The sequence below is a fragment of the Impatiens glandulifera genome, chromosome 1, assembly GCF_907164915.1.
Source record: "Impatiens glandulifera chromosome 1, dImpGla2.1, whole genome shotgun sequence".
In the NCBI taxonomy this organism is placed as follows: Eukaryota; Viridiplantae; Streptophyta; class Magnoliopsida; order Ericales; family Balsaminaceae; genus Impatiens; species Impatiens glandulifera.
The window spans coordinates 1199569-1269641 of NC_061862.1; the positions used below are offsets into that span (position 1 = coordinate 1199569).

At 33.0% G+C, this 70073-nt stretch overlaps 9 protein-coding genes and 2 non-coding genes across 13 annotated transcripts; 5 read left to right on the plus strand and 6 right to left on the minus strand.

Annotated features, from left to right (window-relative positions):
• The first annotated feature begins 13269 nt into the window (after positions 1-13269).
• Positions 13270-14554, plus strand: LOC124920816 (thaumatin-like protein 1). Its single transcript, XM_047461379.1, has 3 exons — positions 13270-13420; positions 13493-14150; positions 14240-14554. Exons 1-3 carry the CDS (start codon positions 13363-13365, stop codon positions 14412-14414), a joined length of 891 nt encoding a protein of 296 aa, XP_047317335.1. The 5' UTR covers positions 13270-13362; the 3' UTR covers positions 14415-14554.
• Positions 14555-14588: 34 nt separating this feature from the next.
• On the plus strand, positions 14589-14660 carry TRNAE-UUC. The gene has a single exon. It is a non-coding gene; the product is annotated as a tRNA-Glu (tRNA).
• A 282-nt stretch (positions 14661-14942) lies between these two features.
• LOC124921252 (calmodulin-lysine N-methyltransferase) lies at positions 14943-16610 on the minus strand. Its single transcript, XM_047461880.1, has 7 exons — positions 16453-16610; positions 16184-16355; positions 16019-16101; positions 15885-15945; positions 15685-15800; positions 15471-15603; positions 14943-15391 (listed from the first exon to the last, which is right to left on the minus strand). Exons 1-7 carry the CDS (start codon positions 16541-16543, stop codon positions 15106-15108), a joined length of 942 nt encoding a protein of 313 aa, XP_047317836.1. The 5' UTR covers positions 16544-16610; the 3' UTR covers positions 14943-15105.
• An 842-nt stretch (positions 16611-17452) lies between these two features.
• LOC124920696 lies at positions 17453-19602 on the minus strand. Its single transcript, XM_047461250.1, has 9 exons — positions 19439-19602; positions 19224-19368; positions 19056-19146; positions 18753-18944; positions 18430-18671; positions 18210-18341; positions 18033-18100; positions 17898-17959; positions 17453-17824 (listed from the first exon to the last, which is right to left on the minus strand). Exons 1-9 carry the CDS (start codon positions 19555-19557, stop codon positions 17667-17669), a joined length of 1209 nt encoding a protein of 402 aa, XP_047317206.1. The 5' UTR covers positions 19558-19602; the 3' UTR covers positions 17453-17666.
• Positions 19603-25224: 5622 nt separating this feature from the next.
• LOC124921376 (26S proteasome non-ATPase regulatory subunit 4 homolog) lies at positions 25225-28941 on the plus strand. Its single transcript, XM_047462027.1, has 10 exons — positions 25225-25364; positions 25450-25563; positions 25715-25820; positions 26859-26973; positions 27049-27258; positions 27358-27643; positions 27784-27901; positions 28205-28308; positions 28422-28502; positions 28608-28941. The coding sequence occupies exons 1-10, from the start codon at positions 25353-25355 to the stop codon at positions 28653-28655; spliced, it is 1194 nt and encodes a 397-aa protein (XP_047317983.1). The 5' UTR covers positions 25225-25352; the 3' UTR covers positions 28656-28941.
• A 773-nt stretch (positions 28942-29714) lies between these two features.
• TRNAI-AAU lies at positions 29715-29788 on the minus strand. Its single transcript has one exon. It is a non-coding gene; the product is annotated as a tRNA-Ile (tRNA).
• A 100-nt stretch (positions 29789-29888) lies between these two features.
• Positions 29889-31651, plus strand: LOC124919744 (rac-like GTP-binding protein RHO1). The gene is made up of 7 exons (XM_047460069.1): positions 29889-30399; positions 30491-30578; positions 30655-30764; positions 30837-30900; positions 30976-31040; positions 31119-31184; positions 31272-31651. Exons 1-7 carry the CDS (start codon positions 30301-30303, stop codon positions 31368-31370), a joined length of 591 nt encoding a protein of 196 aa, XP_047316025.1. The 5' UTR covers positions 29889-30300; the 3' UTR covers positions 31371-31651.
• Positions 31652-46698: 15047 nt separating this feature from the next.
• Positions 46699-50308, plus strand: LOC124920048 (protein FREE1-like). Its single transcript, XM_047460440.1, has 10 exons — positions 46699-47877; positions 47955-48041; positions 48126-48257; positions 48503-48631; positions 48754-48819; positions 48916-49026; positions 49208-49300; positions 49740-49773; positions 49890-49966; positions 50051-50308. The coding sequence occupies exons 1-10, from the start codon at positions 46918-46920 to the stop codon at positions 50126-50128; spliced, it is 1767 nt and encodes a 588-aa protein (XP_047316396.1). The 5' UTR covers positions 46699-46917; the 3' UTR covers positions 50129-50308.
• A 152-nt stretch (positions 50309-50460) lies between these two features.
• Positions 50461-52642, minus strand: LOC124921854. Of its 3 annotated transcripts, none has more exons than XM_047462552.1 (4): positions 52576-52642; positions 50957-51957; positions 50804-50855; positions 50461-50736 (listed from the first exon to the last, which is right to left on the minus strand). In XM_047462552.1, the coding sequence occupies exons 1-4, from the start codon at positions 52594-52596 to the stop codon at positions 50710-50712; spliced, it is 1101 nt and encodes a 366-aa protein (XP_047318508.1). In that variant the 5' UTR covers positions 52597-52642; the 3' UTR covers positions 50461-50709. The 3 variants fall into 3 exon arrangements, with proteins under 3 accessions (XP_047318508.1, XP_047318507.1, XP_047318509.1); XM_047462551.1 differs by having other exon boundaries at positions 50461-50740; XM_047462553.1 differs by having other exon boundaries at positions 50644-50759.
• Positions 52643-55786: 3144 nt separating this feature from the next.
• LOC124920774 (la-related protein 1C-like) lies at positions 55787-58568 on the minus strand. The gene is made up of 6 exons (XM_047461327.1): positions 57818-58568; positions 57279-57699; positions 57057-57210; positions 56881-56971; positions 56334-56405; positions 55787-56257 (listed from the first exon to the last, which is right to left on the minus strand). The coding sequence occupies exons 1-6, from the start codon at positions 58223-58225 to the stop codon at positions 56117-56119; spliced, it is 1287 nt and encodes a 428-aa protein (XP_047317283.1). The 5' UTR covers positions 58226-58568; the 3' UTR covers positions 55787-56116.
• A 4786-nt stretch (positions 58569-63354) lies between these two features.
• Positions 63355-65986, minus strand: LOC124920030 (aspartyl protease family protein 1). Its single transcript, XM_047460420.1, has 9 exons — positions 65571-65986; positions 65346-65481; positions 64914-65149; positions 64613-64837; positions 64401-64536; positions 64251-64324; positions 63999-64156; positions 63848-63919; positions 63355-63773 (listed from the first exon to the last, which is right to left on the minus strand). The coding sequence occupies exons 1-9, from the start codon at positions 65876-65878 to the stop codon at positions 63445-63447; spliced, it is 1674 nt and encodes a 557-aa protein (XP_047316376.1). The 5' UTR covers positions 65879-65986; the 3' UTR covers positions 63355-63444.
• Positions 65987-70073: the final 4087 nt, after the last annotated feature.

Sequence of the window (70073 nt, forward strand, 5' to 3'; positions counted from 1 at the left end):
ACACACCTTTAATGAGGATTAAACGACCCCCTTTTGAGATTATTTTACTTTTTCATCGAGAAAATTTACATTCTATTTTAGTGATAAGCGGGTCCCAAGAGACATTGAATCGTAATTTAACACCTAATGACATATCAAGATATATGTTGACGGAAGACCATCAATTCTAAACCCCAACTCATTTGTCAACATCATCCTTCTTCTATTCGAAACAGAATTTGAAATAAAGATGTATGACTTATTAAGATTAACTCGAAAACCGGAACATGTACCGAATAACCATAAAATATCTCGAAAGTGTTTAAAATTCTTATAGGTAGCCTGAACCATGCAGAGCGTGTCATCATGAAAAACAAATATGATATGACAAAATGATATCTTCTTGACCCACAACTCATTTCACGGATGAGTCCCTAGTTTTCTACGAAAACTATCATTTTTTTAGAGAGTTTTCATAACAATGACGAATAAAAAAAGGAGAGAGTGAATCACCTTGTCTAATCCCTTTATGGCTCTCGAAAAATCCTTGAGAACTCCCATTATTCACCATGACTAAAAACTTAACTATTGATAGACAAAATCTAATTCAATCAATCCATTTCGCATTCATTCTCATTTTGTCTACTACATCAAATAATTTCTACCCTTATCAAATAAAAGGTCAAAAAAGTGAAAGTGCATGTGAATGTTAGCTCCTTTAAGAGGAAATAAACAAAATGATGCAAGGATAAGGATTCAAATTAAATGAAGTGGGATGAAAAAAAAAGTAACTTTTTTGTCCATGTACCAAACGAATCTAATTCAAGAAATAAAAGGGAAAAGGCAAAATATTATTTTGTACACAAGTCTAGCCACCCTTGCCCCCTTCCACGTTGGCATTATCTTCTTTTCCCTTGTTTACATGTATTGTCCCCTCCCCTCATATATATTTTATCTCATCATCTAAATTCTCAATTATAATTTATTATTTCAGATAATAATAATAATAAAACTGCTTTTTTGTATTCTCTAATATAATGGCTTAGGATTTATTTAGTTTTATGCACTTTTTGTTTGATTGGATGTGAGAATAGAAGTGGACATGAGCTTAATTAAATGTAAAGTATAATCATATGCATTTCCACCAATCACTCAATAAACACGTATTACATCATAAAATTGAAAATTAATATCAAAATGATGAACATTGAATTTTAAGTCATAACTTAAATATCTTTAACAAATCAAAATATATAAATTTTAAGTATTTAGTATTTGAATTAATTTAATAATATATAAAACTAATATCTAAGTAAATACATCGACACTATTATTATACCTTTATATATTAAATATAATATTAATATTAATCTTTTTTTTTTTAACTCGTATATAAAATTATAATTTGTTAACCTAATATATATAACAAATTAATCTAGTAACATTAAAATTTTAATAAATTATAATCAAATAGAAAAATAAAAATTTTGTTGCGTTTGTTGTACTTGTAAAGATAAAAATTAAATATTTAACAAAATTTTATTAAATTTAGAAAGATAAAAGGGGTCTTTTTGGTGATTTTTTTTTTTAGATTTGTTTTTTTAATTTTTTTTTTGAAATGAATTTGATTGACTAATTAAATTAATTAATTGAAAGTAGCTGGTTAAGAAGAAAAAAATAGTGTAAAGCAAAAAAAACACGACTTTAATTAACCCAACCATTGTCAGACCTAAAAAAACAAATCCACTACTTGTTTGATAAGTTTATTATGTCATCTTAATTCAATTTTTTTATTTATTTTCATTTTCATTATATAGGCGACTAAGATATATATTTTTGAATAGTTAACATTGATAAGTCTATATCTTAAACGTCATATAATACACGTATATGTAAATCTTTGTACGCGGGTATTTTAATTTAAATATGTGTTCCAATCCAAATAAAGTTATAAAAAGCAACTTTACCTTGATCGTTTTGTTTATTTTATTTTATTTTATTTTGGACGAAGATGCTAAATGGAGACAAAAGAAAGGAAATCAATTCATATTTTTCACTTTCTATTCAATTCATTGGATGTTACAACTTTCATATATATATATATATATATATATATATATATATATATTAGGAAATTATTAAATATCAATTAAAAGATAATCACTCTCACTTTTTCATTTTTTTCAACCAATTACATGACATGATGTTTCCTCCTTTCCTCTCAAACGTAAATAAATTATTTTAGTTAAAATTCTCAAATAATTTTTTTCTTAATAAAATAAAATTAAATTGTAATCACAGTTAGGGATGCACAACATCTTCGTACCTGATTTTCATTTTAGTACTCGACAAGTATCTCTATTTCTATCATCATCTTCGATTCGTCGGGTACACGATCTCCGACGGGTAATCATTACCCGATTAAAAATGAAATATATAATTTTTATTAAAAAAGTTAAAAAATATTGAAGAACAATTACATAATAAATAACTTTAATATCGAAATTAAAAAAAATAGAAGCATTATTTACCTATATAAGTACGCGGTAGATGTCGAATAACATAGTAAATATTGAAAAAAATTAAGATTTGATGAAGAAGTGATGAAAAAATGGAATAATATTATGATAGTTTAAGATGAAGAGGGATGAATGATAAATAATTTTTTTGGTAATAGAAAATGAAATTTGTGTAAACTGTAGGTAAAAGTGAAGTGTGAATAAAAATAAAATGAATAAAGTAATTATTATGATTTATGTAATGATGTAATTATTGAAGCATTAATTCAAACAAGGGGTTGCATATGAAAATTTAAATTGCAGAATAATGTCAATAAAATCAAAACAATTTGTAACCTCCGGAGATGGTCCCCTTATAGCTTAGCACGTGTTTGAACAACATTGTGGCAATACGGGGACTCAAGGTGACTTGAGGTTCGATGCGTTTCAACATTGGTTTGCGTGTCAGACATTATTTTAAAATTTTTTAAAAATACCTAAGAGTTTTAGAAATTAATCATATAAAAATAATTAATTTTATTCAAATTTTAATAATTTGGTGACCAAATAACAATTTAATTAAAAACCGGTATAAATTAATCAAATATAATTAATTTAAAAGATTATTTATTTATAAACATAGTCGCCAAATGATTTTTAAAAAATCAGTAAAAGGTACGTGTATAAACATACTTTATTACTAGAGTTTATATAAAGGGTTCATATTTTAGTTACGCTCGGGAAAGGCTTTCATGTTATGTCCTCTGCGCCTGTCAAATGAAGGTTTTATTTTTTAAAGTAAATGTTAGGCTATTACAAGATTTATTTATAACATTTATTTTCTTTAGTTAGTAGTCTGGGGGTCCTAAACAAGGATATGTTTAAATTACATAAATAATTGTACAAAATTATTTAGAAGGGCGTACCTATGATTGCTTTGATATAAGATTAAGTATAATACCTAAAAAATATAAAAAAAGTGTTAGAATTTAAAATAAATTCCAAACGGGGTCTTAGCCAAAATATTTGTTTGGGAAATATCCCAAAAATATTTAAATATCATTTTTTGACCTTTCGAGATTATTTGAAAATAGATTGAGGTTTCAAAATTACAAAAAATAATTTTTGATTTTGAAAAGTGGAACCAAACAGGCCTTAGGACCGGAGTCCTAGGGTTTGGGTCTGTTTTTACCGATCTGGACTTGGACGGGATCGATCTAGACCGGGGTGGTTTGGATCAGGTCGAGGGACCGGAAGGCTCGATCCTAGGGTTCAGGAGTCTCGATCCTAAACTTAGGTTGTTCGGTCCTAGGTCTGGGAGGCTCGGTCCCAAGTCTAGCTTCCTCGGTCATGGGACCTAGGAGTCTCAGTCTGAGGTCAGACCTCTCGGTCCTACGTTAGAATCCTCGGTTGAATTCATCGGTCCTTGCTTAAGAACACCGGTCCTAGGGCTCGGTCCTAACTCAAGAACACCGGTCATTGGTCTCGGTTATAGGTCAATTTTCTCGGTCCTTGGTCTCAGTCATGACCGATGACTCTCGATCCTATTTCTCGGTCCCGGTCCTACAAGACTCGGTTGTCGAGGACCGATTGTTCTTCATTTGGTATGAAGAATTGCATGTTTGTATCTTTTGATAAAGATCATAAAAACATGATATATGAGTTGCAAACAACTCATGTGAATGTAAAGATCATAATCCATAACCCTAAACACGATCAATCAAACTCTATAAGAATTGATTTTTTTAAATCATTTTTAGGGAAAAATTTGGGAACTTTTGATTTAGGGCATCTCATGGCCTAATTCTTGTTCCAATATCTTTGAAATGATGATTATAGTCGAACAAAACCAAAACAAGAATATCATACAAGCTCTGTAACAACTTTCAAAACTGAAATTCAAACTTTTTTTTTCATGCTTACACAACTAAATAAAAATCAATGTGTTAAATAATATGACATATTTACAATAATTAAAATTTAAATGAGAATTTAAAATGTCACATTAATATTTAGTTTTAAAATGTCACATTAATATTTAGTTTAAAATATATATAAATATTAATATATTGAAGTTCGGGTTTAAGTTTCGTATTCTTCTCATCTTCGACCCTAAACCTGATCGGGTACCTTCTCTACTATCTATTCTTGACCTGAATTCGACTTAAAATACTCGATCTCGATCATCGGGTTTGGATTTTGAAAAGTGGAAGCAAACAGGCCTTAGGACCCAAGTCTTCAGGTCTGTGTCCGGTTTTGGCAATTTGGGCTCAGACGGGCTCGGTCTAGATTGGGGTGGTCTGGACTAAGGCTCGGGTGCATGAGTGCTTAGATCTAGAGGGCTCAGTTTTGGGTTTGGGAGGCTCGGTCCTGAACTCGGAATGCTCGGTCCTAGGCTAGATAACTCGATCGGGTTTCTCCTTGGTCTCAGTCTTATTTATCGGTATTGGTCCTATAGGACTCGGTCCTAGGAACGAGTGTTCTTCATTTGATATGAAAAAATTGCAGAAGCCATAACTTTTGATTCAAATCGTGAAATCATGATCCATAAGTTACAGTTAGTTCATATGATTATGAAGAACAAAAAACCTAATATAAATCACGATTATTGGATCTTTATAAAGACCAATTTCTAAAATCATTTTTAGGTCAAAAATTATGATATTTCAAATTAGGCCATTTCAAGGTCTGATTTTTGTTCCATTAACTTTGAAATGATTAATATAGTTGAACACAACCAAAACAAGAACATCATTACATCATTAAAATGATTTTTGAAGATGAAATCAAAATGCAAAATGTTTCAAAAACACAGTTTGATCAAACATGATCAAAACGATGTTAAAGTGATTGGGAATTCATCCCAACATATTCACAAACATGTTTAGCAACTATTTGAATAAAAATTCATATTAAACTCAAGAACACGAAATTTTACAAAATCCAATTTTAAAGCTTAATTTTTCGAAAATTTTGATTCGGGTTGATTTGATCTGATTTCTTTCAACAGAATGTTCGTACATGATATAGGAAATGATTCTAAACAAAGAAATCATATGAACAAGCCCTAGAATAGAACAAAATAATCAAACTATAAAAATTTGAAATAATTCAAATTTTTAATTACAAATTGTAATACAAAGTTTTTGGATTCATACCAACAGCTGGAGAACATTCCTTGGATGTGTTGGAGGCTATTCAGAAGATTAGATCGAAGTTGTGGTGGTCGGAGCAAGTTTGCACAAAAACTGTTCTTGGCCAAAATCTTTAAACTTTGATTCTTGATGTAATATGTTGTAATTGTTTGTTGATTTGGTAGAGAAACCTATATGGAGTATTTATAGTGGTCTTAGGTCGGTCGAGGAAGAAAAATTCAACTTCAAATTGACGATCGACGTTCTTATCCCTAATTTTATCTCCATATGTGGCAACCTAGTTCTAGGTCGATGTTTCCCTTCTAGCTATAGGGCTATTGAAGATAAAGATAAGATGAATACGTACACGAAGAAGTTGGAGGATGAGGTGGATTATCGAAGGCATTAGAGCTTTTGGAAGAAATGCGTCGGCGAGCGTCCTGGAACGACGAAGAAGATGACCCAAAACGACGTCGTTTCGTGACGTTGTTAGGCGTTCTGGCCAGTCTATTAGCGATTAGGCAAACAGGGTTAACTTATCTCGTTAGTTGATCTGATGTGAGCGGGTGCACATTAGCTTCGTTACAACGGTTGTGTGGTGCGCTCTTGGGCGTTGGATGATGCCTATGTGCTCATCTGATGGCCACAAATGTTGTTGCAAAAATTAGATTTATTTTTTATAAAAAATATTATTTGAAATCGATTTTTAATTTTTTTTTGCGTTTTTATTTACAAAAAAATTCCACAAAAAATATTTCTAAAATCATAATAAAAATTATGTTCATATTTTATTTAATTGTTTTAAGCCATAAATTAAACATAATTTATGTTTAAAATCCTAATTAAATAATTTCAACCTTTTGGGTTTAATTTGGGTAAAAAAATATAATATTTTAACCTTAAATTATTTTTGGATTTTTATTTATTTTTTCTAATTAGAGTTTAATTATCACAATAATTAACTATTAATTTGGTTTTAATTCTTTCTTAAATTATTTTGAATTAAAAATTTCAAAATATTATTATAATATTATTAAAAATAATAATATTTTTTTATAAAACATAATAGGTCAAACTTTCATGCTTACACGTACTTATTGTCCTCCCTAATCACAATATTTATTTAAAATTTTATTTATTTTTTCAGTTTTAATTTGATTTTACACATAAACATCTTCTTCTTTTAATAGATAGATCACTTTATTTGTTTGTCTCTTTATAAATTAATCATAATTTCTTTAATTTGCTCTCATCACATATATCTATAGATGCCTTCTTTTTCATATTAAAAGTCACTTTGCCTATTCTTTTAATATAAAACGACATATTGTTTTCAAAGAATAAGACTATTAAATGTGTTAATTTTCTAAATGAAAAAGGTTGTTTACTACTTGTAATGACTCTTAAAGTTTTACCAAATATGAAAAACAAATTAATAAGAATTCTTTAGTCATGTTTAAACAATTAATATCTTAATCTTTGGTTTTTGTTGGACTTGGATGAAGAAAAAGAGTGAATGGTGACTGGACTTTGCGTCAAAAGAACTTATCTTCAAGACATCATCCATATATGTCAATTTGGCCTACATATATGACTTTTTTTTCTCATTTTTTTTTTTATTAGAGATTACAATTTTCATAATCATAAACAAATTTAGTGAATCGAATATATATATATATATATATATATATATATATATATATATATATATATATATATATATATATATATATATTTCCCTCCTTTTATTAGAAAATGAAATTGCATCCTCAAATTCTATTATTTTAAAGTTGAATGGTTAAGGACTCCTTATTAGAATCAGACAATATTTCATACATCTTCTTCTAAATCTCATAATTTAAAATTTTTTATTATTAAAGTTATACAAAATGAAATTTTATGTTAACGATTTTTAAACGTCGATAACTTATTACCTACGTGACATTTATAAATAAATAAATAAAATATTCATGCTATTGAATTTCGATAATTAAATTAGCGACATGAGTTTTTATTTATTTATTTATAAATGTCACGTAATTAATAAGTTAACTGTAGAGAAATTCCCCTCCTGATCAATCAAAAAACTGAGAAGTTTAACAACAAACAATCACAAAGAGAATACAACAACACAATATTTAAAATCGGAGTTCTACTCAAAATGGTCCACCTCTCCGTCGAGCTCGGTTAGAAACTTAATTCCACTATCACAATCCAATGTTTCAATTACACCCTTGTTCTTTATATATATCACTCACACTTATATAAAACTCAAAATCTCTTATGTGAATTACTTATCTATTTATGTAAGCAACTTGTCCCAACTAACTTAAAAAACTTAAGACTTGGACACTTCATTTAAATTTGGGCATGACCCGTCAACTCAATATCAACAATATTCACCATGGGTTGACAAGTCGTTCTCATAACACATTTGAACCCACCCAAAGCCCAACTTCTACAGCTGCAAACTCATACATACCAAACAAGGCCTTGCTTTATGTATATGGTCTTACATCTTCTCTCTCTGGATCTTGCTCTCGCCCCCTCTCTTAGTGTTGTTGGTAATGCTCATTGTGTAATGTTGAAACTTGCATCAATTCCAACCGGGTTATTTTTTGTTCTAACATTTCTGATTGAAACCACCCTTTATGCTATCTTCTCTCAAATGAAATGGTGTTTGATATCCACATGTTTTGTTCTATCATGGAACACAGGATTCTTGCACAAGTGTAATGCACTTTGGCTATTTGTAAACATTGTTTTAGGTCTTTCGAACACCTTCAATTCTTGTAGAAGACCCTGAATTCACATTGTTTCCTTTACAACTTTAGTTGCTACGATATATTCAACTTCTGTTGTTGATAAAGACACTACATATTGCAACCGACTCTTCTAAAAGTTAGAAAGTCGAAGTTGATTCCCTTGAGTCTTTATCTCTCGCATAGTCTGAGTCCATGTAACCAATTATACTAACCTCTGCACCACTTCTTTTCTTGTAACATATCCCTATATTAATATTTGAGGTTATGTATCTCAGTAATCACTTCATTACAAACCAATGTTAACGGTCTGGACTCGCTATAAACCTACTCAAGACACTAGTCCCATGTGCCAAGTCTGGTCTGGTACAGACCATTGAGTACATCACAAACCCAATAACATTCAAATATGGAACCTTGTCCATGTAAGTCTGATCTGACCTGGTTTTTGCCGAGTTCATAGACGACATCAAATACTGATTTGTGATTGGAAACTTTGCTGGCTTGGCTCCTCGAATCTCGAACTTGTCAACACCTTCTCGATATAGCCCTGTTGGTTAAGAGTTATTACACCATTCTTCCTATCTAGGCTAATCCTTATTCCTGGAATCTTAGCAGCTTTGCCTAAGTCCTTTATATCGAACTCAGAACTTAGAACAATCTTCAACTTCTTCACACCCGAAGCTTCTTTGTTGATTAGTAGTATATCATCTATATATAATAGAAGATAATCAGTTTCAAGTATACTATTCCCTCTAAAATATAAATAAGTATCATAACTGCTCCTCATAAAGCCTTGTTGTGTAATAAACACATAAAATTGTAGATACCACTGTTTCGATGATTGTTTGAGTGCATACAATGACTTCCTAAGTAAATACACACCATGCTTTTCTCTTGCTGAACTTTGAACCCTTCTGGATGCTCCATGAAGATGGTTTTCTCTAGATTTCTATGAAGAAACATAGTTTTAACATCCATCTGTTCTAGCTCAATATCAAACTGAGTTATCAGTAAAAGCATGATCCGAATAGTTATGTACTTGACAACTAGTAAGAAGATCTCATTATAGTTCACTCCTTTTTGAGAGAACCCTTAGCAACTAATTTTTCTTTGTACTTGATCCCTTCCTAAATCGAAGTACCTTCTTTGATTTTATATATCCATTTGCACTTTATTAGAGATTGCTTAATAGTCCTCAGAACAATCTCACAAATTGCATAATAGACCCTGATAACTAGCTTCCACCTGATCTGTAACTTTTTCTTCTTATGCCACAACATGTTCAACATTTGAACCAATAAACTCCTTATGATTATGAACAATCATTTTAGTATCTTGATCTAAAACTAATTGCTTCACCTGACCATGATCTCATGTTTTACTATCCATTTGACTAGTATTACTGACTTGATGAAACATTAATGGAATTGAATATGAATTTTCCACCTACTCGCTTATACCTGAGTCACCATGATTAGTACTAGAGTGATTTTGAGAGAGACACACAAACTCATCTTCATTGAACATTACGTCTTTGTTGATTATGGTTTTAAAACCATTAGGCTGTCTCAACCACAACCTATAACCTTTCACTCCTTGAGGATACCCAAGGAGCACACATTTCACATTCTTGGTTCTAACTTGCCTTCTTTTTTATGAGAAGAAGTTATGCATCTAAATGGTCTAAGATGAGACAAATCCAGAGTCATATTAGTCTATATTTCTTTAGGAGTTTTAAATTCAATTGATGTCGATGGAAATCGATTCACCAAATATGTTGTTGTCAATACAGCTTCACCCCAGAAGAACTTGGACAAACATGCCTCGAAAATCATGCACTAAGACTCATTCCATCAAAGTTCGATTCATGCGCTTAACAACTTTGTTTTGCTGGAGTGTGTTTTGAACTGGTCTATGTCTCTAAGCCCCTAGCTTGCGATAATGACTATCAAACACTTTGTTACAAAACTCTAACCCATTATTTGTTCTTAGGGCCTTTAACTCTCTATCTATTAGATTCTCAACCAAAGTCTATCTTGATTTGAATTTTTTAAATGCATCACTTTTGTGTTTCAGAAGATAAACTCATACTTTACGAGAATAATCATCTACGATTAACAAGAAGTACGAGTTACCTTCATGCGTAGACAATTTCTTAGGATCACATAGGTCTGAATGGACATATTCCAACACACCCTTGGACTTGTGAACCCTAGTCTTAAATTTTTGTCGATGTTGTTTTCCTAACACGTAATGCTCGCAAAAGTTTAGACCTTTGACTCTATCTGAGCCTAATATATTTTTGTCACTGAGAATCCGCAAACCCTTTTCATTGATGTGGCAGAGCCTCCAATGCCACATCGTGGCCTTCTTGTCTTCATCTAAAACTACCAGTATAGATTGCCTCAACACGGTCTCACCAATCATCTTATACAAATCTTCTTGCTTGATGCCTTACATCATTAACATTTTTTGCTTTATTATCTTCATCTTTCCAGACACCATCTAATTTGTGTACCCCAAGAGAGATGAGGTTTCAGGACCCTCACAACACCATTGAATATTTTATGTTGACATCTACAATACCTTCTACAAGATATGCATTGCTATTTCTCATCAACACCTTGCAACCACTCAAATTCTGAAAATTAAAAATCCAATCTTTATGTACGTCATGTAGAAAGTATTACCAAAATCAAGAACTCAGCCCCTCCTAACATTTTCCATTGAAGCCATTAGGATCTCTCCACTATCATAGCCATCACCATAATTTGCAGATTCTTTAGTCTCTATTTGCTTCTTCTTGTTATCTCTCAGCCAAATATAGTAGTGGTTTCGAAGATGACCAACCTTACTACAATGATATCATTTTCATGTTGTTGTTGGTGCTAGGTTGCCAATTGTAGAAGTTTTCCCTTTGGCGTGTAATTCTCGCCATTCGAGCTCTCTTTCTTGTTTGTCCTTAATTCCAATTTTCTCGACTTCAATGTCGAAATCACCTCTTCAAGAGTGATACTTGTTCATCCATACTTGATTGCATTACAGTCTTTCTTGTAGGATTTGTGAAGAGAGTTGAGGATGATTATTGACTAGTTTTCCTTGCTCATTAATTCGTTCTCGCTTGAGTTTTTCATCTCGATATTGAGTTTCAAGAACTCATCAAGATTCTGAGTAAAAGTCTTTCCTAGCATAATATTGTAATTGAACCACCTCTCCTTCAAGTAAATCTTGTTGATTAGAGACTTGGATTGGAACAACTCGTCTAAGTGTCTCCACCTCGATACTAGAGTCTTTCATTGCCTATCAATTGGATTAGAATCTGAGAAATGAAAAATAATCGTGTCAATCGTTGTCTCTGTCATATCGCTCTTTTGATCTTTACTAATCTTTGGTGGCCACGAGATTGATTTTTTTAGGGTTTGTAGAAGATGTTATTGTGCTTGAGATTGGCTGCTAGTGGAATTCCTGATGTGCAAATTTCTTTGTTGATCTCTTTCTTGTATTTTGTTGAACTTTGTCAACTTTGTCTCTACCTACGCATGAACCGGACTCTTCCTTATTTGTAGCACTAGCCAGCGTTGAAGACCTTTCCAAGATTCCTCAAGATTGATCTTAATTTTGCCCAAACTGAGCTCTGATACCACTGTAGGGAAATTCCCCTCCGATCAATCAAAGAACTGAGAAATTTAACAAGCAACCACAAAGAGAATACAACACCAGATTTGATATCGGAGTTCGACCCAAAAATGGTCAATGCCTCCGTCGAGCTCTATTAAGAACTCGATTCCACTATCACAATCCAACGTTTTAATTATACTTTTGTTCTTTATATATATCACTCACACTTATATAAAATCTCAATCTCTCTTGTGTGAATTACCTATCTATTTATAGAAGCAATTTGTCACAACTAACTTAAAAAATTAAGGCTTATTTAAATTTAGGCCTAACTCATCAACTCAATATCAACATTAACGTTGTTTGAAATAGTTAAAATAAAACTTCATTTTGTATAACCTTAACAATAATGAGCCCGGGTTTAAAATAAGAGGTATGAATCTCAAATCTCAATTGACTTTCAATAAGGATCTCAATTTAACAATTGACCATTATTTCAAGGTAAGTAGTTTTTTTTAGAACGATGAGTTTCGCTTCTTTTTTGGAGTGCAACTAATTTCCGTGAATTAAGCACATAGCCCGCAAACACACTTAATCATTTAATCAAACGCAGAATTTGCCTCCTGACGAGCTCGAACTCATGATCTCTAGGGAGGCTGAGGATATCCACATCTTGTTGTCGCTAGGCTGGAAGATGAAATTTTAAGATAAGTAGTTCATTCAATGTATTTGTATTTAATAAATTCAATTTTCTTTCTTTTAATTATAAAGAGAGAACTATATTCAAACATGGATGGTTTGCATAATTGCATTGCATACGAATATTAATGAAAATCTATCTTTTAGAATTGGCAAAAATCCGCGTATAAGAGACTAACTAAATGTTACATAGTTCGATTCCAACTAGAGTAACTCCATTGCTAATGGAAGCTTAGCTAGCTTTAAGACACAAAACAGATAAATGCAGATAATCTTCTTTCTTTCTTTATTTCTTTTCTTTAACCTATCATTTGCACAAGGAGGAGGAGGATGATGGTAGTATTAAAGCTGTGTGTGTTCTGACTCCACTTTTGCTTTTGTTATCTTTTAGCTAGTTAGCTATCTAGTTTCATTACAAAATTACTGGTTAATAATTGAACTTAAATAAAACAAACAGTAACAATTATCTATCAAAAGTTAACCGTCATCATCGACAATGGACAGACAGCAAAGCACTAAGCTCAACTCTATATATAGGAGCCCCTAACCAACCATTAAACCCCCCTCCCAAATTCCTCTCTCTTTTTAGTGAAGGAAGTTACAGAGAAAGAGATAAACAAACAGAGCCAGAAAGCAGGACACTTTCTAGAAAAGAAGCCAAATTTATTCATGGGTATCTCCAAAGATTTGATTTTTCTACTTCTTTTACTTATCTTCTTCTCTAAAGGTATATATAATTAAAGTTGATTTCGGTTTCTGGGTAATCAAGATAAATATTAACATTTTCTTTTTCCCCCAGATGTTTCAAGTGCTACATTTACATTTTTGAACAAATGTGATTTCACAGTATGGCCCGGAATTCTAGGCAATTCGGGTCTCGACACAACCGGTTTCCAGCTCCAAAAGGGTCATTCCCGTTCTCTCGAAGCTCCACCCGGCTGGTCTGGTCGTTTCTGGGGTCGAACCGGTTGCAATTTTGACGGTTCGGGTAAGGGTTCATGCTCAACTGGTGACTGTGGATCCGGACAGATTGAGTGCAACGGATCCGGTGCAACCCCACCCGCTACTCTAGCAGAATTCACCCTCGGGTCGGGCTCTCCAGATTACTACGACGTAAGTCTCGTCGACGGTTTCAACCTTCCGATGATTATCGAAACCAGCGGCAACGGTGGTTGCGAGAATACGGGTTGTGGGGCGAATATTAACACACAATGCCCGACCGAGCTCCAGAGTGAAAACGGGGACGCGTGTAGGAGCGCGTGTGAGGCGTTTGGGACGCCGGAATACTGCTGTAGCGGCGCGTTTAGTTCTCCGGCGACATGCTCGCCGTCGGCGTACTCTCAGATGTTTAAGGCCGCCTGTCCTAAGTCTTATAGTTATGCATATGATGATGCCTCTAGCACTTTTACATGCACCGACACAGATTACATTATTACATTTTGCCCATTTAGCCAAAGGTATAATAAAATAACTTTAAAAACAATTGTATCAAATAATGAACTATTTAAAAATATAAATTTAAAAAAAAAAAATATTATTTTTTCAGGACAACATCGCACGATACTCGAAAAGGCGGATTTGGTGGTGGGTCATGGTTAGTGGATCTTGCCATAGGGGAATCGTCCTTAGTACAACCTTGTTTTCTTCTTCAAACAACATTGTTTTTAGTGACAATCACGTCTATTATGTCCTTGGGGAGACACTTCAATTATCGGTTTTAGACCTTTCGATTGTTACGGGGAATTTCTTAGATTATGACATTGTTACACATGTGAAATGGATTTTTGTAATTTATTATCTTTTTTTTTATTTAAATGTATTATTAGACTAGTTTGTTTTAATTTTTAATTTTGGATAACTATCAGTATTGTTAATGTAAATAATTTTAACATCTATCCATTGTCGTCCAGCGGTTAGGATATCTGGCTTTCACCCAGGAGACCCGGGTTCGATTCCCGGCAATGGAACTTTTTGTAATTTTTTTTTACACTAAAAAAGTGTCACTATGACTCTGATCCAGATAAGTATGAAACAGGACATGTGAAGAGCTCCTAAAATGGCAATATAGTCTCCATCAACTTTCTTTTGGCTAGTGGGTGGTCCATTGATCAGATATTATTATTCAAGAAAAAAAAAGTATATACTTTTATCTCTAAAAAACCTACACAAAAGTGCAATATCTAGCTTGTTTGTATCTAGCATAGTTGCTTCCTATGGCTTAAACAATTTGGCAAGTGGTTATCTTTTCATAAACAAAGCTAATACTTCTTTATGATAGATAAGAAGATCAATGGTTCTCAACATTATGACATTTCAAAAACCAAATCAAATCTAGTCCAATCGGTTTTGCAAAACCGATATGGAAAAAGATAAACAAATAATGGTGCAGTACAATAAAAAGCAAAAAACTATTCATAGAGTGATTCTGAGCAATAACGGATAGCAATGATCTGTCTGGTAGTTGGGCCATGATTCATTGTTAGTACCATCGACGAATTCCTGATGAAGCTTCCATACTTCTGGGTCATAGTTCTCAGTTAAGGTGAACTGCAATCCATTTTCTTTTATTTCTGTTATAAACTTATCCAATGAGTCGCCTCTTTTGGGGTTAAAGAATATAGCTTCTGATGCAGAGTCTCTTCTCAACAACGACTTCACAGTTCGTGCAAGGCCTTTGTGAAACTCCTTGAAGAAAGTACTAGCAAAGGGAAACAATTACTCTGTTCAAACATAGACTTTCAAATATATCAAACTGAGATTTTCAAGTAAAATTTTACCAGTCACTTGCAACAATGACATCAAAGGTTCCAGAAATATCAACTGTATCACATTCATTCCAATGCAGAAGCATAGAAGTGACTTCAGTACTGCCAAAAACGTCTGAATTGACATTTATGTTATGCTGAATATCTGAATGTTAAGGAATTTCTACTATTAACTATCTTTCAGAAAGAAAGAAAGAAATAAAGAAGACATTATGTAAAAGGATACAATCAACAACTTGAGGGTTTCCATCTGTTATTGTTACTTTTGTGGCTTTGTTGATTGCTCCAATGACTAACCCAGCTAGGCCATAACCAGATCCAAGCTCAATAACAGTTTTGGACCTAAAAATAATGAGAAATCAAACTCGATACATATTCTGAAACAATAAACATTTAACCACCACAAAAGGGTAAGGATGCAAAAACCTGAATATGTCTGGATGATTCAAACAATAATAGGCTAGTACATCTTCAGATGGCCAACGACCTGCGAGTCAAGAAGCAGAGTGACTGAATGATTCTTCAAATGAAACCGAATAATAAGTAGAATCAAAACTTACAAACAAGACCAGTGTTGTCAATGTTGTATTTGTTACAAATCTCAAAATCTTGAAGGTCTGGTACATCATCATCCATCCTCTGACTGATGCAATTGAGTTGTCTAGGTTAGTGAAAACCAGATCAAGAACCAAAAGAATACAACAAACAAAATGAATCAAGCTCACTATAGACAGATTGACGGGGAACCAGTGACGGGTAATGTAAAGCGCAAACAAACATCTCTAGAGCCACTTTCATTGCCGTCTGGAGATTTTCTTGTGAAGCAGAAAGGTAACAAGTTAAAGCCCTTAGCAGACTTCCTAGAAATGCGTTTATGGGTCGCATTAGATCGATCATCTGTAGTGGTTTCATCGAGTTAACAAAATACTAATCAATTTTGAGAATGAGACAGAAAGTGGGTATGGAATATAAAAGGTGGGAAGAAGAGATATACCTGTGGGTTTAGTTGCCGAACGATGAAGAAGAGCACGGCGAAGAATCCCCCATCTTAAAGATGAAACCTTTGCGCTTTCTCCAGATTCCATGGTGAATCTGAACTGAACTCAAATGGAAATACCAAATTTACAAACACAGAGTTTGACTTGGCAAAAAGCTGAGAGAGTTACCATTTATGATAACATTTTCTTAATTATATGTCTATATTAACTTAACTTTTTTCATATTTATTTGATTGTGTTGGATTTGGGGTAATGTAATAATTATTTTATTTAAATTAAAATATTTTAAGGTCATCTAACATGATCATAGGATCATCCATTTAAAAAAGAAAATTAAAAATATATTAAGTTAATGTTTTAACCCATTCATTTATTTATATCACTGAAAAAAAGATAACTAGATTAAATTATTTTTTTATTAACCTATTATCCATCCTTCTTCATCAAACAAAAATAAATATGTTATAATTATTTTCACCAATATGACATGCATAAAAAAAGTGAATAAGATGATGTTATTGATCTCCATCATAAGGTTTAGATAATGTTTTGGTGTCTATGGTAAATAATTTATAATATTTTGGTATTTATGGCTTATGATAACCTTTTAAAATGAAAAAATAAAATAAAGTAAAAAAGATGAAAAATATTATAAGTTACCTTTAGAAAATCATTTTTCACTCAATTAAAATTAAAAGAAGTCAAATGGGAAATTTGACATAAGTTTGTGGATTAGGGTTTGACATCAATTTTAATAAATAAATAAAAATCAAACTTTTCTAAATAAAAAAGGAAAGAGAGTTATTTAGAATATTTTGTCTATTTTAAGGTTACATATAATTATTTACTTTTAAACTATGTATTATTTTTATATTTATTATACTTTTAAAAAAAAAATTGCAATAAAATTCAAAACCATATTTTTTCAATTAAATTTCACTCAGAATCACAATTATATTAAATTATCTAAACATAAATAATATCCAATTACAATTCAAGAAAATATAACCAAATTTAAGGTAAACAAATGTAAGACTCAAGGATTTTGGATTATTTAGTTTTACAAATAACCCTAAATCATAAACCCTAAAATACACATCTTTGTTATCGATCATCCTTCCTTCCAAGAAACTGCAAACCAAAATCCCAGTAAAATCTTCTTCTCAAAGGGCATGCCATTATCTCTAGTTAATGTCTATTATATGTGTTATTAATAAAATAAATGAACCTGCATTCGGATTTTCAATTTTGTGAACTTGGCAATGAAAAGCCCACTTGTTCTTGATGTTGTGGGATCAAATCGTATCGTCTTTCCTATATAACCGATTCTGCAAGGCCAGTTACTGGAAGCATCTATCTCCACTAATTCTGGGGAAATGAAAAAATTGGTAAGTTTCATGTATTGCCCAGTGAAAAAATCAAATTACATTAAGCAGCTTACTGGCAGAAGCATTCTGCAAGAGAAACCGCTCCACCACATCCTCATTCTGAGCAATTGTCAAACTAAAACCACCCAGATGTTAGTACGAAATGAAATCCCAGAAAAAAAATGAGCGACGATATTATAATACTACACCTGCAAGTGCTGTAGATGAGATACCCTCCAGCTTTGAGCAATCTAAAACCATTGGTCAGGAGTCCTAACTGCAATATGAAGATAAATTTATATTATTATGGTTCAGTTTTTGAGCTAATCAAAGTCTATTAAATGTGGGAAGATTAAGAAATGAAACATAATTGTTTCATTAGTTACCTGAAGGACAGACAATTCGTCTGTTCTCTCTGCATCCAGAACTCGGTTTTGGAAAGTTTGCCATCCCCACTGTTCAAACTTCTGGATATGTTTAATCGATCCATCGTGAGTGCACTCTGCATCCACAAGGACCTAAATATATTTATGATCAATTAAGTAGTCATTAGCCTTGATGCAGAGTCACACAAATTTAATAGTGGTTGGTTAAGAGAAAAAAAACCTTGTCATAGCCATAAAACATAAGATCATCGTCATCTACAGCTTGATACAACTGATTTTCAGTCAGACCGACTATGCCAGAATGCTGACCATAGAACATGAGCTCTGGATTTTCGGTTCCTAAATTGATTAACGATGTTCCTAGTGACATTGCTTTATTAATTCGTTTCCTTTCTTTCCAAGGTCTCTTCTTTAGTGACCACTCCTTATAGACAATTTGTGGTTCTTCAACTTGAGGTTCGCCTATTCATCAACAACAACAAAATTGTTCATTCGGTTCTGAATGATGTAGAAAAACATTTCTTTGAACTTTTAAACTAGAACCTGTATGAACCGTCCTGACAACAGGAGGAAGGGAAAACTTTGTACCATTAGCAACAAATAGACGACAATGATCACCAATACCATATTTCAGCAACATAGTTCGACAAGCAGCTAAACGATGTCTAGCCACATCAACACCTGTTACACTACCCGACCCACCAAGTAAATCTAGCATCATACAAAGTTTAGCACCTGAACACACACAAATGTATCTGCAATAAGAACAGTGATAATATACAATTCTAACCTAATGACTAAAAAAAAGGCAATGAAAAAGATAGTGTAAGAAGGGAAGACCATTACCAGGAGCAGAACAGAGATCAAGGATGTGATCTCCAGGTGAGATACTCAAAGCTGAAACAGCAGCTCCAGAAGCAGCATCAATCCCATATATCTGGAAGATCAAAGATATTTAAACAGACTGATTCCAATTGTTAATGAAACATGAAACTCCCCTAATAAATATTCCACCTTTCCTTCTTTATATGCCTTTGTTTTGGCAATCTGAACATCAGGAGGAAGTGAAAAGAAATTAGGTAACCAATCCACACCCTTTAGTTCATGATTGATCTCGGTTTCAATCTCTTTAATTAGAGACTCTCTGCCAGGCTTTAGCCTTCCTAAGAAGAAAAACATCAGATGAGCATAGGCCACATCCAAAACAAGGAACAAAATCACAGACCCACCTTATATAGCGAGGAATGGAATCGTTAAGTTTATAAATTGAAGAGTCAATCCCATTGTCGTCAAGAAAATCAAGAAGCGCCTCCGGCAAAGTTAAATTGGCTGCTGCCTGGCCTTCCATCGCGCGCCGCCGCCACCCACCACCGCCTGGAAGAAGAAGAAGACTGTGGGGGAAGACAGAAAATTTAATTATCTTTAATGTATTGTTTTTTTACTAATTTATTTTCTTATTTAATATTTTGTAATTATATATATTCAAAATTGACCCAATTCTTTTTTACTAATTTATTTATTTAATTTAATATTTTGTAATTATATATATTTAAAATCGACCCAAATCTTATTTGATGGTTCGTTTGTACAAATAAAACAAATAAAGCTCTAACTATTATAATTTTAGCAATTTAAAATTTTTTTCATATATGAATGAACATAGTCTTTTTACTATAATATAATAGTTTTATTTTTTTAACTAATTTATCAAATTTATAAAAAGTAAATAAATAACAATTCTTTATTTTTTTCGAATTTTAAATATATTTTTCACATTATTACACATTTTAAAGGCATTCAAATTATATTAAAAATTTTTGAACGTGTATATCTCGAATACTTAATTTAAAACACAAATACGTTCAAATTTGTCAAATTTGATTTCTAGAATGGATAAAATAACAATAACTATTAGTTTAAGTTCTTAAAGAAAAAGATTAAAATAATATTATTGATTGAATAAGTAATTTTTATAATAGTTTATCTATATTTATAATAGTAATAGAAAACTTAGGAATTAGTTAATATGAAATAAATAAATAATTTCTCTTATTTATTTAATACTTTATCAGTCCCCTTCAAGCAAAATAGTGAGACACAAATCGTGAGTTTGCTACATAAAAGAGCAAATCGATGAGAAGAAAGACATTTGGTGAAGATATCAGCCACTTGATCTTCAGTATGAATGTATTGAATGAGTAGTTGTTTACGAACATTTTTTTCTCGAACAAAGTGAAAATTGATTTCAATATGTTTTGTGCGAGCATGAAATACCGGGTTTGCTGATAAAAATGCGGCACCAATATTATCACACCATAGAACTGGGAAAGAGAAAATGAAGCTCGAAGTTCACTAAGTAGAGATTGAATCTAACAAAGATCAGCAGTTGTATATGTAAGAACACGGTATTCAGATTCAGTACTAGAGCGAACAACTACTTCTTGTTTCTTAGAATTCCAAGAAATGAGGTTGTCACCTAAAAAAATATAAAATCCATTTGTTGAACGACGATCATCAGGACATCCTGCTCAATCAGCATCAGAGTAGGCAACAAGAGTGAATTGTGAATTTGGACAAAGAAAGATCCCACGACGAGGAGTATGACGAAGATATCGGAGAATACGTTTAACCGCTCCCCAATGAGAAGATGTGGGAGTTTGCATGAATTGACAAACTCGATTGACAGCAAAGGCTAACTCATGACGAGTTAGTGTAAGATATTGTAGAGCCCCTACTATACTCCGATAGAAAAACATATCAGATAAAGGATCACCATCATGTTTAGAAATAGATGAGCCAGCAGAGACGAGAGTGTGTAATGACTTTGCTTGAAACATATAAGCCCGAGTGAGAATATCTTCAATATACTTGGATTGAGAAAAAATAAGTCATCTTTGGTACGAGTGGTTTCCATTCCAAAAAAGTAATGTAATTGGCCTAAATCTTTAATAGGAAATAATTTATTTAATTGAAATATATAATTTTTTTTAGAAACGATTTAAAGTTTCCTATGAGAATAATATCGTCCACATATACTAAAAAGTATGCGGTTATTTGAGGTGCATGATACGTAAAGAGAGTCATGTCAGATTTCGATTATATGAAATTAAGAGATAATAAAGCAGTCCGGAGAGTGAATACCAAGCACGATGAGACTGTTTAAGACCGTATATTGTTTTATGAAGTTTGCATATATGATTAGGAAAATTTGGATAGACAAAATCGAGTGGTTGTGCCATGTAAACTTCTTCTTGTAAAGACCCATGAAGAAATGCATTACTAATATCAAGTTGACGAATGAACCATTGATAAGATATTGCCAAAGAAGAATAACACGAATAGTAGTGGGTTTTGTCACAGGACTGAATGTCTCTTCATAATCAATATCTTATTGTTGATGGTATTCTTTAGCCACAAGACGTGCTTTATGTCGATCAATAGACCCATCAACTTTATGCTTGAGTTTGAAAACTCATTTACATCCAAAAAGATTATGAGATGGTGTACGGGGAATAATAGACCATGTTTTATTCTAAATAAGAGCATTATATTCATTTGTCATGGCAAAACGCCATTGCGCATCCTTATTAGCTTTGGTAAAACATGTAGGTGTAATAGCGGAAGAAGTAGCAGTGAGAGCTGATGTGGACATAGATCGTGTTTTATTGCATGTGATCATCTGATGAGTAGAAGAATTAGGTGCATTAACTGTTGTGATAATTGGTTGTGTTGAAAGAACGGTAATAGTAGTAGAGGAACATGATATAGTGTTTGGTGATGTTGTAGAGTTCGAAAAGGGTGATGGTAGAGACGATGAAGTGATATGAAATAATAGAGGTGGTATTGATGAATTAAGTATAGTTGTTGGAAGAGATGTCTCATTATCTTCTTATGGTTTAGACAAATACACAATGTCCTTACTTTTGAAAACATTTGTATATGGATTAAAACGAGGGAAATCGAGAGCACCATGTCCTTGTACATTACATATTTGACAAGATGGATTATAAAAAAAAAATCGGAGCAATAAACAATTTTATGACAAAAATTACATTGCGGACGATTATTGTCTCGGTTCTGTCTTTGGTTCTTTCCGCCTCCATGCCCATAAATATAAGCAACATTCGTCGAAACGTTTGAGGGAGAAATACTTTAATAATGGAATTCTTTTCTTGAATATGAGTTGTTGTTCATGATTTAGAAGGATGTTTGTCATCTCATTAAACGATAGATCGTGTTCGGAAGTTAGAGCACATATCATCAACTCAAACTCGTCTCCAAGCCCATTGAGTAAAGTTAGTTGCAGATCTTGATCAGAAACATATTGTCCAGCAACGATAAATGTATCTGACAGGTTTTTTATATGTTGAATGAAGTTAAGAAGATAGTCACTACCTTTGTGTGCGTTTATGAGTTGATTCCGTAACTGAAATAGTCGGCTCTTTAATTGAGAAACATAGATTTTCTCTAGGGTTTCCCAAAGTTCTTGTGCCGAAGATGATTTTGAGACTTGTTGACGAATCTCGTCAGTCAATGTTGAAAAGAGACATGTAAATACCCTTTGATCTTGGATATGTCATTGTTTAAATTTTGGATTCTTGATTTGATTGTATTATTTTGATCATTTGTTTCTTGAAGAAATTTGGAAGGAGTTTCAAGATTCCATTCTACTATATCCATAAAATTATAACTTATCATGATTGGAGTAACTTGTGATTTCAAATAGATATAATTATGTTTATCAAGATTTACGCTTCCAGGTATTATTGGTAGAACTGAGAAGTGATATTGTAATTCCATTGAAATCATTTTCGGGAATTTTGCCTTATAAGCTTTGATACAAAGTTTGATTATATAATTGATAAAATAAACAAGAATTATTTGATTGAGTTCTTGAAGAGAAATATTGAAATAACATTATTAATTGAATGATTAATCTTTACAATAAGTTAATCTATATTTATAATAGTAATAAAAAAGATAATTTGAGAAAACTTAAAAATTAATTATTATATTTATGCTAATTAATAGGAAACAAATAAATGATTTCTTTTATTTATTTAATACTTTATCAGTACACATGAAGTTATTTAAAAAATTAATACAAAATCTATCTCTATTAAAATATTTTCAAATCTTTATTTAGATTACACATTTTTGTAGTTATCAAAATCAACTTTAACAAATTAGAATGCATGCATCTCGAAAATAATATTCAATTTTAAAAATTATTGAGAAACGTTAACGTAAATTAATTAGAAAAACGAGAATGATACCACTGGTGAAAAAGGGGTCAAAACCGAGAGTAAAATCTCTCGGTAATGACCATATATCTCTCGGTATAGACCTAATACCGAAAGTTTCGGAAACTCTTGTCATTCTTCGATATTTCCACTTTCGGTAAATATAATTGGGTGTTTACCAAGAGATATCGTACATTTTTCGGTTTAGATACTAGAGAGAAAAACCGAGATTTAATTGGAAAGCTTTCGTTTTTTCTTGAAAGGGAAAAACCGAGAGTTAATTGGAAAACTTTCGGTTTTTCTTAAAGGAGAAAAAACGAGAGTTATATGGAAAACTCTCAGGTTTTCCCTTTAAAAAAAAACCCAAAGCTTTCTAATTAACTCTCGGTTTTTCTTTTTCAAAAAAACCCGAGAGGTATATGGAAAACTCTCGGTTTTTCCCTTTTAAAAAAAAACGAAAGCTTTCCATATAACTCTCGGTTTTCCTTTTCAAATAAACACGAAAGGTATATGGATAACTTTCGATTTTTCTTTTTTAAGAAAAACTAAAAACTTTCCATATAACTCTTGGTTTTTCCTTTTCAAATAAACCCAAGAGGTATATGGAAAACTCTCGGTTTTTTCTTTCAAGAAAAAACGAAAACTTTCCAAATAACTCTCGATTTTTCTTGAAAGTGAAAAACCGAAAGCTTTTCATTTAACTTTCAGTATTACCCCTATAAAATGTACAAAATATGCCGATTGTTTTGTACGCAACCAAAACCTATTCAACCTAACCAATATATATATAAATAACATTCATAAACCAAATGACCATTATCATTCTAAAATTCTAAACCAAACCAATCATCCAAACAACGTGTTATCATTCGAATTAAAACGTACCCAATCATTCATAAACCAAGTAGGGAATCAGGGCAAGAGAGAGGAGAAAAGAAATCAGTGGAGAGAAGAAAATATGAAGTAGGGTTTTTTATTTAAAAAGGTCATTACGTTTTGACCCTTCCCAATTATTTTAAAATAGAGAAAACCGAAGGTTTATTTGAAAATCTTCGCAATTATCCCTTCTAAATTTTTTTGGAAAGAGTCAAAACCGAAGTTTATTGGAAAATTTTCGCAATTACCCTCCCAATACTTAGAAATTTTCCATGTTTTTTTGGAAATAATCAAAACCGAAGATTTTCCAATAGACATTCGCAATTAACACATACTATTATTTTTGGGGAATGGTCAAAACCGAAAGTTATTGAAAACCCTTCGCAATACCAATTTAGGGAAAGTTAAAACTGATGGTTCTTTGAATAACCTTTGCATTTACCCATTTCCAACAATTAAAATTATTTTTTGTTTTTTAGGAAAAGTCAAAACTGAAGGTTTATTTGAAAACTTTCGGTAAAAACTCATATCATCGAAGGTTTTAGACACATTTCGGAACCTATTTTTAATAACGAAAGATTTCTTCCTCTCAGGACCAATACCGAAAGTTCTCTAATACTCTCGGTAAACTCTGTCGGTAAAGGTCCATTTTTCACTAATGTACATTTAAATAATATAACACAAATTTTATCTATTTGAAAAAATTTAAAAAAATTTAAAATATTTAAAATTTTAATAGTTGGAATATCATATTACACCATCCAAACTTCAAACCTCAATTCATGAAAACGACTTAAATTCGAGTATGAAATAGGAATAAGACCATTTAAAATATAATTTAACTTATTTGCAAAGTAAAAAAATAAAATAAAAAAAATAAATAAGAAAAGAAAATATTTATTCACGATTCTGCTGCCTACAAAGCTAGCCCTTGCAGCAAGTTAAGCCGATTTGGAGCCAGAAGGTCAAGTTCATCACAGCTGATTCTTATCGCTCTTTCTTCTCAATCCACCGATTTTCAATCATGGTTCTCGAGGTAAGTGTTTCGATCCATAACCTGTTTTACTAATTTCTCGATTTAAGATTCTTAATCTACCATTTCTCATATATTGCATTGTTAGGCGACGATGATATGCATTGATAATTCCGAATGGATGCGAAACGGAGATTATTCTCCCACCAGATTTCAGGCTCAAGCGGACACAGTCAATCTTATCTGCGGAGCCAAAACCCAGGTTACAAACTCTTTTTCTACCTAGGGTTTTTTTTAGATCACACTTCACTGAGGCATTTCGTTCAAGATTTTATAGTTTGGCTTTTATTTTCTAAGAAACCTAGTTAGAGTTGTATTTGACTTAGAAGGGTCTGCTGGGTGGTTGATTGCAGTCTAATCCGGAGAATACTGTTGGAGTTATGACGATGGCAGGCAAAGGACCTCGTGTCTTGGTTACTCCCACCAGCGATCTTGGAAAAATCTTGGCTTGTATGCATGGTTAGCATTCTTTTCCAGATATGTGTTTTCTATTCTCCATTTCCATGTGTTATAGTCAAGAAACTGTCACTTTTGCTATGGAGTAATAGGTATAGATTATGAATGTTATCTTGTTATTTGGTTGATATGATGAGCCTATAAAATGCTATTTGATTCCATCTAGACAATAATTTTAGGGTGCTATGGGGTTTTTGAAAGAACATTTTACTAGAGGATTAGGTTTGATAATCCAATAATATCTTGGTGCAACCCCTCCTGTGTGCTGCTTCAGGATCACATCTGATTAAGCTTTAACCTGGGTAGAGTATCTTCTTGGTAAAATACTTTTCTAAGACGTGGTTCATATCTTACTGCTCTTATAATTATTAGATAGTCTGCTTGAGTTTGTATTTTCACAATAATCGATTTAAGGACCATATCTTATTTTAAAATGTGAGTATGTTAACTCTATTTTTTTTAGCTTATTATTTTTAACCATTATTTAGGTGCTTGAGACTTCTGCTGGAATAACTATAGAACTTTTTGTTCTTGCATCCTTGTCGAACTAAAAAGTGGATTCTCCATTTGCAAACACTAATAATTATGTTTCTGATTCTGGATCCGGATCCAGATACAGAACATAAATAAATATTTGAATCTGTAAATTAGTAAGTTTAGTTTCTAAACGCATCCTCCAGATTCAGAAACAAAAAAAATAAAAAGTGTTTCCCAAATGGGGCTATATATTTAGTTGAATCTCTTTCTAATGCCCCTCTCTTTGCATTGCTGATATTAAACTAGAGGAGATTGAAGGTTGACACAAACAATTTTGTTATACTTAGAGATGTGTAATTGCAGTGGGAGTGATGCAATCATTTTACTGCCACTATGGAACAACAATAGGTTATCCTGAAAGTTTTTTTTTTGTATCTTCTTTAGTTTTTATTTGTTAAGCTCTGTTGGAATTCTAGATCTGTTTCAATAGATAGAACTTTCACTATTATTGTATTATGCTTCAAAACAAACTGGATGTATTTTGATCTATCGCTCAATAATCAGGCCTAGAAGTAGGTGGTGAGTGCAACTTAGCTTCTGGAATCCAGGTGGCTCAATTGGCTCTTAAGCATCGCCAGAACAAGAAGCAGCAACAAAGAATTATAGTATTTGTGGGGAGGTAAATGAGTTTGTGCAATATAAATTTCCATATTATCTATCCTTAAATCTAATTGGAGACCTATTGAATTTGCAGTCCTGTAAACTATGACAAGAAGGTTTTAGAGATGATTGGGAGGAAGTTAAAGAAGAATAGCGTTGCTCTTGATATTGTTAATTTTGGTGAAGAGGATGAGGCAAAAACTGAAAAGCTAGAGGCCCTTGTTGCTAGTGTGAACAATAATGATAGCAGTCACATTGTTCATGTTCCTGCAGGACCAAATGCTCTGTCTGATGTATTAATAAGGTTACTGCAAATAATTAAACGCATTTTTTAGTTATTAAATCAAAACCAACTGTCATTATATTTTAACTAGCGTGCTTCCTTCGTTTCTGTATGTGGCAGTACACCGATATTTACTGGAGATGGGGAAGGTGGTAGTGGATTTGCTGCTGCTGCTGCAGCTGCCGCAGCTGGCGGTGTATCTGGCTTTGATTTTGGGGTGGACCCAAATCTGGATCCAGAACTGGCTCTTGCCCTCAGGGTGTCAATGGAGGAAGAAAGGGCAAGGCAAGAAGCAGCTGCAAAGAAGGCTGCAGAGGAAGCAACTAAACAGGAAAAAGGAGAGCAATCTACATCTCAGGATGCAACAATGTCTGAAAGTGAATCTGATAATAAGGCTGACTTGATGGTTTAATACTTTCTTCCCTACCACACATATTGTACCACATTAGTATTGTGATTAATTTAAATGATGTTTTCTTTTGCAATGTTACATAAAGTATACATGTTATTACTGGCCTGGTCAATCTGTGCTTTTGTTTTAATCAGGATGATGAGAATGCCTTGCTGCAGCAGGCCCTTGCTATGTCAATGGACGACCCTGTTGCTTCCACGGTGGATACAGATATGTCTGAGGCAGCTGGAATGGATCAAGACTTGGCGCTTGGTGAGTCCATTTCCTTTTTTTTTTCATTGCTAGCATCCGGAGTTGTCAGTTCTATCACCTGTCCAGTTGCTTCTCTTCTTAAATGACTTGAGTGAATTATTAACCTTGATTTTGGACATTTAACATTGTTAAGTTACCTTGCCCCCCTGTATTGGGATAAATTGTTTTTGGAGAGGCAACATTTATGTTAAACAGCTCTTCTCATGAACTGTGTTTTGGAACATTGTGTTCATGAAATAAATATGTGGTGGTGACCCCCCTTTATCTGGTGATTGATAGTTTGACATGTCATGGCATGTGCAGCTCTGCAGTTATCTGTGCAGGATAGCACAACAGAGCAATCAAGTGAGACGGACATGAGTAAGCTGTTGGCAGACCAGTCCTTTGTGTCGTCAATCCTTGCTTCGGTATGATTCTTAAGTCTATATAGGAGGAAAACCTTATTTATGACTTTAATTGGTGGCATGATATGACAATAATATATTATTGGATGGATGGTTTGTTTATTTGTGTGGCACAGCTTCCAGGTGTTGATCCAAATGACCCTTCTGTCAAGGATCTACTTGCCTCCATGCAAACTCCTCCTCCTACTACTAGTGATGTAAGTTTGTAATATATCTACAATAGATTTCCTTTGAATCCTTGTTTAGGATTTTGAGTATTTTTAGAAATGAATGAAAAATTGCTGGTTTCTTACCGGTCACAGGAGAAGAAAGATGAAGACAAGTCTTCTAATGATGAAGACAAGAAATGATGCTATTGCTGTTTCACTTATTCGATGATCAATATCTCGTAGAGTCTTTTCACTTCATCCATCCAGGACGGGGACCTTCATACTGCTGGCAGGAAGATATTTTAGTTATGGAGGGGAATATATAACAAACTGTTTTCATGTTTTACCCGTTTGGACAGGAATGATATAATAGTCTTGCACTTTCTTTTATTACTATATTTCTCTCCTCAAAAAACATATTTGCTTGTTTGTTTGATTTCATGAAATGACAATATTAAGGTTATAATAATCTTGATCTATTACAGTACTGCTATATGCCTTTTTAACAATGAATCAATCCTGACAAATTTTGAACGTAGAAGATTATTTGTGTGTGGTTGTCTACAATGAATGAACACTCCTTTTAACTTTCTTCTTCCATTAGTTTGATTGGGTTTTGGAATTAAGCCATCATTACTTGTGCTGTTTGCATTTAAACTATATGTGGGATTTTGTCTGACCTGATAAGTGTTTCAAAAAGCATCTTCAACATGTCTCCTTTTACAACATAAAACAAATATTTTGTTGGCCTATGCAAGTCTCAAATGGAATTGATTGGAGCTCAACTCTCATACAAAGTAGAAAGACGATAACGAATGCACGCGTGCCAAATCGAATAATACACCAACTCGTCTGGGAATGGGGAGTGAAACCAAGTGACAAAGCTTATTCGAGAGGAAAAAGCAACATATCCGCTCACTTAGAGATAAAATTTCTCTTATCTTACCACATAAAATCGAATTAAAGATCAAACAATGCCAATGTTCTTCCTAGATTCAAACCCTAAGAGGAAAAAAACTCGTCTGAGCTACACGAAAAGGGAATGGGGAGTGAAACCAAGTGACAAAGCTTATTCGAGAGCAAAAAGCAACATATCGAGTGAAACCAAGTGACAAAGCTTATTCGAGAGCAAAAAGCAACATATCTAGCTCACTTAGAGATAAAATTTCTCTTATCTTACAACATAAAATCGAATTAAAGATCAAACAATGCCAATGTTTTTCCTAGATTCAAACCCTAAGAGGAAAAAAAACAAAATAATGGCCTATGCAGGTCTCGAACCTGCGACCTTCGCGTTATTAGCACGACGCTCTAACCAACTGAGCTAATAGGCCTTTTGTTTTATTACATTTTTATAAATTTATATGATTAGTTAATGTCATTTGTTAATAAAGGTATGCGACAAACGAGGACAAAAAAGTGTCAATTGGAGCTAATTACAGTTCGATTCCGTTGGCGGGGAAAGGGGAGAGAGAGTGGTTTGTCTGCTCCACCCAAAGCCAGCGTTTCCCGTGCTTGTTGTTTTACGAGCACATAGCATTCCTCTTCTCTGCTTCTTTCCTCCTTTCATCTCCCCATTGTTGTTCTATTCTGTTATCACCCTCTTTTAATCAATCACCCATTTCTGAATTTCGCTCTTTCCTTCCTTCTTTCTCCCCTTGCCACTAATTATATAAGGTATGATTAGAGTTGGGTTGGGTTGGAATGGGTTGAGTTTCTAGTTCTTGGAGGATTCTTCAATCGGAAAGAAGAGGATGTGTTGGTGAATCATTTATAATGCTGTTAGCGAAATCAGGTCTTCCGGAGAAGATCTGAGCATTGATTTTCCGGGCTGAAAAGTGAAAAGATGAGTGCTTCAAGGTTTATAAAATGTGTCACTGTTGGTGATGGCGCTGTTGGTAAGACCTGTCTTCTGATTTCTTACACGAGCAACACCTTTCCTACGGTGAGAAAAACAATAAAAATCCATTTTTTACCTCAAAAATGAATCTTGTTTTTATGTCTTAAATGGGTGTGTGGGGGGGAAACTTGTACAGGATTACGTGCCTACTGTCTTTGACAATTTCAGTGCAAATGTTGTTGTCAATGGGAACACCATCAATCTCGGATTATGGGATACAGCAGGCATGTTACAACATATATATGCTGTAAAAATTGAATTGAACATTATTCTTATGCTTATTTTATGAGACAAGAACAGGACAAGAGGATTACAATAGACTTAGACCATTGAGTTACAGAGGAGCAGATGTTTTCATTTTGGCATTCTCTTTGATTAGCAAGGCTAGCTATGAAAATGTTTCCAAAAAGGTACCCAAGTTGATTAGTTAGTTCATCATGCTCTCTCTGAAATTTTCACCTTCTTTTGCTTTGTTTTGGCAGTGGATTCCAGAATTGATGCATTATGCTCCTGGAGTTCCTATAATCCTTGTTGGGACCAAACTCGGTTAGATCTCTTCTTTATTGTATGCTTATATTTGAGATGTTATAAACTTTTGAGTAAATAAATGGGGCTTTTCAGATCTACGGGATGATAACCAATACTTTTTAGATCATCCTGGTGCTGTTCCAATTACAACTGTTCAGGTTAGTAATTAGCCTGCTCCCCTTTATTTATTTGGTGGGTCTGGTTTGCATTGAAATATCATAATAATATTAATACAGGGAGAGGAACTAAAGAAGCTAATTGAGGCTCCAGATTACATTGAATGCAGTTCCAAATCACAGCAGGTTCATTCTCAAGCAAGCTTCTTTCTTCTTCTTCATCATCTTCTTCTTTACAATTGAACTAATAAAGAATTGTATAATGAATGATAGAATGTGAAGGCTGTGTTTGATGCTGCAATCAAGGTTATCCTCCAGCCACCAAAGCAGAAGAAGAAAAAATCAAAAGTCCAAGCTTGCTCCATATTGTAAGTGATGGATGAAGATGATGAACACATCGTCAAACAAAACAGCAGAGCGGGTGGTCTGAAACGATTTTCGTTTCCATTTGTTTTCTCCTCACTTACTTTTTTATGTTTTAGTTAAGACATCCCAACATATATGAGCAGTTGTGTTGTGCTTGTGTTTCTTCTGTACTCTACTCTATATATATCAACTTCTTATGCTAAGCTAATAAATAATGTTTGATTTGTAGGACAAGAGAAGATCCTCTTAACTGTTTTATGGAAAATAGTTTATGTTTTGTTTTTCATAACATTTACATCAATTAATTACTATTATGTTTAAATCAAATGATATATAATGGAGCAGTTTTCCAGCTCACTTTAGTGTGAACGAATTTGAAAAAACAAGATTTCATAATTATGGTGGTACTACCTAAATAAGCTTGAAACTGGATAACTTAAAGTGAACAAAGTTTTTAGTTTGAATCCTTTTATTTCTATTAATAAGAAATTATGTAGCTTTAAAATACTTGTACTAAAAGCAGTATTTTCCGAATGTTCAAGATAAAAGGGTTATTCAATTCTCATTTAGAAAAGTTGAGGTGGGAGACTTTTTTTTATATGTTGTGTTTGCTTCAAAAATTCAACAAAAATATTCAAATGTTCTCGAGTAAGTGTTTTTTTGAATGCATGATAATTTCACAATCCTATCATTCATTTTAATTTAAAATATTTAAGTGAGAATTGAATTGTTAATTTTTGATATTTTTTTTTAAAGAGGTAAGATTTGATATAATGAGTTAAGATAGGAATTAAAATTATTATTATTATTAGTCTTACAAAGATTAATCAAATAATATAATTTTAATGCAAAATATTATTTTATATAATAATTTTTAACGATAGTTTTCATATTAAAAATTAATGATCAAGTTCACATGTTAAAAAAATTATTTATAAATTATTTAATTAATAAATAATATAAATAATTCGACTAATTCTAGAGGTGATAAATTTGTTTTTGTCAAACTCGATATCGAAAAAGCATATGATCATGTTAACTGAGAGTTCCTTTTTTATATTATTGGTAGAATGAGTATGGGGAGAAATGAATCAAGGGGATCAAATTTTGCGTATCCACAACGAAATTCTCTATTATCGTGAATTGGAGCTCTCATAGTTTTATGAGAATTCAAGGGGTTTAAGACAAGGGGACCCTCTTTCCCTTTTCTTATTTGTTATTGTTATGGAAGGTCTTTCTAGAATTATGTCGTTTTCCAAAAATGCGGGTTTGTTTCGTGGGGGGAGTGCGGTGCGAGACGATCTCCGTTCTCTATGTCTCACTTATTATTTGCAGAAGACACTCTTTGCATGATTAAGACTACTAAGAGAAATGTCAAGCACCTTTGTGATATCCTTTAGTTATTTGGAGCGTGTTCAGGACTACGTGCTAATTTGGGTAAGTCTGATATCTTCTTTTCTAATTCAGTTTCATCTAGGAGAAAAATTAGATTATCATGTATTATTGGATTTAAAATTTGGATTTTTCCGTCTACGTATCTCGGGTTCCCTCTAGGGGCTAAAACTAGCTCCAAAGTTTATTGGGACTCGATCATCAGTAAGATGTAGAAGAAGTTTCCCATTTAGAAAAGTAAGATAATTTCTAAGGTAGATCGTTTAGTCCTTATCAAAAATGTTCTTTCTTCAATGCCTACTTATATGATGTCTCTATTTGTCCTACCAAAGTGTGTGACCGTGAAGATGGAGAGAAGTATGTGTAAATTCTTATAAGAAGCATCTGAATCCTCATTTTCTCATTTAGTGAGTTGAATAAGGTTAAATAAATAAAAGAGTAGAGATACTAGGAATCCGCGATCTCGTTTCTTTTAATAAAACCTTATTATCCAAATGGTGTAGTAAATTTACATATAAACAAAAGAGTATTTGAGCTAAATTGATTAAATTTAAATATGATCATGATAAGTTTGGTTGGTTCACTAAGAATTCTTATAGATCCGTGGGATGCAACATTTGGGGTGATATTTATGTCATGTGGAAGGTTTATTTGAAGCATTCAATTTTTATTGTGGGATGTAAACACTAAAAATTTACACTCCAAATAATAATATTAAAATAATTATATTGAATTATTTTTAAATTTATAAGATCAAAATAATTAACCCCGTGACCAAAAACCTGTTTAAAACAATTAATTATGATTAATTAATGTGTTAATTAATCAAATTAATTATGGGTTAAAGCCAAAATAAAAAAAAATTATTTGGGATAAATGTTGTACCCATAATGTCTTAAAATAAAATAAAATAAATTGATAAAATATTTGCCATATTTATTTTAATATTTTGTGTATTTAAAAATATTGAAATTAAAATCAAAATGGTAAAAGAAAAATCAATTTCAGATAAACCAATATTTTAATTAAAAAAATAAATCAATAATCTAGTGCAGCCGAAACCCGGAGGATTCGCTGCAACATGATTCGCGGCCATCGAATGAACGCATGGTCTTCATCTAATGCGTTAGAGCGCTCCGCGCAGCCGGTTGTAACCAAAGGAGTGCAATTCCGGTTCGCAGTGGAACAACTAATTCCATGTTAGCTAGGACGCTAATGGAACACCAGCGAATGATGGACCGCTAACGGATCTTCATTGTGATGTCGTGAGGATAAACATGAAGGAGTCGGGTTGATTTTGAGTTTTTGGAATTCAACCATTGGTCCACCAAATGAGCTGATTCAAAACTTAGAATGATCACCCTATGATGGTGATCATTCTCCCTTACGAAAATAGGGATGAATCACCCTACTCTGGTGACTGCCAACCAAGAACAGTCAAAAGTCATTAATGATTTTTGGCTAATTCAGGCCACTATGCTTCCCTAACCGACCTATGATGAGTATAAATACTCTCCTCAACTCATTCCAAGGGTAACTAGCCAACACAAAAGCCTCAAATAAAAAAAATCGAAATCCTCCATTGAAGCTTTAAAGCTTGGATTTTCGAATTTGTTGTTTAAGGCCTTCAAGCTTGGATATTTTCACCCAGAAAAGAGTGAGGAAAGCATGTCCAATGATAGACTTTTGTTCATAGTTAGAAATAAGGGATTAAACTAGTCTTCTCGGGATTCTATGCGGTAACGTGATCTGAATAACTTTCTTGTACGACATTGTTACACTTTGTTTAATAAAGTTAGCCCGATTGATCTTTGTTGAAAAAATTTATAGGAGTCTAAGATGCCTACCAAGATCTCCTTTTTGGTTGGAGTGTTATTCACGGCGGAATTCTCATTAACGATAGATGTATGGAAAAATGCATGATTATTGCGAGTCGTTGTCGTCTGTGTTACAAAGAGGTTGAGACGACTTCTCATCTACTTTTATATTGTCACGTTGTTGCAAGTATATGAAGTCTTTTGTGGAATTTCACTAGAATACATGTGATATGCCAGAAATCGTTAGTGGCTATTGTGAGACATTAATTGGGGCAACTAAAAATGCGAGACTTATGGGTCTCTATCCCTATAATTATTTGATGGACTATCTTGTTCGAAAGAAATATGAGAAGTTTTAACAATGAAAGTAGGTCATTAATGATTATTCACAATGCCATTATCACGACGATGTTAAAGATTAGATCTAGAAAACCTGTGGATATGTGTAGAGATCTTATTGCTCTTCTTAAAGATCTTCGAGTCGATTAATTATTCTAATGTATTCAATGTGTACATAACTCTTTTTTGTTAGATAATTTTTTTTCTTAAAAAATGACATAATGTCATTAAATAAAAAGACCTGAAATTGATAAAAGATTACAAGAGTACATGATTAAGGCAGAACAATTTTTTTTGCCAAAAATGAATGAACCAACAAGATGAAAATAGAAAAAAACAACTAGAATAAATAAAAGTGAAGGACACAAACAACGAAGCTTAGAGTGCCTTGAAATTAGAAGTAAGGGTGACTTTCTTATATGCAATGCTCCATCTTTGACAAATCAACTAATTTTTGTCACAAGTGGGAATTCGCCTACACATTCGAATGAGTGAGTTTCCATCAAAGATAATTTCATTTCAAACAAACTTCACATCATTTCAAACTCTTGAAAATGCTCTTGCGTTCCTCTCTATACAAATATGATAAACAATGTTTACAAAGAAGCACTTGAAGATATTTGAATTAAAGTCATTACCATTTCTCTTGATGATTGCCATTTTTTTAATATTAGTCCATTCTTTTGGGAAGCTAGGGAGACTCATTGATGTGGAGAACTTATCCCAAAGCAAAGAACCAAATGGGTAATCGATAAAGAGATGGTCAATGGTCTCCTTATTTCCCATACAAAGAAGGCAACTAAAATCCGGGAAGGCAACTAAAATCCGGGATATTCATATAACCACAAAATTAATTAGTGTCTAAATGGGACCATGAAACCACCTCCCCTTTATCACTAAAGGAATACAAGGTGTTGTTTTATTCATTTCAAAGTGTAAACTATATATACAAGATTATAACATCGAGATTCACTAATCTAGCCACTAATATAGCCACTAATGTAGTCAATAATCTAGAGATCTCTAATATATTGATTAGGCCAAATATATATAGATAACCAAAGATAATTATTAGTTGATTACATTTATTGCACCCCTGTAATCGAAGCAGGAGAGCATGCTAGAGATTGGATCAAAATTCTTTAAAAAGAGCTCTCGGAACCCCCTTCGTGAAGATATCCACAAGTTGAAAGCGAGATGGGACATGAAGAACTCGAACCAGACCGTGTGAGACATTCTCACTAACAAAGTAAATGTCCATCTCAATGTGCTTGGTCCGTTGGTGTTGAATTAGATTACTATAGAGTTGGATCGTACTCATATTATCACAATAAACAAGAATAAAAGTGATAATTAGACAATAAAGTTCTAAGAGTAAATTTCGTAGCCAACATGTTTCCGAAACCACATTCACATCCGGCCGGTACTCAACATCGACACTAGAACATGACAAAATGGTTTGACACTTAGCTGACCAAGAGATTATATTATCTCCCAAGAAGACATAGTGGCTAGACGCCGAACGACGTGTGTCCGGGCATTAGTGTAAGACAAGAGGGATGTAACAAAGAATGAAGACAAATGAAGGCCAAAATCAAGAGTTCCCTGAATATACCGGATAATTATTTTTAGAGTCGTTGTATGTACCTCATAGGGATCATGCATGAAGAGACAAACCTACTAAACTGCATACGTGATTTCAGGATTTTATATCCTCTCAAATTAGGTTTTGACGAGTATCCGAAATTGTAAAAAGCACTAAATACTTGAGATTTATGAGATAAAGGGAAAGTCCACAAAAGACGAAAAGTTATTAAGAAACAAAACATAATATCTATGGCCCATAGAGCTTAACACAAGAGAGGTTCATACATGACTATGAAAAATATCAAATAGTAACAAAGAAATCAAAGTAGAAGCCTTAAACGAAAAATAAACATATTTTCCCAATGAACATGAAGGACAAATATGAGAAATATGTTGTTTACCACAATGAATCAATTAATTTAATCTAAGAGATTCAAAACTAGAATTGTTAGGATGACACATGCGACTATGCCACAAAGATGGCGACAAAGTAGCAAAAATAAAAGACGACACATGACTCTCAATTGTGACAGGTTATAGATCCCCCGACTCTCACATCTCATTAGATGTGTCATCGTCCGAAAATCCTTAATAGAAAACTTAAAATGATCAAACTCAACAGACACAAAATTATCCGTAGTGAATTTCCGAACATAAACTAGATTTTTAACAAGAACAGGAGCATGAAGAACATTATTAAAGGTAAGTTTAGGATTCGAATAAGAAATATTGGTATGCTCAATACCCGAAACTGGAATCGTATTACCATTACCTACAAGAACATCATGTTTAATGCTTGAATTGAAATAAGACGAGATAGTACCTTGTTGAGATATCATGTGGGACATCGCACTAGTGTCCATGTACCATGTCGAATTAGGAGACGTAATACCAAGGGTATACATGACCGCTTCAATGTCCATCGGAGTTGGTGGAGACTAAGCAATGTATGCTTGTGGACGCGAGCCAAGGATTCCCGACTGTTGTTGTGGCGACGACGAACGAGAGCTGGAAGGAGGTGTCTTCCATTGAGCCGTTGGATACGGGCATGGAGGAGAAGTCCATGGCCACTGTCAAGACAATGATGGTGGGTCAGAATGACTAGCCCATTATTATGACCAGGGAGAAGGAGGCTAACTTTGGACTTGGTACTGGAACTACCCCGATAAACCCCCATTACGAGATCCCTTCTTCTTTGGTTTCTACCAAGATCCCCACTATGACATTTATTGTGACCCATTCGTCCTATACACATTAGAGACAAGAGCTACACCCAACGTTAGTGTCGAACTAGAGGCCACCGCTTCGCCAAGTCAGATTCATCAACATGAATCGCGCTTGGTAGAACATAGCAAATGATCACTCTACTAGAGTAACGTCGCTATCCTGTTGTATGCCTCCACTAGGCCTGCGACCAACTGTAATACAAGGCGGTCGTTCGAGACCAGACTACCAACACCCTACAACTAATCGTCTAAACGTTGACAATAAACTGAGACATCGGAAAAATCTACCATTATGGTGGTGGAAAACTCTTGCTCGAGGGAAACCGCACAAGAATGATGGTTATCTTGAAAAATCCCACGTAGTCGTGTCCAGGTTTGCTCGATTGTAGAGTCTGGTTCCAAGATCGTGTGAAGGAGATTTTGTGAGATTGTGGCATAGATCCACCAAGGATAGTGACATCGAGAGTTATCCATGTATCTTTCTCTTCATCCGTCGATGGCATTATGAATAATAAGGTGATCCTCAAACTAGGGATCATGCCAAAACAGAATTTCATTCTCATTCTCAATCCGAAGTTTGACCATCTTACCAGCACTATCTTTAAGCTTCAATATTTTTTTTAATGGAATCAAAACAGTTAAGAACTCTTGAATAACACTTCATTTAATGGAATCAAAAGTTTTTTTGGATATTCACCTTAAAAGCCACTCGAGGTGAAATTGACTTTCTACCATATCCCTTTAATATTCCATGCATAAGTAAGATGTTATGAGAAATAGATCTATTAGGAATGAATGTCGATTACCCAAGACTAATTAGGTTTGAAATAACAGATTTAAAGCATTTGGCTATGATTTTAGAAATAATTGTATAGATTACATTGTAACATATTATGGGACGGAAGTCTTGAATCCTTTCGGGTGTGAAATTCTTTGGAATAAGATTGAGAACAATGACATTAAATTTTTTTAAGCATCCTACGGTTCTAAAAGAACTCCAAAACTCCATCACTAACACTTTGTCTGATGATCCCCCAGTTAGCCTTGAAGAAGGTAGCGTTAAAGTCATTTGATCCTAGACTTTTGTTGCCTTTCATGCAAAATAAAGCTTTTCTGATCTCATTTACAATAATCATCTCAATGAGCTTCCTACTATCCTCCCCTATAACCCTTCTAATGATAATATGGTGCAGGAAATCCATGTAGCTTGAGGGATCTTTTCTAGTGCCAATAAGCTCCCGATATAAGTTAATAGCCTTATAGTGCACTTGCTTGCTTTTTCCCTTGAGTTGTACTCCCATCATTATGTTTGAGTCAAAACACATAATTTCGAAAATTTCTTGCATAACACTTTCGATAAAAGAAAGTTGTATTCTTATCACCAAGCGATAACCAATTATGTCTTGATTACTAGCGGGCGAAACTCTTCTCACATGAGTTGAGTTCACGAAATTCAGTCAAAGGCTTTCTTATCATTGTCCTGCTCGTGACTTGTACCGCGAAAATGTAGATGTCTGTTCTAGATTGCTTTCAACTTGGATTTAGTTTCTAAAACTCTTAAGAAAATATTGCTATATCTTTTCCTATCAAACTTTTGAAGCTTGATTCTAAGAAGCTTCAATTTCTGACTCACTTGGTACATCTTAGATCAATGAATTTGCTCAGTTCACATCTTATCCACAATGTCACTAAAATCTCCGCTCTTCATCCAAAAATTAAATAACTTAAATGGTCTTTTAACTCTTTATTCCTTATCCCAAGTCATCTTGATTGGGAAATGATGAGATATCCCAGGACTTAGAATTTGGATGTGAGTTTAGGGAATTAAATGACCCATGTTTCGTTAACTAACCCTTTGTCGATTCGACTCTTCCTCATTTGATCGTTATCCCGAATGGAAGACCAAGTAAATAAGTTTCCAAAGCACATCGGTTCAATACAGCCCATGTCCCTAATACATTTATTGAAGTCTAACACCACTTGAGAGATTTCAAAAGTTGGAGACCTTTCATTCTCATACCTAGTAATATTGAAGACCATGGTTTACTATCGTCAATATTTGTCCTTAATTTTCTCTAAAGCTCTCTTTAGTTGCTATCTGAATTATTATCATAGACAATGGTAATATTGAGAACATTGAAAGTCTTCTTGCACTTAATTTCAGCCATAATGATCTGATCATTGTTATGAATTTCTTTAGCTTCAACCATTTTTGAATCCCAACCAACCCAAATTCTTTCGGACCTCATATTCGAATTTTGAATAAACTTTCATCCGCCAGCAAAATAAAGTGAACCAATTCTATCAACGTTGTTCAACTTAACTTTAGTCTCAATGATTCCTATTGTTAGAGTATAATATATTATATTTTTAAGATATTATCACAACATTATAAATTGTGATAATATCAATATTATATTATTTAGTTTTCTTATATGTCAATTATAATGTCTACATAATAGACATAATCTATGTAACCAAATATAATGAATTCAATATAATCCTTTTCTCTTTAGTTTAACATGGTATCAGAGTTTTGTTATTATTCTTGAGTCAATCAAGTGATAGTCTTCCGCTGCCTCCATCAATGGTTACCTTAGTCATTGATGGAGGGCTTTAATCATTTATTATTAATATTTGTTATGTCGGTGTTATTAAGTAACTTATTTGGGCTCTTGGATTTTGTTTGAGTGAATTTGTTGTTGTCTAGTTGGATTGAGGATTTTATTAGTTTGATTGGTCTTTGTTTGATTGTTTTTGGTTGTTTTGTTGAGTAAAAGGAGTTGAATTTGGTTTGGGTTTTCCCTAAGTTTGTAATGTTTGGTTTGATTGGTTTTGGTTTGGTTTGGTTTGGTTGTTGTGGGTTGTTGATTTCAGTTTGGTTTTTTGGTTTTGGTTTGGTTGTTAATTTTGGTTGGTCTGAGTCGAAGAAGAGCTGTTTTTTTGGTGGATGGTCAATGAATTGTGCAAAAGAGAAGAGAAGGAAGAGAAGAAGATTAAGAATGCTACGTAACTTTCTATTGTTTGTGATTTCGTTTTCTGATTGTCAAACTCTAAATGTTTATTGTTGTTGCATTGTGAGTTTGAGGGGAGATGTTAAAGTATAATATATTATATTTTTAAGATATTATCACAACATTATAAATTGTGATAATATCAATATTATATTATTTAGTTTCCTTATATGTCAATTATAATGTCTATATAATAGACATAATCTATGTAACCATATATAACGAATTCAATATAATCTTTTTCTCTTTAGTTTAACACATATAACCGTAACTTTCTCCGTCTCAATAATTCTTCTAATCTCCTTGCTTTTGAGGGGATCATTAAGACCCCTAATGTTCCAAGTCATAATCTATATATATATAATGATGCTTAATTTTTAAAGTGTCCGGATTGCTGGGTCGAGAGCTATGGTTAATTTGGATATATGTGAGAGTAAATGGATACTTGGGTCGGATTGTAGGTTGACCCGCCCATAAACTTAAAACGGTTAAAAATAAAATTAAAAATGCTATAGGTGTATGGTTAGAACTTACAACCTAACAAAAATAAGTACAACCTTTTAACCAACTAGGCTAATAACACTTTATATTTTAAATTCAACCCAAAATTTGATAAATGCGTGACATTTTAACAATATAAGTTCAACTTTTTAACTAACTAATATATATATATATAATGATGCTTAATTTTTAAAGTGTCTGAATTGCCGGGTCGAGAGCTGTGATTAATTTGGATATATGTGAGAGTAAATGGATACTTGGGTCGGATTGTAGGTTGACCCGCCCATAAACTTAAAACAGTTAAAAATAAAATTAAAAATGCTATAGGTGTATGGTTAGAACTTACAACCTAACAAAAATAAGTACAACCTTTTAACCAACTAGGCTAATAACACTTTATATTTTAAATTCAACCCAAAATTTGATAAACGTGTGACATTTTAACAATATAAGTTCAACTTTTTAACTAACTAATCTATATATATATAATGATGCTTAATTTTTAAAGTGTCCGGATTGCCGGGTCGAGAGCTGTGGTCAATTTGTATATATGTGAGAGTAAATGAATATTTGGGTCGGATTGTGGGTTGACCCGCCCATAAACTTAAAACGGTTAAAAATAAAATTAAAAAAACTATAGGTATGGTTCGAACTTGCAACCTAACAAAAATAAGTACAACCTTTTAACCAACTAAGCTAATAACACTTTATATTTTAAATTCAACCCAAAATTTGATAAACGCATGACATTTTGACAATATAAGTTCAACTTTTTAACTAACTAATCTATATATATATAATGATGCTTAATTTTTAAAGTGTCCGGATTGCCGGGTCGAGAGCTGTGGTTAATTTGGATATATGTGAGAGTAAATGGATATTTGGATCGGATTGTGGGTTGACCCGCCCATAAACTTAAAACGGTTAAAAATAAAATTAAAAAAGCTATAGGTATGGTTCGAACTTGCAACCTAACAAAAACAAGTACATCCTTTTAACCAACTAAGCTAATAACACACACTTTATATTTTAAATTCAACCCAAAATTTGATAAACGCGTGACATTTTAATAATATAAGTTCAACTTTTTAACTAACTAATCTATATATATATAATGATGTTTAATTTTTAAAGTGTCCGGATTGCCGGGTCGAGAGCTGTGGTTAATTTGGATATATGTGAGAGTAAATGGATATTTGGGTTGAATTGTGGGTTGACCCGCCCATAAAATTTTTACCGTAATATTTTTTTCACGGTTTTTTATATTATTACTCGTGCAAATGCACGGGATAGATGCTAGTAAACATAAATGTCTGTAAGATATTGACTTCTAACTTTCCTCCTCATGTTTATTTTTATTCCTCTTCTTATTATCCATTTTCCTTGCCCGTGGTGTTTTAGACTCAACATAGTCGATCTCTTTACTAGCAAGTGATTGTGTAGTTCTATTTGAAGACAACAATTTCAAACTACTATCGTCCTTGCTTGAGCTAGAATCACTTGTTTCTAAGGAGGTATCGTTGATATCGGCATTCTGTCTTGCATTCATTGCATCTTCATCCTTAGGAGGAAACTGCGATTCAACAGTTGTTGGATTTGTTGTATCAGGGTTAATGCTTCTACCTGCATCACTCTTCTGCCCATTGAGATTATCTGCCTCCACATTTGTTTTCCTTGCTTTTTCATTCTTATACCTGCCCTTGCTCTTCTGTCCATCATTCTGCCCACTGATTTTGTCTATTTCTTTATTTGTTCTTCTACCTGTTTCATTTTCCAAACATATCACGCTACCCTTGTAATTCTGCCCTTCATTCTGCTTTACTGTCAGTCATTCCTTGGAAACCAAATTGTCATTTCTTTTGTACATAATTCTTTTACATGTTATTTTTTTATCGTTGTGCTTAAATAATTTTTTATTAAATGGATTATTTTAAAAATTAACTGCATTCGAACCACTATTCATTTATCCCTCTAATTCCCTAAAATTTGAACTCTCACATCATCATATGCCACTTTCTTTCATTCCTCTAATTTAAATTCACATATTTCATCCTATCTTATCTTTTAAAAACTTATTATTAACATCACCATTACTTCAAGGATTCCATTCCATTGTTAACAACATATGAACCATCATTCGAGTTCATCCCACTAGTTCCCTCAAATTCGAATATGACATATACCATCACATATATATATATATATATATATATATATATATATTTTAAGCATTTATTATTAACAGTATTCAAACCTTCACGTATACCATCATATGTCACCATTCCTTGATCTCTAATATGAATTCACATCTTTCATCAATGATATTAAGAGTTTTAGACATATTATTATCTCCATGATATTTACACCACTAACATTGTTAAATAAAAAATCTAATAAAAATATACTCTAGCTTTATCTTCTTATATATATAAATTCTTATGTACTACTAAAAATAATAAAAGAAACCGAAATATTAATGAAAAATATATCAATTAAATTATAAGTATCGGTCAAACAAAAAAAATCACAAACAAAGGAGAGAAATGACAACGGTAAAACAATTCACTAACTTAAAAATTAGGTTGTTAAATATCATTAGTTACGGTCTCATAAATCATTGATTTCTTTGTCGGATCAGCTTCATTTAGCCCGACTCTCCACTAGATAATTTGTTGAAATTGGATTATATCTTGAATTTCCTAGTGAGGTTGTGAAATGGCGACATAACAACTGTTGTTGCAGCCGGCCCAGGTGCTTCTAGCTTACCAAAATTGGGAGTTATCTCCAAAGGCTACAAAGAATCCATCAATAAAACTTGTGTTGGTTTATGAAAGTGTGAAAAGTAAGAGATCCATAATAATGAAATGATGAGGTATAAAATGTTCAAAAGGAGTTTAATTAGGGACATATGATATATTGATGGTTAAATATGGAAATGAGATGGTTGGTTTGTTGAAAAATTGGTGTAAGATTAGTACAAATGTTCGAAGGAAGGTCACGAGATTAGTATTGAGAGGTCGATTGGGGAGAGACCAAAGTAAGAGTAAGATCGGTACAAATGTTCGAATTGATATATCATGATATTAGTATTGAGAAGTCGATTAGGAAAAACCAAAGTAATGGTAAGATCAGTAAAAAATACTAAAAGTGAGGTCTAATAAAAAAAATCAACTAGAAAATGCTTAATATGATTTCACAAGGTTAGTAAGTCACTTATTTTGAAAGTAATGATAACATCGGTATAAATATTCGAAAGTGATGTCACTATATTATATATATAATTAATATAAGATATTATATTTGTAACCCCGGAAAAATCACTCTTGTTCCCGTAGCTTAGCACGTGTTTGGACGGACACGTGGCAATACGGAGGGGACATGTGGTGGCTTGAGGTTCAATGGTTTCAACCTTGGATCAACCTGGATGATAATCAATTTGTTGAAAACAATTTATGATCAAAATTTGAGTTCTTGAGTTTAAAGTTGTTTTGAAGTGATAGGAGTTATGCAATAGCTTCCCTATATCACATATACTTGATTGGTACCAAATCAAGAACATTGGTTATTCGTTTTGACCGATTTAAGAACATCAAAATTTTCATTTTATTTGAAAATTTTGATTTTGATCAAACATGATCGGGATGGATCAAACATGATCCAAATAGTTACCCAACATCATTACAATCATGTTGGGAAGCTTTCTAAGCTGTGATTCGATCGAATTAACCCAAGAACAGTAAACCCGTTTTTTTTTATTTTGAAAATTCAAATTTGGGTTTTTGTTTATTAGATTGATTCATCGATTATATCCTATCCAGATAGTTTCTTAATGATCCTATGATAAAATATTCAATCATTAAATCACATAAACAACAAACATACAAGCTTCTATAATTTTAAATATAAAAATCCAATTTCAAACTGTAAATATGAATTTAAGGATAATTGAACTCTTACCAATGATTGGAGAACACTCATTAATCCTTATGAAAGCTTTTTGGATGCATAGATTCGAGCTTCCAAGCCTTAAACTGAAATTTCGAAAAATCCAAAAGCTTCAAGCTTTAATGGCGGATTTTGAATTTCTTCGATTTAAGAGGGTTGTGTTGGTTGGTTAGCTTCAGAATCAATTGAAGGGGTATTTGTACTCCTCCTAGGTCGGTTCACGAAGCCTAGTGTATTTTGGCTGTTTTTTAGTCAACTCGCAGGAGTAGGCCGTGACAAGGTATATGATTGTAGGGAGAATGATCACCATCGTAGGGAGATCATTCTAGCTTTTGAATCAGTTAAAACCATCAACAAATGATTGAGTTCCAAAAAGCCAAGATTGATTTGTGTTCTTCATCCTTATTTGTTTGGCGATCGCGATGAAGACGAAGAACAAAGTCAAAACGACATTGTTTGGATGCGCATCTGGCATTCCGTTGGTGTTCCGTCAAGCGTTGGCATTTTCGGCTAACAGGGTTGACGTCTTGTTAGTTGATCCAATGCATCGCGCGCGCTCCTCCTTGGCTACAACCGCTTACGCGGAAGACTCTAGCGCGTTGGATGAGGACATGGCATTCATCCGATGGACGCAACTCCTACTGCACTGAGTTCTTCTATTTCCGGCTCTACCCGAATACATATTTATTATTTTAATACCTTAAGGGTTTATTTGAAATTGATTTTTTTCGCTCTTCTAGTTTAATTTTTTATTAAAATAAATATAAAAAAATATTTTACCAATTTATTAATTTTTTTATAATTGTAGAATCTAAATAAATAATTATTTTTAGGTTAATTGAATACAAAATTCACTATTAATTATTTATTGTTTTTTTTAATTTTTCTAAAATTATTTTAAAATAAATTAGTTAAATATTTATCTTAAATAATTTTATTTTTATTATTTTGACTATTTTTCTTAATTAATTAAGTTTTAGTTATCACAATAATTAACTAAATTAATTGTTTTAATTAATTTTTTCCATGAGATTAATTATTTTAACTTTATTTACTTAAAAATAAGTCAAATTAAATATTTTAATATTATAAATTAGAATCTAAATTTTTAGTGCTTACAATATTGTTTTTATTTACAATTTCAATTTTTATTATTTATTTTTGTTGTTCATTTATTTTTTTATTAAGTTATTTAATATTAATAATTTAAATTTAAAGTTTTATTTATATATATTATATTAAGAAATTGATATAGTTGGAACTTATTTTAATTATCAACAATATTGTAATTTTATATATAAATAATACTATTCAATTTAAAATAAATACTAAGAAATTTTTTTATGATTTTTTCAACGGTTGGACCGGTGTACGGCCTCGAAACTTCCTGATGATTTACGAATACAGATGATCCGGTCCGGTTTTTGCCCCTAATCATCATCTTCAACGAAACAAAAGAGAGAGAGTAACACACACCCTAATGGCGGTGTCGTCGTTTATATAACTAATACTCCGACGACCACGGGATTATTATTATTATTATTGCATTCTCTCTCTCTCTTATTTGAAGAAAGAAACTTCTTCTTCTTTTTCTCGATCATAATTCTCGATTATCAATCAGATCGATCGATCGGCGATTTCTCTTTTCAGCTGCTGCTTCTGCTGCTGCAAATTCGGATTACAATTCACAGTCTTTTCAATCTACAAACAAGCAAACAAAGGAGAGAAGAAGATGAATCAAAGCGATGCAGCAAGCTCTCCCTTTTATCAATATTACAACAATTCCCACTTACACAATCCTAACCCTAACCCTACCACTCCCACCACCGACGCCCATATGAATTCCAACTCCTCCTCCTCCTTCCCAGCTACATTCGCTTCTGCCCCTCCGTTCTCCTCTTCTTTCGCTCCCTCCGATCATCATCATCAACAATCGCCTTACTCATCTTCTTCCTCCTCTGCCCCTGCCTATCCTCCTCAATACGCTCCCCCCGACCACGCCTCCTTCCACCCCAATCCTACTTCTCATTTACCCAATCCTCATTATTCCGCCCCTCCTCAACTCGCTCCCCAACCACCCCCCTACAATCCTTACGATCAGACTTACGGGGGTCCATCAGTCAACTATACCCACCAACAACAAATTCCTCTTTACGATCCCAATCCCAATCCAAACCCCAATTCAACTACTTCCAACACTTCTTCTTATTCAACCAATTTGTATCCCCCTCCCCCGCCCTCTGATTACGGGAATTCCTATCTCACTGGATCGAATTACGGCAACTATGTCGATCAAGGGATGCACGGAGGAGGCGGTGGTGGTGGTGGTGAGATGCGGTCAGAAGTAGCTCCACGATACGATTATGGAGGAGGGTTACAGGATGGTGGGACTGAAAGTGGTGTTTATCGTTACAGTGGATCTAAGACGGAGCCCTATGGTGCGAGAGGGACTGGCAGTGCCAGCAGCGGCGGCTCAAAGTCTTCTTCTGGTGCGCTTTTTGATGATTATGGGAGACCGATTGCGTTTGGGGATAGGAAACAGCAGCATAATTCACTGCCACAGTCCGCCAAGATTGTCAAGGCAGCCCCAAAGGTAGAGTCCCAGCAGGATATGGGTAGTGGGGTGCTGAAGTTCCGTGTCAAGCTCTTGCAAGAAAGCGCAGGACAGATCGACATGGATATACTTTGCCAGGTATATTGAGATTAACTATCACATTGTTTGCGATGATGAGTTTAGCCTATCATGATTTGTTTGCGATCTGTATCCAGATTGGTTTGGATGGGATTCGGCTTCTTGATCCTACAAATTACAGGACTTTAAGAATTTATGCACTTGATAACATCACAAGATGGGATGTAAGTTTTATCTTTGGCTATGCTGTTTCCTTAATCATCAACAGCTTCGAATTAAGTGTGACTGATCATTCTACCTTCTTTCAGGTCCTGGATTCTTATATATTTGCCTTTTGGGCTAAGAGCTCAGTGGATGCCGATGCTAAACGTATCCGACTAAAATCGAACAGCTATACCACGAACAACATTCTGGATGCAGTAACAGCGGCCAGCATTCAGGTAAGGGACTTGTTATTATTTTTCCTTTACAAGTACATCTCTATATTTTTTTTGGGTGATTGTTCTTATAATTTGTTCTTAGCATACATGCTAAACAAGATGCCCTTAGATGATGAGAAATTTTAGCTGACATCAATGGGTTTTTTTTTTCTTTCTTTTGAAAGATCAAATGTGTTTTATTTTATGCACTTGATTTTTGAATGTTATCCTGTATACATCAAGTCTTTGTTTTATTATTGGAACAGTTCAAGGAGATTGGTAATAGTTTCAAGTCTCCTGATCCCAAGGGCTCAGATCAACAATCTGAGAAGAAAAAGGGGTTAGTTGATTGGATGAATATTATTAAACCAAAAATAGAGGAGAAAGATCATTGGGTAAGTTCTCTAGCACTTACTTTTTTCCGCATAATATTGGTTGTTTTGCTCCATAGGCTTATTCTATTCAGGACAACATCTCTTGTCAAATTGAGCTTATTAATTCTGGGATATTTCTTTAGGTTCCTGATGAAGCAGTTAAAAAGTGCACCTCATGTGCTGCTGATTTTGGGGCTTTTATGAGAAGGGTTAGATTGTGTTTAACTTCTTATGTCGTTTAATTCACACTATGTTCAGCAACAGTGTGTTTAATTCATCTTTTTTGCTTGAATTTCGAATTTCAGCACCACTGTAGGAATTGCGGAGATATTTTCTGTGACAAGTGTACCCAGGGAAGGGTCACCCTTACTGCAGATGATGATGCCCAAACAGTTCGAGTTTGTGACCGCTGCATGGTAGGAAATTTTCTTCCTCTAAATTCTGACATAAAAATAGATTTAATTGGTACTCTTGGTACTTTCATATAGGGCTATAGGGTTTTAAGGTGTGAAACAAGTACTAATATGATAGAAACGATATTTATTGCCTTTCTTAAGTAGAGGTAACAATTGTAATCTGTTGGTGTTGCTATTACAGGCGGAAGTTACTCAAAGGTTGGCTAATAGTAAGGATAGAGCTGCCCATGTTTCCCCATTGCAGAGCCATGAGGATTTGGCTAGAAAACTCAAGGTCAATCAACACCTCTATTGTTCATGTTCATTTATTATCTTAGTAACAATAGGAAGGAGAATTATGAATGTAGAATATATTGATATGAGATGGATCCATTGTCCATTGTGATTTAAATGGTCATATAAACTATAGAACCAACCCTCCGAAAAGATTCTTTGAGTTTTCTTTCAACTGTTCAGAACTAGGAACTTTTGTATATATTATTGTTTTCACCAAAATAGTGCCTTCCTTGAGATGGCTAAATTAGTAATTGAAATAGTAAAAAATATAATTGTTAGTGTTTAATATAATCCTTGTACATTTTTTTTTCAGATGTTGTAAAATTGCTTTGTTGTGTATTCTTTCATAAAGAAGTCCTCTTTTTAACATTGACTTTTCTTTTTATGTGTAAGAATAGAGCTTAAAACAGTATTATTTTTTTTCTAATTTGTTACAGGAAGAAATGGAGAAGAATCGCAGGAGCTCTACAGGTAGAGGGGGCAACAACACACTTCCAAACCTTTATTTATTATAATTACCTCTTTTCAGTCAATTGTTATTCATTCCCAAACATATTCTAACTGACATTTGACGTGTTTGTTAATAGGCTTCAAGTCTGAAGGAGGAGGGTCTGGAAAACGAATGAAAGAAGTTGCCTGCCCAACATGCACAGTTCATTTGCAGGTTGGTCATTTGAAATTTGCCTAGCTAAAGTTTGACAAATAATGTAAAGTTGTATAAAAGGTGGCGCGGTAATTGAATTTTCAGGTACAAGTTCCAGCTTCTGGTTCGGAAACGATAGAGTGCAGTGTTTGTCAACATCCATTTCTTGTCAATTCATATTGATTGATCTTCAAATTTCACCTGCCTTCAAGTTTGCTTGGAAAAAGAATGAGAGAATCTTGTTTTTTCTTGTTATTATTACTACTTATTGAGCTGTGTGTGTGAATAAGGATTATTACTTATTACAATGTTTCTTCAATCTCTCCATACTGTCATCAATATTATTAAGGTCACTTTTTAGTTAATTTCTTATTGTGAATGAGAGATCCTTTTGTATTTGCATTGACAACACATCCAAATTCTAATATTTTAAATATATATAATTAAAAGAAGAAAGAACATGTTAAAACAAAAATATAACTACTGAAGATTATCTCGTGTTATATGACAACCATTCCACATTGTCAAAATGAAGTAAATTTCATGATATACAACTATAGACTACATAATATCACACCAAAAGAAGAAATCAGCACATATGGTTAGATTTCTATTTTCTGACAAGATTGGATAAAAAAGAGAGGTTGTCTACTGTTGTCTTGCCAGCATGCTCCTCCATTTGTCCTTCAGATCCGAAGAGTTCCGACTATTATGAAATACATCACGCCCAAACTCTAGCAACTTCTTCCATGGTATATTCTTATTTATTTTTGTTGAGAATTTCTCAACCCCTATCTGCACCAGCAAACCATTACTTATCAAATTATCAATAAAAACAATTATAACTATTTGGACTACCTTCAGCATTTCTTCTTCTTCAGAACTCCAACGACATTTCTTACGGCCTAATCTGAAACCACAAAAACCAAGAGTGGAAATCATATGATTATTACCAAGAATGATAATTACCAACACATACATAAGTCGGAAAATGCAGGAGAAGAAACTCACGATAGTGGTTTAAAGTCACTTGAATTCGTAGTAGAGATCTCTCTTTGTTCCACTTTCACATTCCCTTTAAGTGAAGGCTCCAGATTCAGTTGGTGTGCTTTTTCATCTTCGTGTTCCACACCTGTACTTCTAGTTTTGTTTGATGTAGGACTTTTGTCTTTCTGTTCCATAATTTTGGTTTGAACACCTGAACTACTACTACACCTTGTTCTCTTAGAGGCCTTTTTCTTTTGTCCTTTTTTCTCTTTGATATTTACTTCATCATGTTCCTGCACTTTTGGAATGTCCTCTTGTTGTTCCACAGTCAAATCATCATCTTCCCGTCTCCTTTTGCGTGAAGAATCAGCTGAATTCTCCAATTGTGCCTCTTCTATTACTAGAGGAATATTCTGTTCTTCTTTCTCCTGCTGCTCGTCAACAACTTTTCTAGCTCTTTCAACTACTTGGTCATTCTTCAATTGACCTGCATGCACATCTGCTGCATTCAGTTGCTTTGCAATCCCATCAGAGCACACATCTGCTGCATTCAGTTGTTTTGCAATCCCATCAGAGCTTATCTCTCCTAATATGATAGGACGACTGGCTTCTCTTTCAGGTGTTTTCTGCATCTGGGAATTGACCGTGAGAGAACTCTCTATAAGAAAACACGATAAAGTCTTCTTTGTATCCTTAACCAATTTTTTTGTTTCATTCGTCCTTATAAATGCTCGTCTGTATGTACAATAAGGACAGTAGAAATTATCCGTGCCACCAATTGAAAGAGTGGCTGGCATGCATTTCTTATGAACAGCTATGGGGCAGCACAATTCACGACAGACAAATAATCGACCACCCCTGTTGCATTTTATACAAAGTTCTTTATCCGACATGTACATTTCTAGATCTTCTTCAGGAATTCCATGGGAACTACCATCTGGAGCTTCTGCTGCAGCAACGCCAGCACCGGAATCTACACAGTGTTGCCTACTTGTAGAGGCCTTGCACTTCTTTTTCTCTTTCTCCTGTTTCAAATTCGTCTTAAAGTCATACACAAATATTATATTGAGACCAGAGTTTCTTTTCATGGAGGAGGTTGCTAACACGCCATGATATCCCACTTCAATCAACATGCTTTTCAACTGTTCATACATAGGAATATTAAACATGAGACCTCAACCTCTTAGATCAAGTCTCGTATCACTTCAAGTCTTCAGCCTTAGGTAATCTTAAAGAGCTTTTCAAGGTTTCAAACTCTACTTAAACCACTTCCATGTACAAGAATATCAAGGCCAGATACAAATCAAGAACAGAAAGGGAATACTTTATGAAAAAAAGGAGGATTATATTAAGCCATACTTGGTTCAGAACTTATAAGATGATCCACTAACCACAATTATAACTTTTATCATTTCTTATTTACCATTTCAATGGCTAAGTTCCCCAATCCGCCCACAAAAGTTTTGCAGGTTGAACTCAAATCTAAAAAATATTCCTATGTATGAACAGTTGAAAAGAACCTCAAAGAATATTGGAGGATTTTCTTGTTTATGACCATCTAGATCACAAAAGATCTGATATCAGTATTCAACATTCAACAGAATTGGGGGATGATCAACAGAATAAAGTTAAAGAAAATATACCCGATTATCTATTTCCTCCATTTCTGGTTTACAATTGATTAACCCTTTCTTCTTCTTCTCAGATGTATAAGACTGTTAAAACAATAGAATAAGACTGTTAAGGGAGAATATTCAAAGAAAAACAAAAGTACTGAAGAGCAAGGTAAATGCCCAATCAAATTATCAATAGAGATTGAAAATTGTTGTCAGCTTCTCAAAGTATGTTCCTACTACATGTACTGATCAATAGAACATGAAAATAAGCTTGTTGATCCTGACAATAATATATCTTAACAAGACCTAAACTCGAAATTGGTATATTAATCACAGTGCAACAATGGCATCACAAGTAGACAGTTCACTGGGAATATGCAGGGAAGGAATAAACAGAAGATTGATCTTCTGGCGGAGAAAAGGAAGGAGAAACAAATGTAGCTATGAAGGAGGAAGGGGGAAGGAGGAATTACCATTCATTTGGCCGTCGGCGACGATCGATCGGAGAGTTTCGAAATGCTAGGGTTACGATTCTTCAGCTAATGAGGGAAAGAAACTTATCTGAAATTATGAAATTTTGTTCGTTACAAAGAAGAAACATTATTATTATTATTATTATTATTATTTCTTTTTCAACAGTCTCAATAATCTACTATTTTAGAAAAGTTTAAGCTATAAATATATGTTATAATAAATTTTACTTGAGATTAATATAGTATATTTTATCATATTTTAAATAAATTTATTTTATTTAAATTGTTGTAAAATGTTACAAACATGTTATAATAAATTTGACTTGAGATTAATATAGTATATTTCATCATATTTCAAATAAATTTATTTTATTTAAATAGTTGTAAAATGTTATGAATTAAATGTAGGGTGGTAAAAAAAACTGAAAAATTGCTAACCGAACCAGATAACTTACCGGTTTATCGGTTAACCGGTTCTAATGGTTCTGGTTAACCGTTTTTTTACCGGTTAAACGGATCGTTAAACGGATCGGTTTTCGGTTAAAATATTTTTTTAACGGTTTAACCGTTAATAATTTTTTATTATATATTTATATTTTATAATTTATATTAGTTATTTGGTAAATATTAAATATATTATAAATAATATTTAATAAATATTAAATATATTATAAATAATATTTAATAATTTATATATATTAGTTATTTTTAAATTTTAAATTATAATTTATATAAAATTATTTTAAAAAATATAATTATATAACTATTAATTTAAAAATAGACTTTTAAAATATACTATATTATTAAAGTAATATAATATATCTCTAAATATATCTATCAAGTATTTTATGACATATTATATTGTGACATAGAAAAAATTTGTAGGATAACATAGTAAGACGAAGGAATGTGAAAAAAATATCATTTAAAAAAAATTAATACTTAATTTAAAAAATACAATTATTGATTCCGGTTAAACCGGTTTGTAGAATAGCGAAGGAATATGAAAAAAATATCATTTAAAAAAAATTAATACTTAATTTAAAAAATACAATTATTGATTCCGGTTAAACCGGTTTGTAGAATAGCATCATCATAAGACGAAGGAATATGAAAAAAATATCATTTAAAAAAAATTAATACTTAATTTAAAAAATACAATTATTGATTCCGGTTAAACCGATTAACCAATCAGAACCGACCAGAACTAGTAAAACTAGAACCGGTAAAACCGATATCAATATCGGTCGATTAACCGATTTGTAAAATAAGAAACAAAATCGGACTTAACCGAAATCGTTTAACCTTGAACACATTAACGGGAAATTTGACAAAATGACCTTAAAAAAGACCATTAAATGCATCTTTGATCCAAACCGAGTATAAATTTAATTGCACAAATGACCACTTCAAAATACTCTAACGAAATTACCCCGTCGCGTAACGCAAAGGACATGATCGTCTCGTGAAAGAAAAGCCTGTGAAAAGTCCAGAATGATCGTGCCCTTCGCGTGACGATCGTGTCATTCACGTTACGCGACGGGGTAATTTCACAGTCTTTCCATTCGCGTGACGATTCTGCCCTTTGTATTTAGCGACTGGGTAATTTTGTCAGAATATTTTAAAGTGGTCATTTGCACAATTAGCGCATTTAAGATGCTTTTTTGGATCGTTCCGTCAAATTTTTCATGATAACTCTTATCAATGCACATTTAATATGTTAATTCAGGCTATTAAGAAATTGATTTTTTGGAGATTTTGTTATATGTAAATTATCATTGCTCATTCTAAAGATGAGTTTGATTTTGTATTCTTCTTTCCATTATATTAATATCATTTTAATTATTTAATTTATTAATTAAAATAGTGTAAATTTATTTTTAATTAAATTTTAAATATAAAAAATATTTTAATAATTTATTTTAAATACAACTTTCATTTATTAAAAGCTCATAAAAATAAAAATAAATCCCATGTCACTTTTTCCCTTTCCCTTTCATTCTTTCGATCACTAGTTCAGAAGATTACTTTTTATTTGATAATGCATTGTTGTTTCTATGTGGACTTGCCATACTTTTCAAATAATCTTTTATAAAGATCAATTTATTAGAAAAATTAATGTCATAAACTGGTAAGATAGAAAAAAAAAAAAAAAGTGCAAGGATTTAGGGAGCACAAAATTTCTCCAATCTAATTCCCCGACAAAATGAAATCAGAACACTATGAATGAAACGGATTTTATGGATTACATATTTTTTGTTTCAACTAAAACCAAGTAAATCTCACAAAAGTAAATTTAAAAAATAAAATATTTAAATTACCTGAATTCAAATTAATTTTCAGTGACTAGATCTCGCTTAGTTTGCATTATTTTTTTTATTTTTTTATAATTTAAATAGATAAAATCTATCTAACAACTTATTTCTTTACCCACCTAGCATATGATAAAATATAGTAATCAGAGTCACACCCTAAGAGGGTAGCACATCAATAAACAAACAAACAAACAAACATATATATATATATATATATATATATATATATATATATATATATATATATATATATATATAAAATATATGAAGTATAAAATATGAACACATGATGATGATAAACTAAGGTTGACTAGAAATGGAAATAACTTAATATAGGGCTAAACAGGTCTTCTCAAATTTGACTAGAAATGAAACCTAACAAGTATGGTATGTGTGCATCCAAATATAGAAGAAGCACAATAAGGTAAAAGCAAAATTTGCACAACACCATAGTAAGATAAGTAATAATATAGAGCATTCAAAGATAATTTATTCTTATGTTTTTCTTTGTTCTAGTACCCATAAGACTTCATATTCGCCATGCCATGCCATGTCAAAAAAAAAACAACCTCAAAACGAATCAACACATTTACCATCGTCAAGTTCGGCAACTTCTATTTGTCCTTCCTCCTCCTCCTCAGCATTGTTTGGGTCACTTCATTCAGATCGGGCCCTCTATCTTTCAGTTACTTCTGGCTGAATGGCCTACAAATGCAGGCAGACAGGCAGAGAGTATTGTGCCTTGAGCCACTAGGGCTTGAACTGTTTGAGCCTAGCTAACTAGCTATTTTCATCAAGAACAAGATTATGCATACTTTCAGTCATATCATCACCAGCCAGCCTCCGGCCATATTGAGGACTTACGGAAGAAGGTCGCATGATCCATTTCGACCAATCATTTCGCCTTCTTACTTTCTCGCCCTGCAACCACAAATTTAACATGATCAAAACTAATACACAGAGGTTCTTACGATTGGCTTGTTATTTAGATAAAGACCTGGATTTCCACTTTAGCTGAAGATAGCAAGGAGTCTAATATAAGCTGGATATTGTCCGTCAACATCAGAACCTGCCAATGAAGCCAGAGACAGACAATTTTACAAAAATCTCTCTTCTCAATAATTTTGTCAACTAGTTGACTTGTGGATCAGAATGAGAATGATAAACGCAAACGAGAGTGAATCGTATTAGGTTTGTTCCTCCTCCACCACCTATACTATAGATGTTTGTAACTTTTTTTTTCTTGGTCACCAACAAAAGTGTTCAAATTCAGGGTTATCAATATAACACCAATTACAGCACTAAGATGGACATTAGAAATAAAAAATGGGAGATTTTAAAATTGTTAATTTCTTCCATAAATAGATTAACAAAGAGGTGCAACCATAGAATCTTGGATGAAATTTAGGATCATCTTGTAAGAAGTCAAGGCAAATAATACTCCATATATGTAACATTTTAAAAACAAATCTAAAAAATAAAAACTTAAAACCAAGTTGATTATGAATAATATAGCTGCTCAAAGAAGTAACCACAAAACTTGCCTTTTTAAAGCCTGCTATTAATTTAATTGGAACCCAACCTTGATCGTCCATGTTTAGTCGCAGGAATGTATCTTTGACTAAATTTTCATTACTGCAACAAATCAATGGTAGATGATCAGGCCATTATGTGCAAGGTCAAACAAAAATAGCAGAATAATTTGTGAAGCTAATAGTACCTAAAATAGTAATCTATCTGGTTCACTATCTTAGAGTGCAATTGTGGATCCGGGATGAAAAACATCGCATGGGGTGATATAGGTGGAACAATATGGACACCTCTGAGGGACTCTGGAGATGGGGCTGGAACATAAAACACTTGAGATGCAAATTCTGCAAGTATGAATAGGTTAAAATAACACCCATGATCATAAACATGAAATTCAATTATAAAATGTTACCAGGATAAACCAGAGGGCCTCCAAATGGTGGAACATGTAATGGAGGTGGTGGAGGAGGAACAAATGCAGAGTTATTAGGTGGTGGATTTCGCATAAATCCTCTAGGAATGCCTCTTGGAGACTGCATTTGCATGTCCCTATTGTTGTTGAAACTTCGTTGACGATTCCAGTCATGATTACCATTGTGATCTCGCCTTCCCCCATGATTATTATTATGATGATGATGATGGTGAGAGCTATCGCCACGAGGATGAGAACCCCTCCTAAATGAATTGCGATGTGATGAATGCTCATTGTGACCAGGAGACTGTGCTATTAACCCTCCTCCTCCTCCTTTTTGCCCACTCTCCTTGTGTGGAGATTCTTTTGAATGAGAACGCTTAACAAAAGCTGATTTAGGTGACCTTTCAACTCCAGTTGCCTATAACAATCAACAAAGGCGAAGAATTCAACATATATTGATAAAAAACATGGGGAGCCCAAGCCCTAGTATGAGAACAACAATCTCATTATGCAATGAATGATAAAACATAAGTAACCTGTGGTAGAGAGATCAATCCATCAGTCACTACTCTCAAAGAATGAGAGGGTGATGATTTCGGAGAAGCCCGAGCAGACTCTGACAAAGCAGGCCAAGAAACACCCCCCATGACAGTCCCTGCATCAACGGTATCATTAGAGGGTTTGTTCCAGACCAGCTTCACACCTGCATTGTTAATGCCAGAACCATTGTCCGCGTTCTCCATTTGAGGATCCGTTGCAGAATCATCAGATGCCTTGGCAGGTGATACAGGAGGAGATGGACCCGAATGTATGAGAGTTTCCGATTCGGATCCTATAACAACATGCATCCATGGAGACTGCTTGGCATGTGGAATATTATTATTAAGAGCAACACCATCGGGTCCATGGTTCCTCAAGAGAGAGTTAGCAGATGATGCAGCCATCAAAATCAAGGGTTTTGACAGAAAGGGTTTCAAAATCTTAGAACAACTAGTGAAAATAGTATATCGACGAATTCCGTAAGAGAGAAGAGGTCTACTAAAAGCGATTATTAGGGTTAGTAGCGTGAGGAAGAGTTGACTATATAACGATAGAATGAGTTCATCAAAGTATTGAGCATAAAAAGAGATCAGATCGATACATACACTCAAGAGAATGGAAATTACAATGGCTGGCTGCTGAAGAAGAAGAAAAGAAGAAGCTTTCTCTCTCTTCCGGCTCAAGGTTTCAGACGGTACCCACTGATTTTCTATCTCTTTCTTTCTTTCTTCTTCACCTTCTCTTTCTCTGTGCTATTTCTCTCTGGTTTTGCCACGAGGGAGGGCATGCAAAATGTGAATTTCCAAAATTAACCCTCAGAAACGTGTAAATTTCCAAAAGCATGCGAAATTTCGTGTCGTTACAACTTCACGGCGATGATGGGGGCTAACGTGGCATTCATTTGTTGCCAAATGTCTACTTAGTAAATGCAATTCTTTGCCAACTTATATCTCCCACACCCCCAATGCATTTATTCATATTTTAATTAAATCTTCGTACATAAGTTAAGGTATTTTGATGTTATTGGTTTTTAGTTTTTAATTATAAAAATTAAAATAAGTTTAAAAATTCATGTATAAGAAAAAAGATTGGGGTGATTGGGGCTCTTTATTTTGGATGAATTGAAATTTCGGGACGAGGTTTTGTTAAAAATGTAATGAATTTAAACTCTAAATTAGGTCTAGTCCAAAAAAGTGACCGTTCACGGTCCCAATTGAGTACGGTCGTAAGGGTTCGAACGATTTTACGAAAAATTATTCAGAGTCGAGATTTGGTTAGGTAAGAACTAAAAAAGTACGCCCTATCATATCAAAAGACACTTGTGTTGCTTTGCAAGCCTACATAGGGTACAAGATCTAAAATCATGCATTGGAGGGATGTCCGGGCAATGAGAAGGAATGACATTTTCAGAGGGGAAGGCCATGGGAAGATATCGTTTGTAATCCATGGATCTCCGATTGTGATACCGTATCCAAGATATGTGAATAGTCTGTGTTCTTTGGACTTTTCAAACTTGACGAACTGAAACATTTGAGTAGTTAAAGGAAATGAAATCGACTAAGACCTGTTAGTAGGGCCGAGCGAGAGTGGGTTGGAATTTTCATACAAAAAAGAGAATTTTGTCTTAACAGTTTTAAAAGTCGTTAAAATAAATAAAAATACATGTCACTAATTTAACTATCGAATTTTAGCGAATAAAGGACTTTAACTAACTACTCTCTAAAATTCGGTAGCAAACACCTTAATTTTACTAAAAATCGTTAGTTATAACAATAATATTTTATTATGTATGATTACATGCGTTACATGGTTATTGTAGCTATATAGACAAATATATAAACGTTGTTGATAAAATTCTCCGAGATAATCAAATCGATAATCAAATCTTAGGCACACATTCATTAAGTTTTACAAAAATATATGTGACCAAAAACAAAATGTTTATAAATTTATAAAATTCTAACAAATATAAGCTAATAAAAATAGACCACAAGTTTAATTGAGAAATTTTAGTATAAGATTCGTTTAGCACATTCTTAGTTGTTGTGCAAATGTTTTTATACTTGCTAAAGATTTTAACAATCTAAACATATTGTTTAACACATTAATCAAACTTCATGTCAATAAAGATTGTCTAACACTATTATAGGTTGAAGGTATATTATAAATGCATACACAAATTATGTAATTGTTTAAAAAGAAGATCTTGGATGGTTAAAAAAAGTAGAACATTGAAAGATACACCAAATGTTTAAAACTGTATTTAAAAAATTAAACGCATTTTGCCAAGAAACAACAAAAAAAATAGCTAATTTTTTATTTTAAAAAAATTGATAAAATAAATAATATTAATCCACTTAAAAATTAATATTTGATCACTTTTTGTCACCTCACACTTCAAATATTCCTCCATTGATCTCTCATATTACTTTTTAAAAGTGATCATTTTATACCGACTTATTACACTCTCACTCAATCAACCATCTCATTATTAATCTTTCGTGTCTTTGGTACTTCGATCTACGTTAACTTTCATTTCGAGCATTTTGTATCAAACCTCTTACTTTCACTTCCCTAACCAACCATCTCATTATTAATCTCGTGTTCTCACTTTTAGCATTTTTTACCCGACATTTTTACTCGACATTTTTACCCGACCTTTTTACCCTTATTTTGGTCAACCAACCATCTCATTACTAATCTCGTGTCTCGTGTTCTCACTTCGAGCATTTTGTACTCGATATTTTTACCCATACTTTGGTCAACCAACCATCTCATGACTAATCTCGTGTCTCGTGTTCTCACTTCGAGCATTTTGTACTCGATATTTTTACCCTTACTTTGGTCAACCAACCATCTCATGACTAATCTCGTGTCTCGTGTTTATTTTTTGGAATTAAAAAAGAACTAGCATGACACCCCACAGTCATGATCCCCCGCTTAAACTAAAAACACTTCCAGATGGAATCGAACTCGTAACATTTTGGGTCCCTTAAGCCGACTCTTACCACTGGGCGTGTCTCGTGTTTTCATTTTGAGCATTCCGTACCCGATCTTCTTATATTTACTTTGGTCAACCAATCATCTCATTACTAATACCGTGTCCTCATTTCGAGCATTTTGTACCCGACTTTATTACCCTCATTTTGGTCAATTAACCATCTTATTATTAATATTGTGCCTTTACTTCAAACTTTTTTTTGTACCAGACCTTTTTTTACCTTCACTCTATTAATTTCGTGCCCTCACTTTGATTATTTAGTACCCGGCCTCTTTACCCTCACTTTGTCTAACCAATAATCTCTTACCCTCCTTTTGGTCAATTATTAAATCTTTATAATTGTTCTAAAATTGGGCATCGCAGGATTATTGTATAATATGAATATTTTAATCACTTATTATTTAAGATTTTTAATTTTATATAAATAGTTTTATATATGAATATATAATTAATATGATTAATTATTACAAATAAATAACTCAAATTAAATTAAAAAAACATCATATTTTAATAGTAAAAGAACATATAAAAAATTAATATAAATTAAAAAATGTTGCAGAGATTTATCGATAGTATATTTAATGTTTAAAAGAAATATTTGGTTGAATTTAATAGATAAAAGTTGAGTAATCTATATATATATAATGATGCTTAATTTTTAAAGTGTCCAGATTGTCGGGTCGAGAGCTGTGGTTAATTTGGATACTTGAGTCGAATTGTGGGTTGACCCGCCTTTAAATTTAAAACGGTTAAAAATAAAATTAAAAATGCTAGAGGTATGTTTCGAACTTGCAACTAACAAAACAAGGTACAACTCTTTAACCAACTAGGCTACAAAGACTTTATATTTTAAATTTAACACCAAATTTGATAAACGCGGGACGTTTTAATATTAATATAAGTTCAACTTTTTAACTAACTAATCTATATATATATAATGATGCTTAATTTTTAAAGTGTCCGGATTGCCGGGTCGAGAGCTGTGGTTAATTTGGATACTTGGGTCGAATTGTGGGTTGACCCGCCTTTAAATTTAAAACGGTTAAAAATAAAATAAAAAATGCTAGAGGTATGTTTCGAATTTGCAACTAACAAAACAAGGTACAACATTTTAACCAACTAGGCTACAAAGACTTTATATTTTAAATTTAACACCAAATTTGATAAATGCGGGACGTTTTAATATTAATATAAGTTCAACTTTTTAACTAACTAATCTCTATATATATAATGATGCTTAATTTTTAATGTGTCCGGATTGCCGGGTCGAGAGCTGTGGTTAATTTGGATAATTTGGTCGAATTATGGGTTGACCCGCCTTTAAATTTAAAACGATTAAAAATAAAATTAAAAATGCTAGAGGTATGTTTCGAACTTGCAACCTAACAAAACAAGAACAACTCTTTAACCAACTAGGCTACAAAGACTTTATTTTTTAAATTTAACACCAAATTTGATAAACGCGGGACGTTTTAATATTAATATAAGTTCAACTTTTTTAACTAACTAATATATATATATATATATATATATATATATATATATAATGATGCTTAATTTTTAAAATGTCCGGATTGCCGGGTCGAGAGCTGTGGTTAATTTGGATACTTGGGTCGGATTGTGGATTGACCCGCCTTTAAATTTAAAACGATTAAAAATAAAATTAAAAATGCTAGAGGTATGTTTCGAACTTGCAACCTAACAAAACAAACACAACTCTTTAACTAACTAGACTACAAAGACTTTATGTTTTAAATTCAACACCAAATTTGATAAACGTGAGACTTTTTAATATTAATATAAGTTCAACTTTTTAACTAATTAATCTATATATATATATATATATATATAATGATGCTTAATTTTTAAAGTGTCCGGATTGTCGGGTCGAGAGTTGTACTTGGGTCGGATTGTGGGTTGACACTCCTTTAAATTTAAAACGGTTAAAAATAAAATTAAAAATGCTAGAGGTATGTTTCGAATTTGCAACTAACAAAACAAGGTACAACTCTTTAACCAACTAGGCTACAAAGACTTTATATTTTAAATTTAACACCAAATTTGATAAACGCGGGACGTTTTAATATTAATATAAGTTCAATTTTTTAACTAACTAATCTATATATATAATGATGTTGAGTAAATGGATATTTGGGTCGGATTGTGGGTTGACCCACCCATAAATTTAAAACGATTAAAAATAAAATTAAAAATGTTATCCATAATTTTTTTTCACGATTTTTTATATTTTTACTCGTGCAAATGCACGGGCTAAGTGCTAGTTAGTTAGAATGTTGACATATAAAGAATTGATTGCAAGTTCTAAACTTGCATGGTTCACATTCACATAGTGATTTATGCAAGAACTAATGAGTTCTAATTAAATGTTATTATATATATAATAAATTAACAAAAAAATCAAATTTTAAATTGATCGTCTCAATTTAACCCTTCATACTAAAATTTAAAGAAAAAACTAAAAAAAAACTATATTTACGATCAAATGATTACAAGTAAATATATCTACTAACCTAGAAGACATAACTGGTGTGTTTAGGTCAGCTATTTATTTATTTTGTACAAATTCGTTACACTGTCTGTCTTGAGATATTGACATTATTATCATCTTCTACCACTGTAACTAAACAAGAAAAGATTTCCACCCAATAATAAGATTTTCCCCAAAATTGGTGATGAAAAATTATGGAATACAATAATATTGAATAATAAGATGAGCAAAAGGCGCAAGTCATGAATTATGTTGGGAGGGTGTGACGAGGAATTAGATGCAATCCCGCGACTTTGAGAGCTGCTGCTGCTGGTGGTCTTGTTTGCAGCTGCCCGAGGATAGTAATTTTTGTTTCTGTCTTTGTCTGCAGGATCAACCGATGATGGCCTGGCAGTCAAGTTTTGTGGTTTTATTACCACACTTGGATCCTCTGTCTCATAACCTGAATTCAATCATGATTCATGATCAGGACCATATGCTTTCTTTCATTTTCAAAAAAGAAAATTAGATTCTTACAGTCGAACTTCTTCCACCCGAGGATGAGCCTTTCTCGGTCAAAGACAATGCGATAGCCCGTCATAAAATTTTCTGATACAAACAACAACATTTATTAGTATGCTTAACAAAGAAAATTCTCAGGGTAAAAGATAACAATAATAATACTTACGCCCTATTATGTTCATCTCAGGGCTCTTCACTATTGCAAGACAATACACAAGTTCATTCTGAGTAGAGATGATTATTATGGGATCAAGTACAGCTAGTTTTCCACCCCCTTTCATAGTAAGACCAAGAGTAGGCACCAAACTGCTATTTGCCTCTTGACTGCCAAAAACAAATATTGTTTACAATTTTAGAAACTGGTTTAATCATAAATGACATTATAGAAGAGAAATTATTGACTGTCAACAATCACAACCTCATATCATAACAATATTCAAATGGGATCCTTTGATCTGGCGGATGCTTCCTATCTTGCGTTTGAGAATGGAACTGAAACTCAAAATAAGCATTCAAACAAATGTTTCCAATTTTTTACCATCATAAGGCTGCTGGATGTCTGGCTTACACTTTCTGTGAGTTTTGTATAGGCCGGATCAACCAGGTATGTGAAGGATGTACCCGAATCAAATAGAGCCGAGAACTGCAAGTCCAACAGAGTTGTTCCAACGCGAGTTTCCGATACAGTTATGTTATATGTGGGGCTGCAGCCAGCATATATAATTAATGGTTACAACAAGATCAAAGGGAATTCATAATTATGGTTATATCAGCACTTACTGCGATGGGTTCATATTCAAAGGGGTCTCTTCCTGATCAAGGCTACCTTTATCTCCAAAGCTAATTCTGCCAGTTCCGTCGTGCCCAAAACACATGGAGAATGAATTCGCTGTATATCCCTTGCTAGATAGAATGCTAGGAACTGATATTCTCTCCAATCCTAGCCCAAATAAACCGTCTGGAGCAGCAACATCTAGAAATGAACCTGTTTGTACCTGCCCACATCTGCGCAGTTTAAGTTTCAATTATTGAAACTCGTTTTGATGCTGCAACTTCCATCGCAATTAGTATTCATTCTCACCCAAAAGTTATATACGCGTCAACAGATTCTTGATCGCTGTTTTCAGTGTTCAAGTGCAGAACATCCTCCATTAGAAACCCTGAAGTTGAGGTTTCAGATGAAACGTAGGAAACTGTGTATGGGCAATGACTAGAACTTCCAGGGCACAAATTACGTTGCCCACAAAGACTATTTTCACAACTAACTCTTCTGCCTGTAGTTGAACCATTTGGGTTGTATACACTCAGTTCAAAATCCTACAATATTCACAAGAACAAACCAAGATGATGACGATGATGATGATGTATTCCATTCAATCTTACAACTATAACAGATAACAAATGAAACAAGTTTAACCTAATCCCTAGTCTAGCAGCCATTGGTTGGATTCCTAAACAGCAGATTAAACTAATCTTTTCAAGAAGAGAAATTAAGAGTAGAACTCGTACTTACAGAACTATAAAGCATGTTTTCTGAAGGAGCGCATTTGTTGCAATCACAGGGCACCCAGAAGAGATCACTTCCAGTATCAAGAGCCACCAAGAACTTCATCTCAGGGGTCCCGAGAGAGATAGTGGTGTAATGCAAACTATATATATATATATGGTGTAAAATGAAAAAAAAAACAAATGAGAAAGGAGAAAGGGGAAGAAATAGTAATAATAGTAAGTGTCTTACAATCCGAGAGAACTGATGCGAAAAGTGGAATTTCCGTCGGAGAAAGTGAGAAGCGTGTCGTGTACCAATTCGGAGATCCGGCGGCCACGGAGGAGACGATCGTGGTCGGCGAGTCGTTCGTAGTAGTCGATAGTACCCTTTGTCGGCCAATCGATAGAAGAGACGTTTCCGGAGGAGGCGTGAGACCATCTTTTAACGGGTTCAGAGAAACGGTGGTGCATCTCGAAGGTGAAAATTCGGCAATTACAGCGATGGAAGGACAGGAAAGAGATCAAGAAGAAGAAGAAGAAGAAGATGAATCGATACATTCTTGGATTTTGAGAGATCTGATCAGTAGTGGATAGAAAGAAAACAAAAGGGTTTTGATGATGACCCCATTGAGTGAGTGTGCTTTGCAAGCGAGCAGATAGATAGTGGTGGCTCTTCACTATAAATTGGCGGTTGAGGTGGTTGGCTGTTGCCACCAAATCCCACTATTTTACATTACCAACCTGCAGCTTTCATTTTCCCTCCGAGTTGACTCACTTCTTCTACTCTTCTACTTTCATAACTAGCTTTGCACAAAAGAATATAAAATATTACTTTTAAATTATATAAAAAAATATTTCTTTATGTTATTTTTTAATTATTCAATTAAAAACTATATATATTTGTTGGGAAAGATTAATAATATCAATTTAAATTGTATACACGATATATGTAAGATTTTATACACGATATGTTCTCCAACGTTAATGATGACCCGGACATCCATGAACTAGTCAAAAATGCGTAGAGATTCTATAAATTTCTTGATGATTCTAAACGGTCGTTGTATGAAGGTGTTCGAATAACGAAATCATCAACACACTGATTGAGAGTTTGTGTGTAGACACTATTACTTCATCGATAAATTTAAGGTACGGTTTTATAATTGAAATAAAAATGATGACACTAGTTTTAACTTTTTCTTTTATTTGAAATGTAGAGAAACAATGGTATAAATGTTGAGAATATGAATAAAATAAAATTTTTCCATCATACGGGCAGTAAGCCTTTTTTACAAGTGCAGGAAAATTTGGTTTGTACATTATTTCAAATAACTCAATATGAAGAATGTTACTAATTTGATAAATTATTTATTTCGACATGCGAGTGAAATATAATGGACACCCACTGTCGTTGAAAATTTTAAGAGGACATGTACCCCGAAAGCTACTAAAGAAAACCCCAACCCGATCCTGAACGTATAAGCACAAGAGAAGATTGTAAGTGAAATGACTTTAATTGAAAATTTAATAAAACCATATAGTTTATATAAATGAAAATTAATTTAAAATTTGCAGGTGGAGATGAAAGAAGTAAGAAACAACGAACTAGATATCTTCGACTTCGACTTAACGGAGAAAGTGTTCGAACCCCAACTACATGAGACAATGATCAGTATGGGATCGACGTGCGGCCTACACACTTTCGTGGGGGATCGACAGAGTGACAACAATTCACAACGAGCCACTAATCGATTGTTGATGGAAAAGAATGAAAAACTTCGGGCAAAAATGAGAGAAATGACGTCTATAGTGGAGGAAATCTGACAGAAGGAGGCGGAAAAGGCAAAAAGGGAAGCGGAAAAGGAGGCGGAATTTCGACGGAAGGAGGTAGAAAGAGATGCGCAAATGGAGGAATATAAACAACAAATTGCCTACATAATGACAAGGTTTCCACCCCTAGTTAGTACATTGCAATTCTTTTTTGAAACATTTGTAAATGTTTTGGTGGTTCAGAATTTTGGAAATACAATAATATTTTTGTTTATGAATGGTATTGTATATGTTTTGGTTTTATGATAACACGTTTTAGTTGTGTAAAAAACGAATGGCCTATTTGAGCCATTTTAGGGACAATATCGAGAGATAATAGATTATCTCTCGATATTTTACACGAGAAAAATATCGAAAGTTATTATATTATCTTTCAATATTTCTCTGATGGAAATTACTGAGAGATAATAAATTATCTCTCGGGACATTACCGAGAGATAATAGATCATCTCTCGGTATTTAATGGGAATAGACTATTTACTATGGGTCACAATGATAGAGTTATTTATTATTATTATTATTATTAGGATTATTTTTTACTGGTCCAATCCAACATTTAGTACTCACAATTTTTTGTTTCAAAATTATAAATTTAGATAATAAATTATTATTAAAATTTTGATTCATAATTAGTCTCTAATCAAATATAGTCTCAATAACTTTTTTGGTTGAGTTTTAAATATATATATATATATATAAAATGATGCTTAATTTTTATTCCGGATTGTCGGGTTGAGAGTTGTGGTTAATTTGGATATATATGTGAGAGTAAATGGATACTTAGGTTGGATTGTGGGTTGATCCGTCCATAAACTTGAAACGGTTAAAAATAAAATAAAAATGTTATATGTATGTTTCGAACTTGCAACCTAACCTTTTACTAAGTTAGGGAAATTTTATGCCCTTTCTATAACTGCTACATATTCCCACTCCAAACAACATATTACACTTTACATTCATGGTAAAAACAAAAAGAAGATAAATGAAGAAAATGGAAACATTATTGTTTTAATCAACCAAGAAATCGTAACTCGCAAAAGGGTTCAATCGGATTGATGAGAAGGGTGACAACTAAATATACTTTGTCAATATTTTATTTATTTATTATTATAAGGAGAACTAGAATGACACTCCACATTCATGACCCCACACTTACATTCAAGGCATTTCCATATGGAATCAAATCTTTGACCTCTTAATCTCTTATGCCGACTTTTATCATTGGTTACCTTGGTGAGATACCATTGTCAACATTAATCTAGTTAATACCTAAAACCCAAATTTGTTCCTACCATTTCATTAATGCAATATGAGAATAACTTCAATATCTATGCAAGTTTGATTAATCGACTTAATTAGATAATACTTTAAACATATAATCGTTTAATAAGGAATTAAGGTGGAAAAAACAAATACTAAGTTCATCTTAATAAATCAAGAATTTCAAATATTGTTGTTTTTTCAAAAAAAAAAAGTAATAAAGTAGATTTTCAACTTAACTTGAAGGCAGGTTTGAGAGACTATATGAAGGCAAAGCAATCTATGACCTGAAAAGTTTCAGAAACTCGAAAACGGTCTCATATCTACTATTTCTCCAACTTTTTTCACCGTAAAAATTAATATTTCTCATTTAAAATGTGATAGAATTTTTAATACTCTCACATATATATCCAAATTAACCACAACTCTCGACTGACAATCTGGAGTACTTTGAAAATTAAGCAGCATTATATATATAGATTAGTTAGTTAAAAAGTTGAACTTATATTGTTAAAACGTCTCGCGTTCATCAAATTTGGTGTTAAATTTAAAATATAAAGTCTTATTAGCCTAGTTGGTTAAAAGATTGTGTGGAAGCTTTTGTAAAGATATAAATACTACTGTCTTTAAATTAATTGTTTCAACCACTTTGTAATCCCCTGGGATAATCTGGTAGACTAATGGGTAAGCGGTTCAGTTTTGTCGGTTAATTTATCGAAATTCACATTCAAATCGTTAATACCGACTTACTAAATTTCAAACTTTTGATTTGTCGTCTCAGTTTGAACGATTAAAAGTTCGGTTTGATCGGTTTAATCGTTTGATCCATTGACACATTTTTAAATATATATATATATATATATATATTTATATATATATATATATATATATTTAATGTATATGAACAAATACAAATATTATGCATGATATCAGGTAACATAGTTCATTAATTAATAGCATAACTTTTAAAATACAAATATATTATACTAAAATTATTGTTTACTAAACATAACAATAAAAATGAATTAATAATTTTGAAATTAAATGTCTAATCTAATAATAATTAATATAATTGATAGTGTACTCACAATTATTTAAATTAATAATATTCCCATTATTATTAGTTTAAAAAAATGAAACAACGGATTAATCATGTAGCCCGTAAACACACTTAATCAGACGCAGAATTTGTTGTTTGACGGACTCGTTGAACCGACACACCTTAATAATGAGCAATTTTAGTAACGTTGAACAGACACACCAAATCATTAGAGGATCAGTTTGGTAAAAAGGAAATTATAATGAATTAATGAATTCGGTTTGAATATTTTTTTATTTGATTTAAACGAATTGATCTGTTTACTTACAACCTTACTGGTATAATATTAATTTTATAGTCTAGGTTGTTAGGTTGTTTTTAATTGATCTAAATTTGATATGAGATTAACTAAGTTTTTATGTACTTGGTTAGAAATTAAATTTTAATTTAAGTTCAGAATCAGACCAGAAGCCTTTCTAATTTGAATGTGTTGGTTTTCTTAAGCATGTATTACATATATGAATGAAAAAATTGCGGAAATCATTTTAAACCATTTAAGACCTATTATCATGCTAACTTAGAAAACGTATTTTAGAAAATCGTAACATAATTTACCGTTTATAA

What these genes read in the sequence shown, in the direction of transcription:
- LOC124920816 (XM_047461379.1), top strand. Translation starts at nt 13,363, where the DNA reads ATGGGTATCTCCAAAGATTTGATTTTTCTACTTCTTTTACTTATCTTC. An exon ending in ACTTATCTTCTTCTCTAAAG is followed by an intron (nt 13,421 to 13,492) that starts GTATATATAATT and finishes TTTTTCCCCCAG; the next exon opens with ATGTTTCAAGTGCTACATTT. An exon ending in TTTTGCCCATTTAGCCAAAG is followed by an intron (nt 14,151 to 14,239) that starts GTATAATAAAAT and finishes TTATTTTTTCAG; the next exon opens with GACAACATCGCACGATACTC.
- LOC124921252 (XM_047461880.1), bottom strand. Translation starts at nt 16,543, where the DNA reads ATGGAATCTGGAGAAAGCGCAAAGGTTTCATCTTTAAGATGGGGGATT. An exon ending in TTCGGCAACTAAACCCACAG is followed by an intron (nt 16,356 to 16,452) that starts GTATATCTCTTC and finishes AAACCACTACAG; the next exon opens with ATGATCGATCTAATGCGACC. An exon ending in GTCATTGTTGCAAGTGACTG is followed by an intron (nt 15,392 to 15,470) that starts GTAAAATTTTAC and finishes TCCCTTTGCTAG; the next exon opens with TACTTTCTTCAAGGAGTTTC.
- LOC124920696 (XM_047461250.1), bottom strand. Translation starts at nt 19,557, where the DNA reads ATGGAAGGCCAGGCAGCAGCCAATTTAACTTTGCCGGAGGCGCTTCTT. An exon ending in TGTCAGGACGGTTCATACAG is followed by an intron (nt 18,672 to 18,752) that starts GTTCTAGTTTAA and finishes GTTGATGAATAG; the next exon opens with GCGAACCTCAAGTTGAAGAA. An exon ending in TGTTTTATGGCTATGACAAG is followed by an intron (nt 18,342 to 18,429) that starts GTTTTTTTTCTC and finishes AAATATATTTAG; the next exon opens with GTCCTTGTGGATGCAGAGTG.
- LOC124921376 (XM_047462027.1), top strand. An exon ending in CTGTCTGATGTATTAATAAG is followed by an intron (nt 27,259 to 27,357) that starts GTTACTGCAAAT and finishes TGTATGTGGCAG; the next exon opens with TACACCGATATTTACTGGAG. An exon ending in ATAATAAGGCTGACTTGATG is followed by an intron (nt 27,644 to 27,783) that starts GTTTAATACTTT and finishes TGTTTTAATCAG; the next exon opens with GATGATGAGAATGCCTTGCT.
- LOC124919744 (XM_047460069.1), top strand. Translation starts at nt 30,301, where the DNA reads ATGAGTGCTTCAAGGTTTATAAAATGTGTCACTGTTGGTGATGGCGCT. An exon ending in CGGATTATGGGATACAGCAG is followed by an intron (nt 30,579 to 30,654) that starts GCATGTTACAAC and finishes AGACAAGAACAG; the next exon opens with GACAAGAGGATTACAATAGA. An exon ending in ATGAAAATGTTTCCAAAAAG is followed by an intron (nt 30,765 to 30,836) that starts GTACCCAAGTTG and finishes TTGTTTTGGCAG; the next exon opens with TGGATTCCAGAATTGATGCA.
- LOC124920048 (XM_047460440.1), top strand. Translation starts at nt 46,918, where the DNA reads ATGAATCAAAGCGATGCAGCAAGCTCTCCCTTTTATCAATATTACAAC. An exon ending in ATAACATCACAAGATGGGAT is followed by an intron (nt 48,042 to 48,125) that starts GTAAGTTTTATC and finishes ACCTTCTTTCAG; the next exon opens with GTCCTGGATTCTTATATATT. An exon ending in TTGGGGCTTTTATGAGAAGG is followed by an intron (nt 48,820 to 48,915) that starts GTTAGATTGTGT and finishes TTCGAATTTCAG; the next exon opens with CACCACTGTAGGAATTGCGG.
- LOC124921854 (XM_047462551.1), bottom strand. Translation starts at nt 52,596, where the DNA reads ATGGAGGAAATAGATAATCGG. An exon ending in AGTGACTTTAAACCACTATC is followed by an intron (nt 50,856 to 50,956) that starts GTGAGTTTCTTC and finishes TTGTGGTTTCAG; the next exon opens with ATTAGGCCGTAAGAAATGTC. An exon ending in AAGAAGAAGAAATGCTGAAG is followed by an intron (nt 50,741 to 50,803) that starts GTAGTCCAAATA and finishes TTGCTGGTGCAG; the next exon opens with ATAGGGGTTGAGAAATTCTC.
- LOC124920774 (XM_047461327.1), bottom strand. Translation starts at nt 58,225, where the DNA reads ATGGCTGCATCATCTGCTAACTCTCTCTTGAGGAACCATGGACCCGAT. An exon ending in CAGATAGATTACTATTTTAG is followed by an intron (nt 56,972 to 57,056) that starts GTACTATTAGCT and finishes GATTTGTTGCAG; the next exon opens with TAATGAAAATTTAGTCAAAG. An exon ending in CAGCTAAAGTGGAAATCCAG is followed by an intron (nt 56,258 to 56,333) that starts GTCTTTATCTAA and finishes TTGTGGTTGCAG; the next exon opens with GGCGAGAAAGTAAGAAGGCG.
- LOC124920030 (XM_047460420.1), bottom strand. Translation starts at nt 65,878, where the DNA reads ATGTATCGATTCATCTTCTTCTTCTTCTTCTTCTTGATCTCTTTCCTG. An exon ending in GACGCGTATATAACTTTTGG is followed by an intron (nt 64,838 to 64,913) that starts GTGAGAATGAAT and finishes TAAACTGCGCAG; the next exon opens with ATGTGGGCAGGTACAAACAG. An exon ending in CGGGTGGAAGAAGTTCGACT is followed by an intron (nt 63,774 to 63,847) that starts GTAAGAATCTAA and finishes GATTGAATTCAG; the next exon opens with GTTATGAGACAGAGGATCCA.